At 46.7% G+C, this 56,200-nt stretch overlaps 2 protein-coding genes across 5 annotated transcripts; both read left to right on the top strand.

The window, feature by feature from the left end:
- The first annotated feature begins 618 nt into the window (after nt 1–618).
- Nucleotides 619–55,233, top strand: LOC130455922 (tripartite motif-containing protein 59-like). Of its 4 annotated transcripts, none has more exons than XM_056808251.1 (2): nt 619–912; nt 5,495–11,400. In XM_056808251.1, exon 2 carries the CDS (start codon nt 5,498–5,500, stop codon nt 6,668–6,670), a length of 1,173 nt encoding a protein of 390 aa, XP_056664229.1. In that variant the 5' UTR covers nt 619–912; nt 5,495–5,497; the 3' UTR covers nt 6,671–11,400. The 4 variants fall into 4 exon arrangements, with proteins under 4 accessions (XP_056664229.1, XP_056664231.1, XP_056664232.1 ...); XM_056808253.1 differs by lacking the exon at nt 5,495–11,400 and adding an exon at nt 53,414–55,233 and having other exon boundaries at nt 656–912; XM_056808254.1 differs by lacking the exons at nt 619–912; nt 5,495–11,400 and adding exons at nt 28,542–28,614; nt 53,414–55,233.
- On the top strand, nt 32,049–33,815 carry LOC103102885 (tripartite motif-containing protein 59-like). Its single transcript, XM_056807688.1, has one exon. The coding sequence runs from the start codon at nt 32,049–32,051 to the stop codon at nt 33,813–33,815; it is 1,767 nt and encodes a 588-aa protein (XP_056663666.1).
- Nucleotides 55,234–56,200: the final 967 nt, after the last annotated feature.

The raw sequence follows: 56,200 nt of genomic DNA, 5'->3' as shown, positions 1-56,200 counted from the left end.
CAATGGAATCGTGCATTGGCTATGGGAGAGGGAAAGGTGGTGGGAGAGGGGAGGGGAGGAAAGCAAAATGATCCTTAGAAATTTCTTGAGAGAAGCAAGTTCACAGATGTTATGTATGGCCAAACAGGGAACACCCATACACCCAGAGGAAATGGAGGGAAAGAGAGAATGGAGAGAGGGAGGAGATGGATCTTCCCCTCTTTTCCCTTTGGGGAAAGTAACCCAGTCTTGTCTCCCTGAGGGATATGTCTCTTGAGAGAATGATTCTGTGAGGTAGAGGACAAGAGGTGGAAGGGAAAGCCCCAGTAGGATGACCTCCTGTCCCCCCAATCAGGAACACCAAGTGCCAGTTCTCTTCAAAGCCCTGGGTTTGTCCCTCCTCCGAGGAGAGGTGCTGTTCCTTGGATTAGGCAGTTTGGATCACTGGGATCCACAGGTTAACCCTCTTTTGGGGAGAGCTATGATCCCCCCAACCTTTGATGGCTCCAGTAACTGACCCAGACCTAGCTAGCTCTAGCTGAACTGATAAATTATTAGGGATTAACAAGGGAGGAGTGGGAAGGGTATTGTGAAGATTCAATGGAACTCTGCCGGGATTGGGAAAATGAGTAAATTGTCAGCCCCGCCCATCTGTAGATCTAATCACCCAAAGTGTCCACATCCCACTCAATCCTTTGGTGGGAGATCCGTGAGCCACAGGCACTCTAGTGGTGACCAATCAGAGGGGAACTGGGGGAGGGCACAGGAGGGGACTCCAAAGAGAGTGTATTTAAAGGGCAATGACAGCTTCCTGACTTCAGTTCTATCCAGAGTTCCTGTTCTTGGAGTGGAGCTAGTGGAGAACGCGCTGACTGACCCGGAGACCCTGTTCCTGGCCAGGCTCTTCTGATATCTCTTTGGACTGCCGCTGCGGTGAGTGAAAGGTTGGCTCTTAGCTGTTGGGTTTCTGAAAAGACTAGCCTCAGGAGGGACTGGCCCAGGCCGGTGGCCTGCAGGCGAGGCCTGCGGGCTAAAGTCCCCGCCGCACTGAGCCGGACCGGGAGTAAATGACTTCCTGCCTAGCCGCCCTCCGAGTTTCTTCCTTCACTCTTTCTACACTGACTTCCCGGAGACCCTGTTCTTAAAGCATCCAGTGCGATCTTTGGGATAAATCGGCCCATTCCCCGCACGGTATCAATTAGGTAGGAGGTGACCCGGCGCTGAACACTTGGGCCCTCTGGCGCACCCGCCCACCAAGGTGTTGGCCCCGGGGCTGGGAGAGCCTCGACCCCCTGCCAGTCAGCTTGGAATTCCGGAGTCGAGAACAGGTCAGGGAGAGAGCCTGGAGCGAAGCCTCCAGAGCGATTTCTCGGCAGACAGCTTTCCTCAACGTGCCAGTCCGTGTGTCTTAGTCTGAGACATTCGGGGGTTCATCTCCGGAGACACCCAATCTGCTTCTGAGCCAGGAAATGGAGCCGGTCCTTCCTTTGCAGTCCTCCCCGCTGCCGCCATCACCTCGGAGCCTGCGCTTCGTGTGGCTGCGGCCCATTCCAGATGCAGACGGTCATTAACTTTGTAAAGAGGCGCCGCTCGGGAGGGGGCGGCGGGAGAGGGGGCGGGGACGACTATGCGGAGATGGAAAGTGCTTCAGGCTTGGCCTCCTGCTCTGGGGAGCCGCCAAAATTCAATCCTATACTGTGCTGCTCCCCGTCTCCAGGCTGGGGACCGATCAGTATTGAAGCTGGGGTGGAGGACAGATTCTGGAGTGCGGAGCGGGCTGGATCCCCGTGGCCAGCGTCTTGTCTGTCTTCCCTGAAAGGAAAGTGCCTTTGAGTCCCTTTTTGGGAGGGAGGGGCCCGGACCTCAAATTCTTATTTCTTCCTGACCTTGACCATCCTCCCCATGACTAGGTCATTCCTCCCATGTGCCCCCTACCTTAGTTTCCCCCATCTGGGCGTCCTTTCCCCAGACTTTTTGTCTGTTCCTTTACTTGTCTGTCCCCGCCCCCCTCTCCCCTCACCTTCCCAACACCATGACCTCCCCCACCCCGCCCACTTGTGCCTTACTCTGCCTCTGGGACTTTGCCCAGTGAGCTGAAGCCCCAATGGGGGAGGACAGCAGGACTAGATCTGGAGAGACATCACAGCCCCACACCACATGCCCACCAGCTTCAGACCAGGCCCGGACTTCGGGGACTCCTTAGGTTCCCTTAGCCTCCTTCCCTGCCATTCAGAAGGGGCCAGCTGAGGGGTGCCACCGAGGAGCACCAGACTGATGCCCCAGGTGGCCAGGCCTGGGAGACAACCAAGGGCTCAGGTCGCTCCTCCAGCCCGAAGTGTGCCTTGTTGGTTCTACATCCACATTTGTCCCAGCCTGGTGAAAGCTGACCACTGGGCCTGGGGCCACCTGTACTGTCCTCCTGGAGGCTATAAAAGTTAACTTTTGATGGATGAAGGCTGCAAAGCCCCAGAGTGATTCCATTTTACAAAGAAGCTCTCCTTGGAACAGGAGTCTTGGCCAAGCCTCGGTTGGCCTGTTCTGTTCTGCCCTTGGAAAAGGGATTCCAGCCAAATACCTGCATGCTGGTTTGGTGTTGCTCAGTGATTGGCTGATGACTTCACAGGGCTTTGACAGCTCTTAGAGGTGGGTTCTGCCAACATGGAATCTAGAACCCCAGAACCTGTGCTTAGTGGGATCTGGAACCCCCAATAGGCATCAGGTAGCCTGTCAGGTTTGGGGTTTCTAGATTCCATAGACAGAAAACACAGGCCATGCTCGGCAATCTCATTTACTACAAAGAACAGGTGATACATTAGAAACTCTTACAGGGATGCTTCCAATTTGAGGACAAGCTGTTTGCCAATTGGCTCTGAAAGTTAAGCCAATAATATCTTTCACCGAATTTGGAAGAAATCACTGCCATTAGCTTCCCTTTTTTATGGAATCTCTTCAGTTCTGTCTTAGAAGAGCAACAGGGCAAGGAACAGGGTTTTAAGTGACTGGCCCAGGGTCATACAGCTAGGCAGACTCTGGCTGCCCATCATTAGCCTCTACTTAGCCTCCTTGGATTCAATCTCCTGGGGAGTCCCTCACTTCCATCAAGGCCCTGTTGAAACCCCCTTTTCTGTGAGTGGCCTTTACAGGCTTCTGCTAATGCTTTTCCCTTTGTTCGGTATTGAAGCTGGGGTCGAGGACGGATTCTGGGGTGCGGAGCGGGCTGGATCCCCGTGGCCAGCGTCTTGTCTGTCTTCCCTGGAAAGAAAAGTTCCACCGATTCCCTTTGGGGGGGGGGGGAGAGGGGGTGGAAGGGCGCTGGGTCCTGCGGGAGGGAGGGGCCTGGACTTCCAAACCAAACCAAACCCTTGTTGCGCCCTCGCCTAGACGCCATCCTCGCGGTGACTTGGTAGCTCCTCCCAGGCGCCCCCTACCTCACTTTCCCCCACTCGGCGTCCTTTCCGTAGGCTCAGGTTTGACCTCTTTTGTGTTCCTTTACTCACCCCCTCCCCCTTCCCCTTGCGCTGGGGATCCCAATACCGTGACCCCCGCCCACTTGTGCCTCACTCTGGCTCGGTACTTTCCCCAGTGATCTGAGGCCCCTCTGGGGGAGGCCAGCAGGACTAGTTGTGGAGGGACATCCCGACCCCACACCGTGTGCCCACCAGCTTCAGACCGGGCTGGGACTCCCGGAGCTCTATTGTCTGTTTCCCAAAGCCTTAGCGTCCTTCCCTGCCATTCTGAAGGGTCCGGCTGAGAGGCTGGGGGGGGGGGGAAATACCCCGGGTGGCCAGACCTGGGAGATAGCCATGGGCTCAGGATGGCCGCTGAACCCTTGGCTTTGGCCATGAGAGGCGCCCGTGCTTTGGGGAGGAAATAATGTCGAACAGGAGCGTCTGGAAGGACTTTCCGGGAGCAGCTCTTCAGTTGGCAAGGCAGTTGGGATGCAGATTTGCTCCTCTAGCCCGAAGGGTGCCTTGTTGGTTCTACATCCACATGTGTCCCAGCCTGGTGGAAGCTGACCACTGGGCCTGGGGCCACCTGTACTGTCCTCCTGCAGGCTATAAAAGTTAAGGTTTGATGGATGAAGGCTGCACAAGGATTCCATTTTACAAAAAACCTCTCCTTGGAACAGGAGTCTTGGATCAAGCTTGGTTGGCCTGTTCTGATCTGCCCTTGGAAAAGATTCCAGCCAAATGCCTGCCTTTTGGTTTGGTGTTAAATGATTGGGCTGATTTCACAGGCCTTTTTTATTTTTGGAAGAACTCACTGCCATCAGCTTCTTCCCTTTTTTATGGAGTCACTTCAGTTCTGTCTTAAAGAGCAACAGGGCAAGGCACAGGGGGTTAAGTGACTGGCCCAGGGTCATACAGCTAGGCAGACACCCAGACTCTGGCTGCCCATCATTAGCCTCTACTTAGCCTCCTTGGATTCAATCTCCTGGGGAGTCCCTCACTTCCATTAAGGCCTTGTTGAAACCCTCTTTTCTGTGGGTGGCCTTTACAGGCTTCTGCTAATGCTATCCATCCATTCTAAAGATCTGGTTGTTGGCATGTTCCTTGAGTGAGATCAGGGTTCAGCCCCAGCTCTTATCAAGGAAAATAAGGTATTGTTTTTGATAAGATGGAATAATCAGCAGTTCTTGGACAATTCAACAGTCATATCATTGAGGCTGAGGGGTCTGGGAACAGAATTCAAATTCAGACTAGTGGTGTCTAGGGAGTTACCGATTTGTGTAATTGAGTCACTGAGGCATATTGAAGCTTCCGTGTACCTGTACTATACCTGTACCTATTGTATGGGCCTCTATGATTGATTTGTGTGCCGGCTTCATGAGAAAGTTTTGGGCTTGGCCTATAGCTATGGTTTTGCTGGGAATTATGTACCTGGAACTACGTTAACCCATGATAGTATTTTGGGATTGGGTTTGAGTGTCTGATCTTGGTGATGTTTTGGGAAATGAGGGTACATACATGTGTTTTGCTCTTGCATTATTTCTTGAGACTAGGGAATAATAATCATGTCAATTCACAGGTAAGGGGCATTGATGAAAGGAGTCATGCAAGGGGGATAGAGTGGGCAGTCATGTCTCCAAGGACCACTCTGGTCTCCCCAGCTACCACGAGTGAGTCTGTCAAGGCTTCCTGGACTGATGGCTCCTAGCACTTGAGGGCACAATGAATGGTCAGGCTTTGTGCTTCCTGTGTCTGGCACTTAGAAAATGCCCAGTAATTCCTACTGACTTCAACTTAAAATACACACAAACTCCAGGAGTCTTGGCTATGCAGGAGAATAAAAATGTTTTTAAATGTAATTGGGAGTCTTTTAAATGCACTTCAGTTCTGGCTCTGGCAGTATCACCTATTCTGGAGTCTCCAGTTTATTTTAGGTGGTCGTGATCTGTTTCTCATTAATTGCAGGCATTTGGTGCTTAGTGAATTCTGGGTCTCTTATTAGCAACTAGAAACTATTTAAAAATCAGTATTTGCAAATGACTCAAAGTATTTTTTTTTCTTCACAGGAAATGTATAAGTTTAAGGCAGAACTTACATGCTCCATTTGTTATAGCATATTTGAGGATCCTCGAGTCCTGCCATGCTCCCATACGTTTTGCAGAAAATGTCTGGAAAATGTTCTTCAGGCATCTGGGAACTTGACTTGTCCTGCTTGCAAGCGTATAATTGAAATCCCTGCCCCTGGCATTGAATCTTTGCCCATCAACCTTGTCCTGAGGGCTATTGTTAAAAAATACAAGCTGGAAGATCCCTCAGATGTCATCATGTGCCCTGAGCACTCCAGCCAGCCGCTCAACGTCTTTTGCCTGCGGGACTACCAGCAGGTGTGTGGCCACTGCCTTACCATCGGCCAGCACCAAGGACACCCCATTGGTGACCTTTACCGTGCCTTCAAGGGAAGGGAGGATCTCTCCGAATACTTTGAGCAGTTGTTTGACACTGTCAGTGACTGGGACGATACCTGGTTGCTCATTAATAAGTTAGAGAATGAGAAATCCCATTTGGAGCAAATGGTCCACCCTGATAATGAAATCCTCTTCCACTATTTGAAGGAGCTTAGACTTTTCTTGGGCCGAAAAAAAAAGGCTTTAATGTCTGCCTTGGCACAGAGACCTCTTGAGATTTGTTCCAGGGAGGAGGAGGAGGAGGAGGAGGAGGAGGAGGCGGCCGAGGAAGAGGAAGAGAAGGAGGAGGCATTTGCGGCCTTTGGGGTGGTGGAGAGGGACTTTGAATACGTGGAGATGTTAGAGAATGAGAAATCCCATTTGGAGCAAATGGTCCACCCTGATAATGAAATCCTCTTCCACTATTTGAAGGAGCTTAGACTTTTCTTGGGCCGAAAAAAAAAGGCTTTAATGTCTGCCTTGGCACAGAGACCTCTTGAGATTTGTTCCAGGGAGGAGGAGGAGGAGGAGGCGGCCGAGGAAGAGGAAGAGAAGGAGGAGGCATTTGCGGCCTTTGGGGTGGTGGAGAGGGACTTTGAATACGTGGAGATGGAATGGCAGGTGGAAATGGCCTTGGGGGAGGCGGGGGCTGCCTCGTGGTATGTTATGATGTACTTGGAGGAGGTTTTAAGGTCCTTGGGGGAGGTGGAGGAGGCCTTGAAGGAGGGCAAGGAGCAGGAGGAGGAAGAGGAGGAGGAATCAGAGGAGGAGGAGGAGGAATCAGAGGAGGAGGACTAGGAGGGGGAGGAGGACTTTACAAAGATTTTCAGTACTTTAATACTGATAGTTATTTCAGGGATGTGATCAAGGAAAATTATGTATTGTTTTTTAATAAAAATGGAATAATTGATCTGTTGTTAGACCATTCAATCATATCATCAAGGCTGAGGGGTCTGGGAGCACAAGTCAAGTTTAGACTGGTGGCTTCTAGGAAGTTCCTGAGTCACTGAGGCATACTGAAGCTTGATATATTTGTCCTTATCACTTGGGCCTCTCGGGTTTTCTGTTGACTTCATGAGAACAGGCTTCTGTGAGTGGGGAAGTTTTGGGGCTTGATCTGCCACTGCAGTATTGCTAGGAATTATGTACAAGAATAAAAGTTAACTCGTCTTTTTGGGACTGGGTTCGAGGGTCTGATCTTTTGGTGGTGTTTTAGAGACTAGGGTACAAGTGATTTGCTCTTGCATTATTTCTTTTGAGACTAGAGGGAATAATAATCATGTCAATTCATAGGTAAGGGGCATTGATGAAGGAAGTCGTGTAAAGGGGATAGAGTGGGCAGTCACAGTCCACTCTGGTCTCCCCAGCTACCACGCATGACTCTGTCCAGGCATCTTGGTCTGATGGCTCCCAGCAATTAATTAATGCCTAATTCAGTAAGGTCTAAAATCTGTTGAGAGAGCCTGGAAATTCTGGTTTCCCTGAGCAAGGACTGCAGTGCTGAGAGCTGCAGTTCCTCCTATCCCCAGCCCTACCAAGATTGGGATGAGAATTGGCACTCTGACCTGATATGGCCTGACTAGTCAGCATCCCTTCAAAGTGCTCCCTACCTCTTTCCCCTGAGTCTCTGTCTCAGGATGGCCTTCCTGTCTCCATCGCAGCAGTAGCCTTCCTGGTCAAAGACGATAACAAACTTACACATGGCCAGCCACTTCTCATTGCCACCTCACATGCCATTGAGAGTGTCCCCCTCCAGCCTCCGGTGGGCTGGCTGTCCCATGCCCAGCTGACCAATTGCTCCTCCTGAACAAGGCTCAATTGTCCTTCCAAGTAGTGTCCACCCTTAACCCCACCACACTTCTCCCCACCCGGGATGACGGCTACTGAAATGCATTCCTGCCAAGAGATCCTTGTGGAATCTGCACGACCTGACCTTAAGGATGTTCCTCTAGCCAATCTGGACCTTCTCTTCACTGATGGCAGCAGCTTCCTATCCCCACAAGGTAGGAGACCAGTAGTAGACCATACTGGCCATATCATCTGGGACGTCTCCCTCCCCGAAGGGACCTCAGCACAGAGGGCCAAGCTGATTGCTTTGGCAGCAGTCTCTCATGCAGCAAAGGGTAGGCGGGTCACCATTTAGACAGATAGCCGCTACACCTTCACAACCCTGCATGTGCCCATATAGGGGGTTTGTCACTTCAGCTGGGAAGTCCCTGGCCCACCTCGAAGACATCCAGGATCTCCTTGCAGCCATCTGGGAGCCCCGTGCAGTTGTCCACACCCCTGGACACCAAAGTGGCTCATCTCTCCCTGCCATGGGAAACCGGCAGAGCAGACTAGGGGGCTAAGGCAGCTGCAAGGCGGGACTGGGCCCATACTCTAGTGCTACCTATCCAGGCCATCTCAGAGCCACCGGGCCCCCCATCTCCCATCCTGAACCTCCCACCGGCCCTCCACAATATTTGGACAGTGACCACCAATGGATAAAAGGGAAGGAAGGACAGCCTGTTGGGTCTTTCTTCCAGGATCCTGCTGGTAACTTGTTTTTACCTAGAATCGCTGGCCAACTTTTGACCACCCACCTCCACCATCTCACACACCTGGGTGCTAACAAATTCCATGAACTGCTCCGGAAAGGACAGAAAGGCCTTCCTGACAGAGTTGGTCAGCAAATGTACTGCCTGCCAGCTGACCCGGCCAGCAAACTCAAACTCACCCTGGGACCCGCCTCCACGGCACCCGACCCTGTGAGCATTGGGAACTTGATTTCACTGAAGTGCAGCATGGAAAATTTGGATTCCAGTACCTCCTAGTTCTTGTAGGCACCTTCATGGGGTGGCCCAAGGCTTTTGCAATGAAAACTGAAATTGCCCATGCAGTTGCTGAAATCTTGCTAGAAGGAATAATTCCCTGGTTTGGGGTGCCCTCCTCCCTAGGATCAGACAATGGCCCTGCATTTGTGGCCAAGACTACAGGCACTGGCAGGGGGTCTCGGGGTCAAATGGAAGTTACACTGTGAGTATAACCCCCAGAGTTTGGGGCAGGTAGAATGAATGAATCAGACCCTAAAAGAGATTCTTACTAAACTCTCTTTGGAGACTGGCCAGGAGTGGGTGACGCTCCTTCCCCTAGACCTTTTTAAGGCCCACAATACCCCTGGGCCCCTCTCCCTTACCCCTTATGAGATCCTTTATGGTTCAATCCCCCTCCCCCCATTCTCTCCACTTTCCCAAATGCAACCCCCGGTAGCCCCTCATTGCAGGACTTTGTTCTCTCCCTCTCTCAGATTCAGTCTGACCTCTGGCCAAGGCTCCAGATGCGGTTCCAACCTCCTCCCCATAACCCTCATCCTTTTAAACCCGGGGATTGGGTTTGGGTGAAGTGACACTGCAAGGCAAACCTTCAGCCACCATGGAAGGGCCCCTATGTAACCCTTTTTGTTACCCCTTCAGCTTTTAATGTCGAAGGAATCAGCCCTTGATTTACCACTCCCATGTGAAAGCCACAGACCCACCAAAGGCTACAGAAGTCTAGACAGCCACTTCCTATCCGGACACTCCCCTGAAACTCAGACTTCAACAGAGAGCGACAAGACCTGCTCACTTCAATTACTTCAATTTTCCCCCCACCTCTTGTTTCCTCCCTCCCTTGTCTGGCTCCTCTCTGTTCTCCAGGGTGGAACCTCTCACCAGCCTTGGAAGTGAACCCTGACATCTCTGGAATCCCCACAATTGGCACAAACTGTGTTGAGCAACCAAGGACCCACTTTCTCAGTCCCCAGCTGCACAGTGATTTTGGCCGAGCATTGCGAGGGGAGTGGAAAGAGGACCCTCTACAGGGACGTTCTCATCAAAGGATCTAAAGGACCTGGCCTTAATGGGGCTCTACATATGTTCTAGTTCTAACCCCGGGAGGTCATATTGCAACCAGCCAGGTCACTACCTTTGTGCCTACTGGGACTGTGTGACTCTTGCGAGTGACGAGGCCTCTTACTGGACCATAAAAACTGACCGGTTCCTGGGGTTGAAATTGATCCCCAACACAGGATGCACATGGGATTGGTTTCTCTACTTCTAAGTGGACCCGCTGTACCCAGCTAAACCTGACCATCCTATGCCCAGATGACCAGGGGTGGCTCCTGGGGCACACCTGGGGAGTCCTCAATATGAGTCTGGATATGACCAAGGGGGATTTTTTACGATCTGCAAAGAACCCGCCACCACCCCAGTGGCCTTGGGGCCGAATTTCATACTCAACCAGAACCCCCCTTACCTAACAGCCCCCATCACCTGAATGCCCCTCCACCCCCCTTACCTAAGAGCCCCTGTCCCAAGACCACCCCCAGACCCCTCCACCCTGATCACCCTGTTGCAATCAACCCCTATCTTCCCTTGTTGCAAGCCTCCTTTTCAGCCCTTAATCACTCCTCCCCTAATCTCACAGTGCACTGTTGGCTCTGCCTAGTCACATCCCCGCCCTATGAGGCTTTCAGCCTAAATGCCTCACAACATCTCACAGGATGAAAACCCACCGAAGTGCCACTGGAGGGATTCAGGCCCTGAAAACCCGGGCCCTAGCTTAACCCTTTCAGCAACTGTGTAGTGGGAAAATCAGCCAGCCCGACCCCCGCCTTTGCTCAACTGCAGCTTATCCCTTAACCGGAAAATCCCTTATCCCACTTGCAGGGGCGCACTGGATATGTTCCCGCTCCGGCCTATAGCCCTGTGTCTCCCCTAACTCCCTCACTGACTACTGCACCCCCATCACAATAGTACCCCAAGTGATCTACCTCCGCAAGGCAGTCTGAGGATACAGCTAGGCTAGAATCCTTTATTAACTTCCTTGAAAGGTCCCACGCCTCCTTAGTCGAGGTCAGCCTTCAAAACCGAGGAGGCCTGGACCTCCTCTTCCTTAAGGAGGGGGCCTCTGTGCAGCCTTGGGTGAAGAATGCTGCTTCTATGTTCACCATTGGGGGTTATCAGGGACTCCCTGAGCAAGCTATGAGAAGGTCCAGAAGCCTGGCGGAAGGAGGAAGAAGCTGCTGGCCCCTGGTACGCCCACCTTTTTAACTCCTCTCCCTGGCTCACTACCCTAGTCACATCCCTCAGGGCCCCTTACCATCCTAACCCTACTCTTGACATTTGGCCCCTGCATTCTCAACCACCTTGTTCCGTTCCTGAAAGATCCGCCTGGATGCCGTCCAGGTGTTGGCTCTCCAACCCCCAGCCACCAGCCCTGGGCCGAGGGCTATGAGCTGCCTAAGCGGATGGGCCTTCCCTCTGTCCCCTAAGACAAAAAGAAGTGGGGAATGGAGGAAGCCCAAGCAGGAAACTGCTGGGTCACGGCAGCACATGTCATTGCAGAGCATCTGGCAAACAGACCCCCGGCAGAGAACACGAATGTGTCAATGCCCTGGCCGTAGATTCCAGGGGAAACCTATGGGCTATGTATGCTGGTGGGTGATAGAACTCTAATGCTGAGCTCCCCTGGGGCGCACCAGATCAATAAACCACCCTTTTGCTTGATTGCATTGTCTACGGGTCTTCCTTGATGGTGGGTGGTGGGACCCTAACAGTGGGTGTTTATCATGTCCCATCCATGGAGGAAGGATTTCCACTTCAGTATGAGGGTTTTAGGATTTGCTCACAGTACTTTTTGCATGTATTTTCTCATCTTTGCCACAGTTGCTGAACTCTATCCACAATGCAGTTTTCTCTATCCAACAATACAGTCTCCTGCCCACAGATGTACGAGCCCCCCTGTGTCTGGCCTCTCTGAACTGTTCTAGTCCCATAAAAGGGGATCCTTTGCATGAGGATCACATCTCATACCTGGAAAGTGCTCCCCCCAAATAGCGGCCACCTGTCAGAAAGCCAGAGCCTGTTTGGCCCTGAGCCCAGCCCATTGGTTCAGATATTCACAGCCTCCCCTTGAATGGGTCAAAGTTTTGCCAAAGTCAAAATGATGAAGCAGCCTTTTGCCTGAACAGAAATGGAGGCCGACTTGGCAAGAAGCCACACATGTGCCCCAACCCAGAGCTTTTCTATTTGTATCCTCTTCATTGTCTCCAGGCAAGACAAGCAAATAAAAAGCCACTTTGAGGTGTCAACATGGAATCCAGAAGACCCAGTTTATTTCCCAGGGTGGTAGAAACCCAGGTTTGGACCTTGTCACTGGAGAGTTTCTTCCTGATGGAAGGACCTACTTCACCAGAGAATAGACATCCCAGTAGTTTGGGTGGAAATGGCTAATCCCATCCAATATTAAGTATCTCTTTTGTCCCAATGGTTTCTCCCCCAGGTAAAGTCCTTTACCAAGATGGCCCAGCCCTGGCCTGAGTCTTTCCCTTTTGTGTCCATTGTGAAGCATCAGCCCCTCACTGTTATTCCTGTCTGGAACTCCTTATTTTCCTTTGTTACCATTGTAAAGTCAGTCATCCTAAGCCCCCAGGTTTCATCTAGTGGTAGTCTCTAAGTTACCGAGAATGACAATTGTCTTTGTGCATTATCATCTATTGATATACCCTCATGTGGCGTTGAAGTCCAAAGGCTGAGGCACAGAGTTTGTGGCACATGGGGTATGGGACCCTAGTTGTTACGGGAGGTGCGGTTGTAGCCTGGTGTTGGTGTTCATGCGCAGCGGCAAGACCTTGACATCGTTCATCTTCAAAGGTGGTGGCGGCATGATTAATATGGGCTCGCCAGCTGCTTCTGTCAGAGGCAGCGAGTTCTAGTTGCTTTGGTGTAATGCCAGCCCACTTCAAGTTTGACTTTAGCTGATCCTTGAATCTTTTCTTTGGCTGGCCTTGTTTCCTGAGTCCAGCTGACAGTTCACCATAGAATACCTGTCTTGGTATTCGCTGTGGGTCCATGCCCACTGTCAGGAGGCGAAGGTCGACTAGTGAGCCACCCAATCGGTATTTGATGTAGACGCCCAGGTCTAGATCCATCACAGCATGTTGTAATACTTTGGTGAAAAATAGGTTGAATAGTACCGGAGCAAGGACACAGCCTTGTTTCATGCCATTGGAAACGTTGAAGCGATCAGAAGTCTCTCCACCAGATAGGACTTCCCCTGTCATGAGCTGGATCAGTTTGATGAATTTTGCTGGGCAACCAAGCTTGCTGAGGATCACCCACAATGCATCCCTGTTCACTGTGTCGAATGCCATTGTCAGGTCTATGAAGACAATGTAGAGACTCAGGTTCTGCTCAAGGCATTTTTCCTGCATTTGCCTCACCGTGAAGGCCATGTCAATGGTGCTACGATCTGGTCTGAAGCCACATTGTGATTTAGGCAGGTTCTGCTCTGAAACAGATGACAGTAGTCTGTTGAGTATAACACAGGGGAGGATCTTTCCAGCAGTGGAGAGTAGTGAGATGCCTCTGTAGTTGTCACAGGCTGCTCGTGAGCCTTTGTTCTTGTATAGGGCTACGATGGAGGCATCTCTGAGTTCTGGGGGCATGTCTTCCTCTTCCCATATGCTGGTCAGCACTATGTGGAATGCCTGGAGCACCTTTCCATTTAAGGCCTTGTACACCTCGGTTGGGATCCCGTCTTTACCAAGTGACTTGCCTGCACTCATTTGTTTAATGACTTTTTGTATTTCCTCTATTGAAGGAAGGATGTCAAGTGGTTCAATGGTGCGGTTTTGGGGGCTCTGGTCAAGGGCGCTTTGGTCGACTGAAGAGGGTCGGTTGAGAAGCTGACTAAAGTGTTCTTTCCACCTGTTGCTGATGCCTTTTTTATATTTAATGAGAGTGACACCCTCAGGGGATAGCAAGGGAGTGGTGGTGGGTTTTAATAGTCCATAGACAGTCTTGAGGGCACTGAAAAATTGTTCGTAGTTTTTTTGTATCAGCAAAGCACTGGATTTCTTCTGCCTTTTTTTCCCACCATCAGTTTTGCATCTTCCTGATCTCATACTGTGCCTTGGCTTAGAGAGACTTGAATCTGTCCTTTTTAGGAGCAGAGTTTGGGTTATTTTGCCACTCCATAAAGGCTTTGTTCTTTTTGCTCAATAGGTCTTCAATAGCAGTGTTGTTCTCGTCAAATCAGTCCTGGTGATTGCGTTGTTTGGGGCCTAGGACTGCCTTTGATGTTTCCTTCACTGCGTCTCTGAACTGGTTCCACTTCTTGGTTGAGCTTCCAGTGAGTGGTCCCTTGGCAGACAGCTTGTTGTCCAGGCAGGACTGGAATGTTTGCAAATATGATGGATCTCTAAGACGACTCACGTTGTATTGTAAAATGCGCGAACTGTCTGGGCGCGTTTTGGATGGCGAGACACAATGAGCATTTGAAGAGTCACTCTAACCAATCGGTGGTCTGTCCAGCATTCAGCTCCTCTCATGGCTCTGGTGATCTTTACATTCTGGATGTCTCGCTGGCGTACAATGATGTAGTCAATGAGATGCCACTGTTTTGATCGTGGGTGCATCCACGTTGTTTTATTTGTTCGCCATTCTGAACACAGTGTTCATGATGGTGAGTTCGAACTCTGAGCATTTGCTGAGTAGCAGTAGGCCATTGTTGTTCCTTTTGCCCACACCGTGTTTTCTGAGCACTCCTTTCCATCTTTCATGGTCCTGGCCAACGCGGGCGTTGAAGTCTCCCAGTAGTATCAGCTTGTCATTTGTGGGTACTGAGTGCAGGACGGCACTCAGGTCAGAGTAGAACTGCTCAATGGCCTCCTCTGTGCTGGTCAGTGTAGGGGTTGTAACAAGGGAATCACTTTAAAAGACTGATATATATTAATTTAAGGTCGCCAAGGAATCAGCTATGTAATTCCTAATTGAAAAACTCAAGTCAGCCGTCAGCCTTTTTTGGAGTTTAATTACAATAGGAGTAAGAAAGGAATTAGAGATAGAGAGAGAGAAAAAGGGAGAGAAGGGAATAGGGCTTAAATACCCCTTCTGTTTAGGCTGGGCCAAAAGGCCCAAGCCCTTAGATAGCTGGGGCAAAGAAAAGAGATCAGTCCCTATTACTCACGTGTCCAAAAATGGAGAAACAGTCTCAGAGGCCCCCACCTTCAGCTTCCTTCAGAGCAAGCCTTCTCAGAGCCCACAGGAACCACACCGACCCCACTCTCCTCAACCCCCCTCGAGTCTTCAGACCCCCTATCTTTAAGGAAAACCCTCCAAGTTCCTCCCCTCAGTTCTCCCATCTACCAATCACTCTTCATCAATTTCCCTGTGCCAATGGAGGCTCTAGCTTAACCCAGGACCGCCCAGAGGTTTCTGGCTTTTGCACATGTCTGTTGAAGGTCATATTTTCAAATGATTAAATCTTTACTCCTTTGCTACAGCCCTTTCTAAATCCTGTTAACTTGAGTATGGTAGAGATTGGAATAATTAAATTTTGATCTAGGCTGCAGCCCTTACTCAATCCTATTAGGACTGAATAGGGTGGAGATTTATTCCAAGTATCTCCATTGTATCAATTCTAAAATCAATCAAGACTCAAAGAAATTCCTGTTCTATGCTCAAGCATAGGTCAAAGTCCTTTCCATTGTTCAGCAAAGGGTTTCTGTCCTAAAGTAATCTTAAGAAGGGAAGAGAAAGAACCTCCCATGCCAATGGGGTTCCCATTCCAATAGACTATCAGTAAGAAATTTTCCAAGTATGAAATATCCCAATGGTGAAATTTCCAACATTTATAAGTCTAAGGAAATTTGAGGTTTACAGGGTTAAGCTCCCTGACTTTAATGGCTCTTTGGAATTGTCATCCTCCTATGTTCCGCATTTTCAGGGGTCAGTGACCACAGCAGACAGACTTCAATCCTCAGATTGAACAAATTATATGTTCCATCGTATGTGGCCCACAACTGTGTGTTGAGGCCTACCAGCACTGAACCCCTTTTTTTGCCCTTCATTAAAGAGTGATCTTGTTTTGTGTTTTTTCCCAGTCAACAGAGGAGTCTTAGAGAGGGAGAGAAGGACAACCAACCAATGCTGGTCCACACGGTTTGCCGATACTGTTTACCTAGTGGAAATGACCCTAGCCAGGCCACTGACCACTGGGCCAAAGGGCCAGTTTCCACAGCCTCCGGGATGGGCTCCTACAGGACTCTCTCCAAAGGACCATCATACTCAAGAGAAAAACAAGTGAGTTCAGTTCCTCCCCAAAGGGATGTCCCAAAAGTGGCTAACTATCCATCAGGGTGGAGAGAAGTCGATCTTGGTCCACTTTCCGCTTTTCTTTTTGGAAGCAAACAAGGCAGAATGTGGCAAGTTCCAGAATGGAGGTTGAAAGAGTGCATCATAGCAAGGGAGGTAGAAGGGACCTGAGCCCCCCTCTAACTGACCTCTGTTGTCCTGCAGGTAAGAGACCTGGGGGAGGGATGTGTCCAAGGCCACACTCTGAGGTTCTGGGGGAAGTTTGGGGAGGCAGGAGCTGAAAGACTGAGGAAGTCTCTTTGCAGAAGGATGCCTGAGCCCTGAAGGAAGGGAGGGATGTCATCATGTACATAGAGGCTCTGAGCCTGGGCTAGGGAGAGCAAGAATCCATGTTAGCAATGGGGAGCAGTAGGAGCAAAGAAAGAGATGGGGAGAGAGAGGAGGACATGTACAAGCAGACCATAGCAAGGTGTGCAATAAGTAGCCCTGCATGACTAGAGGGCCTAACTATGGTCAGTGCCAAAGCAGGAGGTGGTACTTGATGCAGTGGGCAATAGTGAGCTTTGGAAAGTTTTTGAGGCGAAGAGTGGCAAGATTGGGGTGGTACATTAGTAAATGAAATCAAATTGTGAGATAGTTGTTTAGAGTCCAAATTGTTAGAGCCCTGATTTTGTTTTAGGAATCAAAGATTCCAAGGTGAAAAAATCACCACTCACCCCTTTGAAGTTTTTTATTTTTAAATACTTTATTTAATTTAATTAGTCAATTAAACCATCTTACTCTCCCACTTCAGTCCCTCTCTGCCAGTGAGAATACCAAAAAAAACAAAAAAACCCCAACCTATTACAAATAGGTGTAATTAATCAAAACAAGTTTCCATATTGGACTATGTCCAAGAATCTCTTTCTCTAGTGCTGCATTTGAAGCCCTTCGCTTCATCACAGGCCTCTCCTGATTGGTCCTTGCTCTGATAACAGTTGAGTTCAGTAATATTCTATCATGTTTATATCATCATTAGTGGTAATTATCACTAGAAAGGTAGATCAGTGGAACAGAGACGATATAGAACAAGCAGTAATAAAGATTATAGTAATCATACATTTGATAAAAGTATAGAGCTAAATTTGGGGCTAAGAACTCACTGTTTGGTCAAAATTAGCTCTAGATCTAGGCCAATAGCTTATACCGCTTGGTAAGATAAGATCAAAAATGTATACATGACCCAAGCACAAAGGAAGCAATCATGAGCCAATCAGAAGAGCAGGGAACATCTTATGTATCAGATTTAGAGGTAGGAGAGGAATTTATGAGTCAACAAGAGATGGAGAGAATTGTGAAATATAACACGGATCATTTTGATTACATTAAATTAAAAACTCCAAAATAAAAACTTTCAGCAACATGATAGCCACCATGTGAGATTTAAAATAGTGAAGCCCATAAACTATAGTGAGTTAAAATGGTGGAAGATATAAATTGTGATAGATATATAAGAGAGGGTGAGTAAATTTGACCGCAGAAAATATGTTTCACTACAGTGTCTTAGTTTTTAAATAAATTATAAGGTGGTCGCCAGGGAAATATTCCCAATTATTCAATTACCCAAGTCAATTGTGTTTTATAGAGATTTTAATTAATACAAATGTGGAATTAAAGAAAAGAGAGAAAGAGAGAAAAAGGAAATAAGTATGAAGGGCCTTAAGTCAACACGGCCTAGACCTGAGTCTTAAGAGAGAGAGATCAGTCAGTCAGCCTTTTAACACTCACCACAAAGTCTGCTTAAGCAAGGATTCTAGTGACACCAGGCCACCATCATCTCAGCTGCTTTCATCAGCTCCCTCCTCCATCTGAATGTTTCAGAATCAGTCCTTCGTCAATCTGAATGTTTCAGAATCAGTCCTCCTCAATCTGAATGTTTCAGAATGACCTTCAGCTCTTCTCTGAGCTCTTATTTTTAAGGGCAAAATCTCCTATGTCACCTCCCCTAAGTTCTTCCATCTACCAATCACTGTAGATGTTTTCCAAAAGACAGCCCATTTTGAATTCACAGCTGAGTAGATTAATCTCTTTAGTAAATCAGAAAAAAAAATGCTGCTGTGTTGACTAATTTCATTAAGAGAAAACCTCTGAGTAAGTTTTCACCTTTTAGGTCTAAGTAGTTTACAAGTTGCTCCACCTTTATAGGCACTTAGCATCCCATTGTATCAATTCCAAAAATAGGCATGGCTCAAAGAACTCCTTTCTTTATAAGTATGGTTTTCAAGTACTTTCATTGTTTAGCAAGGAGTTTTCTGCTCTAAAGCATTCTTAAGTAGGGGTGGAATAGAGGTCCTCCCATAGCAAGGAGTTTTCTCCCCTAAAGCAGTCCCAAGTAGGGATGGGGTAGAGATCCTCCCATAGCAAGGAGTTTTCACATTCAAGTAGAGTTCTCACTATCTGGTAGGGAATTATTTCAAGTAGAAAATTGGAGGATTCCTCAATGTGGAGTAAAATTTTTAACATTCATAAGCCTGTGAAATTTTAAGGTTTACAACCATCCAGTGCTTCCAGTCAAGGCAAAAATACTACAAGCACCCATGCAATTCAGCATCTACTACTATCAAGCAGTGAGATGTTGCAGTAGGATAGAGTGCCAGATCTGCAGCCAAGAAGATACATTGTCCTGAGTTCAAATCTAGCATCAGCCACTTACTAGCTGTGTGACCCTGACTAGCTGTAAGCAAGTCACTTACCTCTGCCTCAGTTTCCACATCTGTAAAATAAGCTGGAGAAGAAATGGCAAACCACTCTGGAATCTTTGACAAGAAAACCCCAAGTAGGGTCAAGAAGAGATGGACAGGACAAAAAAATGACTGTTCAATAACTATAAAGCAACAGAAAACTTGAAATATGGAATTCAATGTGCAAAGGATGTAGGTTTTCTGTCAAGAACAACTTACCCAGAAAAACTGAGGGTGATACTATATGGGGAAAATTTTTTTTTAAAATATGAAATAAAGAACTTCCAAATATTCCTAAGGAAAAGACCAGAGCTGCAGAGAAAATGTGAAGTTTAAACCCAGGAGTGAATAGAAACCTAGAAAGGTCAACATGAATGGAAAGAAGATACACATATTTCCTCTGAATCCTCAACTAGAGGAGGTCTGGGAGTGGTTATCACTTGGCAATCTTAAGAAGGGAAAGAGAGAGGAAGAGGAACTTCCCAGGGGGAAGGGAAAGGGAAAAGGCTAGGGAAAATATCAATTTTTTTTTTTGCATTAAAGCAATCAATAGCTTTATTAAGGGAGATGGGGAACAGGTTGACACTTGAACCCCGCCCTCCTCTGAACTGGTCCAAATAAAGAGGGAAACAGACACAAAAAGGGTTGGAAACAAATATTCATTTTACTCAATAGGAAATAGTAGGAGAAGTTAAGAAGGAGGTAAGGAGAATTAGAGGAAAAGGATGTTGGAGGAGGGATTAGTCCTTAGCCAAACAAACTCTGAGGATATACAAAATACTTTTTGGAGGAGGCCAAAAATGGGAATCTGAGGGAATACTCATAAGTTGGGGAACAAATGGCCATGTTAAGGTATATAAACATGCTGGAATAGTACTGTTGACTTCGAAAAACACAGAACTATTAAATAGTCAGAAAATCACTCTTCGATTAAGGAAAGGGGTTCAGAGTGACAGTAGACCTCTTCACAGAGCTGTGCACCACAGGCCCACTCTGGTCCTTAGGGACACTGACCTCTGGGAACGCCAACCAGGATAGACTGGACAGTTCCAAGGAGACATTCAAGTGGGCAAGCTTGAATACCTTTCTAGGTGAAACATGGGGGCTGAGGATGAGAGGGATGGTTGATTGACTTTACAATGGTAACAAAGGAAAATGAGGAGTCCCAGACAGGAATAATAGTGAGGGGCTGAGGCTTTACAATGGCCCCAAGAGGGAAGGGCCAGCCAAGGCTGGGTCATCTTGGTAAATGCTTTGGCCTCAGGGGAGAAACCATTGGACTCTGTCACTAATGGTGGGAAAGCCTGGGGGTACAGGGATGGGCAGTTGGCATGGGGGCACTCCCCAAAGTCGGACCATTGCCCCCTGTGCCAGAGAAAGGTAGGCAGTCTACCCGTGGCACATTTTGACAACACAACAATTTACACACACACACACACACACACACACACACACACACACACACACACACACACACACTCCCCCCCCAAGTCTTTAAGTCTTTCAAATGTGGCGGGTTCTGCTGTGCCTCCTTCAGCCTCCTCTCTCCAGTCTTTGGTCCTGCACAGCCTCCTTTGCTGCAGCTTCAGTGCTGCAAGAGAAAAACAAGAGACACACATTCTTTAACAGGACTTGTTCAGCTCCCCATAGACTGGTCACTAGAAAGATTATCCGGGGCTGACCTTAAACCTGCCGTCCCATGTTATTAGTTCTATTCATGTCTTTTCCACAGCAGTTATAACATCATGCAAGCTACGGGCTCCACGGAACGATCGCGTCCACATCGCAGGCTATCCAGGACTTGTAAACCCCCAAATGACCCCCCTGTGTGTGGCCAAGATGGAAATGCTGTCTGGCACCAAGTAAAGTCTGACTAGACCATCTACCACCCCCAAACCCCATTAAAATGGCTCATGGCAACGTCAGCCCTCAAACAAGTAAAAAAGTCCAATTTAAGTTTCAAAATGGAAAAATGAGCTCCCCAAATTCTCAAGATTGAAAATGCTTCTGGGGTCAGCTGGGTAGCTCAGTGGATGGAGAACCAGGCCCAGAGATCGGAGGTCCTGGGTTCAAATCTTACCTCAGACACTTCCTAGCTATGTGACCCTGGGCAAGTCACTTAACCCCCATTGCCTAGCCCTTACCACACTCTTCTGCCTTGGAGCCAATACACAGTATTGACTCCAAGACAGAAGGTAAGGGTTTAAAAAAAAAGATTGAAAATGCTTCTAACTTTCCTTAATTTTATTTTATTTATTTATTTTTTAGGCCTGACTCTCAATCCACTGAGCCACCCAGCTGCCCCCTTCTTTACTTCTTTGAAAGTACAACCCATATAATTTTCTTTCCAAACATACAATTGGGGTTACTAAGGAAAAGCTTAGAAAGGACCTTTAACTCCTATTACCTCTCCAATTCCCTTCTCTTTCACTTTTTACTCTCATTTACTTTGGGTTCCCAAAAGGCATTTCTCCCAGCTTTGCCTGAAACCCCATTTGGCCTAAGGCTAAAGAGGAAATTCCTGCCTCAGTTGAAAACCTCAGGGTTTCCTTTCCATTTAAAGCAATGCCTTTTCCCAACAATGTCTTGTCATTTTACAACACAATAACCAAAAAGGAACTTTCTTTACTCCAGAACTCACACTCACACACACACTCACACACACTCGGGCACCAACCACCAACACCCCTTCTCCCCCCCCAAACCTAGCCAAGCTCCGAGCTGGTAGCCATCTTGAGCTAGACTCCACTTTGGCCATACCTTGGGACCATCTTCTCTGAACCTTCTACTGCAACAGCCCCAAACCTTGAAAATGTGACTTGCGGAGATCTTTAGGGGGTTCCTTGGGTAACCGGTTGCCCTGCCTCTTCCTCCTTGGACCCCAGACATGCTGTTCCCATTCCAGCAGCCCCCAGGTAGGCTCTGGACTCTGAGGCTCTCTGAGGGCCCCCTTCATGAAAGAGTGGGTCCCTCCCACAGAACTCTTAAATAGCTGAGTCCTTTCTCTAAGAGCCACTTCCCTGACCTTCTGCTAACTGGACTCCTGACTTACCCCAATCGGCCTTCGTGGGAGGCTCAGACAGCTGGGACTTCGGATCTTGGTGGGGAACCTCCATTTGTTGGCTTAGAAAAACACAGAAGCCAACCACACCAGAGTGACAACTCTGAGGAGCCATTAAAGGTGGGGAGCTTGAATACCTTTCTAGGGGAACATGGGGCTGAGGATGAGGCAGCTAGTTGAAGGACCTTACAAAGGTGACCAAGGAAAAGGAGGAGTCCCAGACTGGAATAGCAGTGAGGGGCTGAGGCTTTACCAGGGACACAAAAGGGAAAGGTCCAGGCCAGGGCTTCACCATCTTGGTAAAGGACTTTGGCCTCAGGGGAGAAACCATGGGACAAAAGAGACACTTAACATCTGAAGGGATTAGCTATTCCCACCCAAACTACCTGAAGGTCTATTGTTAGTCTGAGACCCCTGAAGTAGGACTTTTCCTCAGGGAGGAACTCTAAGTGAGAAGGTCAAACTGAGGCTTTCACCTTTAAGCTAAGTAAACTGAGGATGTTTAACTCTTTCTAGGCCACAGTTTGGGGGCTTCTAGATTCCACGTTGACAGTTTTATGCTGGACTCTTCTCAGGGAAAGGACCAACCAAGATGTTTAGACTGTGATGAAACATGTGGCTCAATTCCTGATCAAGAGGCGAGGAAGTCAGAAAGCAGAATGAGACACATTTTTTTTATTTAGACACAGATAACCCGGACCTTTGTTTTCCCTGACGCTACATACTGGATGGGGTTTGTTTTTCTTGTGTCCTTAAGAGGCCAGGATGGTGGAGGGAGAATTTGGAGTAAGAAAGTGAGAAGGGCTTTCTGCTGAGTAAAAGAAAATAGTTTAAAAAAAAAAACCAAAATTGTTTGTCTTTATAATGTATATTTACCCAAATTGTCTTTGCTCTTTGGATTACTTTATTATTCATCACTTTGCAAAAGTCTTCCCAGGTTTCACTGAAACCATTTCCATCCTTTCTTATGGCACAATAGTGTTCCATTCCATTCACTACCACAGTTGGTTTCCTCATCCCCTCACTGAGAGGCATCCCAGGATTTGTCAGCCTTTGGCTTAGTTTCCTTTTGACTACAAAAAGAGCTGCTTAAAATCTGCCTCTCAATTTGGAACTATGCCCAAAGGGCGACAAAAGAATATCTACCCTTTGATCCAGCCATAGCACTGCTGGGTCTGTACCCCAGAAAGATAATGGACAAAAAGACTTGTACAAAAATATTCATAGCTGCGCTCTTTGTGGTGGCCAAAAACTGGAAAATGAGGGGATGCCCATCAATTGGGGAATGGCTGAGCAAATTGTGGTATATGCTGGTGATGGAATACTACTGTGCTAAAAGGAATAATAAAGTGGAGGAATTCCATGGAGACTGGAACAACCTCCAGGAAGTGATGCAGAGTGAAAGGAGCAGAACCAGGAAAACATTGTACACAGAGACTGATACATTGTGGTACAATCGAATGTAATGGACTTCTCCATTAATGGCTTTACAATGTCCCTGAACAATTTGCAGGGATCTAGGAGAAAAAAACACTATTCATAAGCAAAGGATAAACTATGGGAGTGGAAACACCGAGGAAAAGCAACTGCCTGAATATAGCCGTTGAGGGGACATGACAGAGGAGAGACTCTAAATGAACACTCTAATGCAAATACTATCAACAAAGCAATGGGTTCAAATCAAGAAAACATCTAATGCCCAGTGGACTTACGCATTGGCTATAGGGGGTGGGGGGGGGGGGAAGAAAATGATCTGTCTTTAATGAATAATGCTTGGAAATGATCAAATAAAAAGAGTAAAAAGAGTAAAAGAAAATAGTTTTAAAAAAACCCAAAATTATTTGTCTTTATAATGTATATTTACCCAAATTGTCTTTGCTCTTTGGATTACTTTATTATTCATCACTTTGCAAAAGTCTTCCCACCTTTCACTGAAACCATTTCCATCCTTTCTTATGGCACTATAGTGTTCCATTCCATTCACTACCACAGTTGGCTTCCTCATCCCCTCACTGAGAGGCAACCCCGGATTTGTCAGCCTCTGGCTTAGTTTCCTTTTGACTACAAAAAGAGCTGCTTAAAATCTGCCCCTACATATCTAGTCTTCAAGGCTTTCTTTGGTTTCCTTGAGCCATCGATTGCCCTGTGGGTGGTGTCACACTGGCTCAGTTCAGCAACTTCTAGGGACAGAGTTCCAAAAAGCTGTCCAGAAGGGTTGGACCAATTCCTGGCTCCATCCAAAGCATATTAACGCGCCCATTTGCTGACCTCTCATCCAACATGTATGTGTCAGGCTCTACTTCTGGTCAATTTTGCTACTCTGATGGTTGTGAAGTGGAAGCTCAGAGTTGCTTTAGTTGCATTTTCCCATTGATGAGTGCTTTGGGTCCTTTTCCCCATGGATAGGAAGAGTCTGTTTCTATCTATCTGTCTCCTTTGGCCATTTATCGGCTGGGATTCCATTCGCTTCTCAACTCCTTGCAGTCTAGCTTCTGACTCCGGGGTGAAATAGCCGCCTGTAATCAGGGGTGCTGAGCGGAGCCTCATCATTTACTGCATAATCGCGTTTACACATGGTTGTCAGTGATCTCGAGGCTCTCGAGTTGAGGGAATCCTGGGATTGGCAGTTGGAAAAAGATGGCTGTGCTAAGCAGCTGAAGAAACAATGCTGCCCAGACTAGCTATGTAGCCACCCATCTATTATCACTTCTAAAGTGTTGGAAAGGGAAAGAGAAAGGAAGCAGGAAGATAATTCTAGTAAACCAATCCCTAACACTAATGACAATCTAATCCATATTTTCCCCAAATCTACCTTGCAAAAGGCTGCAAAGGCAATCCTCCTTCACCTACACTGTCTGACTACATTCTCCAATCAGCGACCTTTCCGTCCTACATCTAAATTATAAGGTTATAAAGATGAAAACTGGATTTCTCCCTTCAGCTCAGATGGGACTCGGGCTGTCAGTTTTCACAGATGCCACCACTCAGCTGCTGCTCTCCTGCCACCTACTGGTGAAGCAGAGGAACTGCAACATCACTTTGGTCTGCTAGGATGTTTTCAAGAAATAAATTCACCAGCTTTTCTCCAACTCACAGTGGAAGCTCCTTGAACAACCTTATTGTGAAAATGGAAGGGGAGGAGATACTTTCCATTGTAGAAGTGGGGAAGGGTTGACGATTTTGTCTCACTGGAAGATGTAAACTCCAATGAAACAGTATGGGGGAAATGAGGTTATGGGAATATGGATGCTGAGGAGTGAGCTGAAAGGGGGAAAGGAAAGATGGCAAGAGCTTGCCCTCCTTGGGGGTAGCTGACACCAGAGCTTGAGGCAACCTGGAGAGACAGAAAGTCACTTTCTATGGCTCTTCTCAATTGATAATGTTAGTAACTTACACCCCTGGAGCCCCAATGTAAGCCCAAACACAGGGAACATGTTCATCACATCCCTGATCAGTTGTCCGGGGCAGAGAGGGTTGGAATCAAGCCCTCTTCTGTGGATGATCCTGGCAGATCAGGTTTGCTGCCACAAATGAGACAGGATTCACCCTTGAATCCTGTTCCTAAGCACCCAACCTTTCTTTGAAAGAAAGCAAACCAACCCCCAAATCTGACTGAAACTAAGACTTTATTTGGAAAGGGGGATGGAAGGTAGAGAAGGGAAAAGGAAAGGATACCCTGAAGCTAAACCCCAAACAGCCAGATCTGGAAGGTTGAGTGGAGTCCCAAAGCACTCTGCCTTCTTTCCAGCTTCTTGTCCTTTATTTTGTTAACTTGGAAATAACACAGAACTATTAAATAGTCAGAAAAACCAACTCTTTCATCAGGATAGGGAAAAGTCCAGTATTTAATTCTTTCCAGGGTATAAGAGTGCCACTTGTAACATTTAAAATAGTGTTTGGCATATACTGTTACAGATAAAAGAGTGGTTGCCTTAAATTGTGACAGCAGAAATATGGTTTCAAAACATCATCTTGAGTTAAATCAAATATAAAGTGGTCGCCAGGGAAAAATTCCCAAATATGAAATATACCCAAGTCAGCTGGGTTTTATAGAGATTTTAATTAATAAAAATTAAGGAATTAGTGAAAGGGAGAGAGAGAGAATAAGAGGAAATAATAAGAAAAGGGCCAGCCCAGGCTTAAGCCCTAAGAGAGAGATCAGTCAGTTTTTAATCCACTCACCACAAGATTTGTCCCAAGCAAGATTCTAGTGTTCAGAGAGACCCACCAGTTCAGCTCCTCAGCTCAACTACGTTCAGCCATGGAGCCCTTCCATCAGCTTTGGCAAGCTGCCTCTCTCAGAGAGTTCATCCTCAGAGAGAGTTTAGAGAGAGCGTCCTCTGTTCTCAGCTTCTGACCTCCTATGTCACCTCCCCTAAGTTCTCACATCTATCTACCAATCACAGTAGACTTTTTCACAGGACTGACCATTCTTAATTCACACGTGAGAAGACTAAACTTTTGAGTAATTCACACCTAAGTAAACTAAAACTTCACACCTCTTTTGTTAAGTTTGCAAGTTATCTGACCTTCATAGGTACTTAGCACCTTCCTAAAAATAGACTTAGCTTAAGGCTTTTGCTTCACTATAAGTATGAGGTAAGTACTTTTCATTGTTCAGTAAAGAGTTTACAACTTTATCTTCCCCTAAAGTATGCTTAAGTATGGGTGGAGTGGAGTTCTCACATTTCTGACTAAGTCCCTTCATTGTTTAAAATGGGGAATGGTCTTAACCAAGTGTTCTGAAGTAGGGTCTGAGAATTTTTAAGATTCACAATCTGAGAAATTTTAAGCTTCACACACTACACTAGAGGAGGATCCAAGGAACAAAAGCATTTGGGGAACCTCTATACCATTTGGGGAATCCAAGGGCAGGGAAAGATGATTGGCATCACTATAGTTACAAAGAAAATGGGAGAGTTCAAACTACAGGGACAGGATACAATCAAGCTTGGGAAAGGAATCATAGCTAGAGGCTGGGTGTAAGAGAAGGGGCTGCTTACCATGGATACTAAAGATCCTTAGCATATGCTTAGACTCACCCAACTAGGATTGTCATCCCCCACTCAGTCTGAAACTGCCAGCCTGGGATTCCCTTCAGGGTAGATTCCCATGGGAAGAGGGAACAAGGACAAACTTTGGGGTCTCCAACCTATAAGCTAGTCCTGAAACTTGGGGTCCATCAGATCCCACTGGGCCACAAGTTTGGGATTCCTAGATTCCATGTTGACAATTTCTGAGTTAATCTCTCAATTTAAATCTCAAACAAATCCAAAGGAGTCAAGGGGGAGACCCAGAAGAAATAGGCAGCCTGGCTCAGATGAGGGAGTCTAATGCAATCTCCTTCTGAGTCTAGGGTTGTGTTTGCAGGTGAAAGAAAGGTAGTAAAGAGATTTCTTTTTTTAAATTTTACTTTATTTCATTAGATGATTTAGAATAATTTTCCATGGTTACAAGATTCATGTTCCTTCCCTCCCCTCTCCCCATCCCCTCCCATATAGGATGCACAATTCTAGTGGGTTTAACATGTGCCATCCATCAAGACCCACTTCCTTATTATTAGTATTTGCACTAGGGTGATCTTTTAGAGTCCACTTTCCCAGTCTTAGCCCCACCTATCCATGTGATCAAGTGGTTGTTTATCTTCTGGGTTTCTTTTCCCACAGTTCTTCCTATGGCTGTAGAGAGCCTTCTTTCTCTGATCCTGCTACAATGCATCAGTCTCTGTGTACAATGTTCTCCTGGTTCTGCTCCTCTCACTCTGCATCACTTCCTGGAGGTCTTTCCAGTTCACATGGAATCCCTCCACTTTATTGTTCCTTTGAGCACAAGAGTATTCCATCAGCAACATATAGCACAATGTGTTCAGCCATTCCCCAATCGAAGGGCAGCCCCTCATTTTCCAGTTTTCTGCCACCACAAACTGCACAGCTATGAATATTCTTGTACAAATCTTTTTCCTTAGAGATTCCTTGAGAGAAGCAGGTTCACAGATGTAATGTATGGCCAAACAGGGAACACCCATACACCCAGAGGAAATGGAGGGAAAGAGAGAATGGAGAGAGGGAGGAGATGGATCTTCCCCTCTTTTCCCTTTGGGGAAAGTAACCCAGTCTTGTCTCCCTGAGGGATATGTCTCTTGAGAGAATGATTCTGTGAGGTAGAGGACAAGAGGTGGAAGGGAAAGCCCCAGTAGGATGACCTCCTGTCCCCCCAATTTCTTCTTCAGAGGCTAGATGAAATCTCCTGCCTCTGGTCTCCTCAGGAACACCAAGTGCCAGTTCTCTTCAAAGCCCTGGGTTTGTACCTCCTCCGAGGAGAGATGCTGTTCCTTGGATTAGGCAGTTTGGATCACTGGGATCCACAGGTTAACCCTCTTTTGGGGAGAGCTATGATCCCCCCAACCTTTGATCGCTCCAGTAACTGACCCAGACCTAGCTAGCTCTAGCTGAACTGATAAATTATTAGGGATTAACAAGGGAGGAGTGGGAAGGGTATTGTGAAGATTCAATGGAACTCTGCCCGGATTGGGAAAATGAGTAAATTGTCAGCCCCGCCCATCTGTAGATCTAATCATCCAAAGTGTCCACATCCCACTCAATCCTTTGGTGGGAGATCCGTGAGCCACCGGCACTCTAGTGGTGACCAATCAGAGGGGAACTGGGGGAGGGCACAGGAGGGGACTCCAAAGAGAGTGTATTTAAAGGGCAATGACAGCTTCCTGACTTCAGTTCTATCCAGAGTTCCTGTTCTTGGAGTGGAGCTAGTGGAGAACGTGCTGACTGACCCGGAGACCCTGTTACTGGGGAGGCTCTTCTGGTATCTCTTTGAACTGCCGCTGCGGTGAGTGAAAGGTTGGCTCTTAGCTGTTGGGTTTCTGAAAAGACTAGCCTCAGGAGGGACTGGCCCAGGCCGGTGGCCTGCAGGCGAGGCCTGAGGACTAAAGTCCCCGCCGGACTGAGCTGGACCGGGAGTAAATGACTTCCTGCCTAGCCGCCCTCCGAGTTTCTTCCTTCACTCTTTCTACACTGACTTCCTGGAGACCCTGTTCTTACAGCATCCAGTGCGATCTTTGGGATAAATCGGCCCATTCCCCGCACGGTATCAAGTAGGTAGGAGGTGACCTGGCGCATCCGCCCACCAAGGTGTTGGCCCCGAGGCTGGGAGAGCCTCGACCCCCTGCCAGTCAGCTTGGAATTCCGGAGTCGAGAACAGGTCAGGGAGAGCCTGGAGCGAAGCCTCCAGAGCGATTTCTCGGCAGACAGCTTTCCTCAAAGTGCCAGTCCGCGTGTCTTAGTCTGAGACACTCGGGGGTTCATCTCCGGAGACACCCAATTCGCTTCTGAGCCAGGAAATGGAGCCGGTCCTTCCCGCGCAGTCCTCGCCGCTGCCGCCATCACCTCGGAGCCTGCGCTTGGTGCTGCTGCGGCCCATTCCAGATGCAGACGGTCATTAACTTTCTAAAGAGGCGCCGCTTGGGAGGGGGCGGCGGGAGAGGGGGCGGGGACGACTATGCAGAGGTGGAAAGTGTTTCGGGCTTCGCCTCCTGCTCTGGGGAGCCGCCAAAATTCAGTCCTTTACTGCGCTGCTCCCCGTCTCCAGGCTGGGGACCGATCGGTATTGAAGCTGGGGTCGAGGACGGATTCTGGGGTGCGGAGCGGGCTGGATCCCCGTGGCCAGCGTCTTGTCTGTCTTCCCTGGAAAGAAAAGTTCCACCGATTCCCTTTGGGGGGGGGGGGGGAGAGGGGGTGGAAGGGCGCTGGGTCCTGCGGGAGGGAGGGGCCTGGACTTCCAAACCAAACCAAACCCTTGTTGCGCCCTCGCCTTGACGCCATCCTCGCGGTGACTTGGTAGCTCCTCCCAGGCGCCCCCTACCTCACTTTCCCCCACTCGGCGTCCTTTCCGTAGGCTGAGGTTTGACCTCTTTTGTGTTCCTTTACTCACCCCCTCCCCCTTCCCCTTGCGCTGGGGATCCCAATACCGTGACCCCCGCCCACTTGTGCCTCACTCTGGCTCGGTACTTTCCCCAGTGATCTGAGGCCCCTCTGGGGGAGGCCAGCAGGACTAGTTGTGGAGGGACATCCCGACCCCACACCGTGTGCCCACCAGCTTCAGACCGGGCTGGGACTCCCGGGGCTCTATTGTCTGTTTCCCAAAGCCTTAGCGTCCTTCCCTGCCATTCTGAAGGGTCCGGCTGAGAGGCTCTGGGGGGGGGGGGGGAATACCCCGGGTGGCCAGACCTGGGAGACCATGGGCTCAGGATGGCCGCTGAACCCTTGGCTTTGGCCATGAGAGGCGCCCGTGCTTTGGGGAGGAAATAATGTCGAACAGGAGCGTCTGGAAGGACTTTCCGGTAGCAGCTCTTCAGTTGGCAAGGCAGTTGGGATGCAGATTTGCTCCTCTAGCCCGAAGGGTGCCTTGTTGGTTCTACATCCACATGTGTCCCAGCCTGGTGGAAGCTGACCACTGGGCCTGGGGCCACCTGTACTGTCCTCCTGGAGGCTATAAAAGTTAACTTTTGATGGATGAAGGCTGCAAAGCCCCAGAGTGATTCCATTTTACAAAGAAGCTCTCCTTGGAACAGGAGTCTTGGCCAAGACTCAGAACAGGCTAGTCTGTTCTGATCTGCCCTTGGAAAAGGGATTCCAGCCAAATACCTGCATGCTGGTTTGGTGTTGCTCAGTGATTGGCTGATGACTTCACAGGGCTTTGACAGCTCTTAGAGGTGGGTTCTGCCAACATGGAATCTAGAACCCCAGAACCTGTGCCTAGTGGGATCTGGAACCCCCAATAGGCATCAGGTAGCCTGTCAGGTTTGGGGTTTCTAGATTCCATAGACAGAAAACACAGGCCACGCTCCGCAATCTCATTTACTACAAAGAACAGGTGATACATTAGAAACTCTTACAGGGATGCTTCCAATTTGAGGACAAGCTGTTTGCCAATTGGCTCTGAAAGTTAAGCCAATAATATCTTTCACCGAATTTGGAAGAAATCACTGCCATTAGCTTCCCTTTTTTATGGAATCTCTTCAGTTCTGTCTTAGAAGAGCAACAGGGCAAGGAACAGGGTTTTAAGTGACTGGCCCAGGGTCATACAGCTAGGCAGACTCTGGCTGCCCATCATTAGCCTCTACTTAGCCTCCTTGGATTCAATCTCCTGGGGAGTCCCTCACTTCCATCAAGGCCCTGTTGAAACCCCCTTTTCTGTGAGTGGCCTTTACAGGCTTCTGCTAATGCTTTTCCCTTTGTTGATGGATCAGGCTCCATCCATTCTATAGATCTGGTTGTTGGCATGTTCCATTATTAGTTCCTTGAGTGCCCTGGTCAGGGTTCAGCCCCAGCTCTTATCAAGAAAAATTAGGTATTGCTTTTAATAAAATGGAATAATCAGCAGTTCTTAGACAATTCAACAGTCATATCATTGAGGTTGAGGGGTCTGGGAACAGAATTCAAATTCAGACTAGTGGTGTCTAGGGAGTTACCGATTTGTGTAATTGAGTCACTGAGGCATATTGAAGCTTCCGTGTACCTGTACTATACCTGTACCTATTGTATGGGCCTCTATGATTAATTTGTGTGCCGGCTTCATGAGAAAGTTTTGGGCTTGGCCTATAGCTGTGGTTTTGCTGGGAATTATGTACCTGGAACTACGTTAACCCATGATAGTATTTTGGGATTGGGTTTGAGTGTCTGATCTTGGTGATGTTTTGGGAAATGAGGGTACATGTGTTTTGCTCTTGCATTATTTCTTGAGACTAGGGAATAATCATGTCAATTCACAGGTAAGGGGCATTGATGAAAGGAGTCATGCAAGGGGGATAGAGTGGGCAGTCATGTCTCCAAGGACCACTCTGGTCTCCCCAGCTACCACGAGTGAGTCTGTCAAGGCTTCCTGGACTGATGGCTCCTAGCACTTGAGGGCACAATGAATGGTCAGGCTTTGTGCTTCCTGTGTCTGGCACTTAGAAAATGCCCAGTAATTCCTACTGACTTCAACTTAAAATACACACAAACTCCAGGAGTCTTGGCTATGCAGGAGAATAAAAATGTTTTTAAATGTAATTGGGAGTCTTTTAAATGCACTTCAGTTCTGACTCTGGCAGTATCACCTATTCTGGAGTCTCCAGTTTATTTTAGGTGGTCGTGATCTGTTTCTCATTAATTACAGGCATTTGGTGCTTAGTAAATTCTGGGTCTCTTATTAGCAACTAGAAACTGTTTAAAAATCAGTATTTGCAAATGACTCAATAAAGCACTTTTTTTCCTTTACAGGAAATGCTTAAGTTTGAGGAAGAACTTATGTGCCCCATTTGTTATAGCATATTTGAGGATCCTCGAGTCCTGCCATGCTCCCATACGTTTTGCAGAAAATGTCTGGAAAATGTTCTTCAGGTATCCGAGAATGTCTTCAGGCAGAGTATCATGACTTGTCCTACTTGCAGGTATTTAGTTGAATTCCCTCCCCGTGGCATTGACTCTTTGCCCATCAACTTTGCCCTGAGGGCTATTATTGAAAAATGCAAGAAGGAAGATCACCCAGATGGCATCACATGCCCTGAGCACTTCAGCCAGCCACTCAACATGTACTGCCTGCAGGACCGCCAGCCGGTGTGTGGCCACTGCCTTACCATCGGCCAGCACCAAGGACATCCCATCGAAGACCTTCAGAGTGCCTACAAGAAAGAAAAGGAGGAGCCCCTGAAACTCTTCAAACAGTTGACTGAAGGTCCCTTGGGAGATGTCTCTCTGCTCATTGAAAAGTTAGAGGAGCAGAAATCCCATGTGGAGCAAATTATCCAAAGTGATAAAGAAACCGTCCTCCAGTATTTTAAGGAGCTTAATGGTATCTTGGACCTGAAAAAAAATGCTTTACTCTCTTCCTTGGATGACACTAGGAGGGAGATTGATAAAGAATACACTCCACAAATTGATAGAATGAAAGAAATAAGAGAAGAGTATATCAAATTACAGTCATGCACTGCCTTTTTGGGAGACGAGGAGTCACCACTTAAGTTCCTGGAAAAATTCCATAGTGTTCGTCAGTGGGCACAGGCACTGAAACAAAAAAAGGTGCCCAGTGTTCAGCCTCTTGAGATTTGTCCCCATGAGATTTGTCCCCGCATCGGCTCCATCCTGAATGAAGAATGGGCCAGAACTGAAATCAGTGAAATAAAAAAACTTGAGGTTCCAAAAATAAAGCTCTCTGTCCAAAGGATACAATGCATCCCTGAGGAAGAGGAGGCCTTGGTGGAGGAGGACTTGGAGGAGGCAGAGGAGGCCTTGGAGGAGGATGTGGAGGAGGCAGAGGAAGCCCTGGAGGAGGAGGAGGAAGAGGAAGCCCTGGAGGAGGAGGAGGAAGAGGAAGCCCTGGAGGAGGAGGAGGAAGAGGAAGCCCTGGAGGAGGAGGAGGAAGAGGAAGCCCTGGAGGAGGAGGAGGAAGAGGAAGCCCTGGAGGAGGAGGAGGAAGAGGAAGCCCTGGAGGAGGAGGAGGAAGAGGAAGCCCTGGAGGAGGAGGACGAGGAAGCCCTGGAGGAGGAGGACGAGGAAGCCCTGGAGGAGGAGGACGAGGAAGCCCTGGAGGAGGAGGACGAGGAAGCCCTGGAGGGGGAGGACGAGGAAGCCCTGGAGGGGGAGGACGAGGACTCGGGGGAGGACTCGGACAAGGGGGAGGACTCGGACAAGGGGGAGGACTCGGACAAGGGGGAGGACTCGGACAAGGGGGAGGACTCGGACAAGGGGGAGGACTCGGACAAGGGGGAGGACTCGGACAAGGGGGAGGACTCGGGGGAGGACTTGGACGAGGACTCGGACTCGGACTCGGAGGACTCGGGGGAGGACGAGGGTGAGGACTCGGACGAGGACTCGGGGGAGGACGAGGACCTGGACTCGGACTCGGACGAGGACTCGGAAGAGGACCCGGGGGAGGAAGAGGACGAGAACCTGGACGAGGACTCAAAGATTTTCAGCACTTTAATGCTGACAGTTATTTCAGGGATATGGATGTTTTTGTTAACCTTGTGGACTTTCTCAGTGCCTACATGAAAGAAAAGGAGGAGCTCCCAAAATGAGATTTAAACAATTGGAAAAACATTGGTTGTTCATGAGTGGGACAAGCTACCTAATAAAAATGACAATCCTACCCAAATACTACTTATTTAGTGCCATATCCATTGAACTACCAAACTTTTTTTACTGAATTAGACAAAAACAAACAGTTCATTTGGAAGAACAAAAGATCAAGGATATCCAGGGAAATCCAGAGGAGGACTTTGAAGAGGAAGAGGAAGAGGATGAGGACGGGGCCGGGGCCGGGGAAGGAGGAGGACTTTACAAAGATTTTCAGCACTTTAATACTGACAGTTATTTCAGGGATGTGGATGTTGAACATTTTTGTTAACCTTGTAGACCTTCTCAGTGCCTACATGACACACAAAAGGAGGAGCCCCTGAAACTAGATCTAAACAATTGGAAACCAAAGGTCCCTTGGGAGATGTCTCTCTGCTCATTAAAAGTTAGAGGAGCAGAAATTCCATGTAGAGCAAATTGTCCAAAGTGATAAAGAAACCGTCCTCCAGTATTTTAAGGAGCTTAATGGTATCTTGGACCTGAAGAAAAATGCTTTACTCTCTGCCTTGGATGAGGCAATTGATGAAGAATTCACTTCACGATGATAGAATGACAGAAATAAGAGAAGAGCATATCAAATTACAGTCATGCACTGCCTTTTTGGGAGACGAGGAGGAAGAAGTTTTGAGCTTACAAACAATCAAGGAAAATTACGTATTGCTTTTAATAAAATGGAAAGTGGCTTCTAGGAAGTTCTTGAGGCACTGAGGCATACTGAAGCTTGATGTATTTGCCCTTATCACTTGGGCCTCTCGGGTTTTCTGTTGACTTCATGAGAGTAGGCTTCTGTGAGTGGGGAAGTTTTGGGGCTTGGTCTGTAGCTGTGGTTTTGCTGGGAATTATATACCTAAGTAAAAGTTAACCCATGATAGTCTTTTTGGGATTGGGTTTTGTAAAAAATAGACTCGAATACAGGACTACAATCCCCACGAGCCTTTGCTCCACTTCCCCAGAATGCCTTGTAATCTCACCTGGGCCGAGATAGAGAAGGGATTTAAGCTGATTCAAAGGCTTTTGGAGAGGGCGCTCTTGGCTCTTTTTGGACTCTTTTTGCTCCGTTTTGGAGCAGGCTCTTCTCTTGTGTGATGTGAGGTTATTTTGTCTAGGCCTCTGGCCTAGGCACATGTTTCTTACTATACTTCTTTAATCTTTAGCCTTTAATAAACCTCTAAAAAATATAATACTCCTTGCAGAGAGAAACTAATTTCTACCTGCCTCAGATGCCTCAGTCTCCCCATATTCCCTAAAATTTAATCTTTACAGTTTAAGGGTCTGATCTTTTGGTGATGTTTTAGAGAATTATGGTACAGGTGTTTTGCTCTTGCATTATTTCTTTTTGAGACTAGGGGGAATAATAATCATGCCAATTCATAGGTAAGGGTCATTGATGAAGGAGGTCAGGTAAAGGGGATAGAGTGGTCAATCACATCTTACCAAGGACCTCTCTGTGGTCTCCCCAGCTACCACGCGTGACTCTGTCAAGGGGTCCTGGACTAATGGCCCTCAGCACATATCCCTTCAAACCATGTAATCATACAGTTGTTTTTCTTTGGTGTTTTTACTCCCAGTGTTTCCTCTGAATGTGGATAGTGGCTTTTCTCCTAGATTCCTCCAAGTTGTTCAGGATCACTGCATTGCCACTAATGGAGAAGTCCATTCCATTCCATTCAATTGTACCACAGTGTATCAGTCTCTGTACAGTGGTTTTGCTCTTCAAACTTTGCATCAATTCCTGGAGCTTGTTCCAGTCCCCATGGAACTCCTCCACTTTATTATTCCTTTGAGCACAATAGTATTCCACCAACAACATATACCACAATTTGTTCAGCCATTCCCCAGTTGGAGGGCATCCCTTCATTTTCCAATTTTTTTGCCACCACAAAGAGCGCAGCTATAAATATTCTTGTACAAGTCTTTTTCCTTATTATCTCTTTGGGGTACAAACCCAGCAGTGCTATGGCTGGATCAAAGGGCAGACAGTCTATTAGCGCCCTTTGGGCATAGTTCCAAATTGCCCTCCAGAATGGTTGGATCAATTCACAACTCCACCAGCAAAGCATTAGTGTCCCTACTTTGCCACATCCCCTCCAGCATTCATTACTTTCTGCTGCTGTCATGTTAGCCAATCTGCTAGATGTGAGGTGATACCTCAGAGTTGTTTTGATTTGCACCTCTCTGATTATAAGAGACTTAGAACACTTTTTCATGTACTGGTTAATAGTTTTGATTTTTTTAACTGAATTGTTTATTCATGTCCCTTGCCCATTCTTCAACTAGAGAATGGCCTTGATTTTTTTGTACAATTGGTTTAGCTTTTTATAAATTAGAGTAATTAGACCTTTGTCAGAGGTTTTTGTTGTGAAGATTGTGTTGTTTCCCAGTTGGTTGCTTCCCTTCTAATTTTGGATGCATTAGTTTTGTTTATACAAAAACTTTAATTTTATGTAATCAAAATTATTGATTTTATATTTTGTGTTTTTATATATAGTTCTTGTATTTGTCTCAGCACATAGATTCCTAAGTATTTTATATTGTTTAGGGTGGTTTTAAATGGAATTTCTCTTTCAAATTCTTGCTGCTGAAATGGGTTGGAGATGTATAGAAATGCTGATGATTTATGCGGGTTTATTTTGTATCCTGCAACTTTGCTAAAGTTGTTTATTTCGACTAGGTTTTTGGTTGATTCTCTAGGATTCTTTAAGTAGACCATCAAGAGTGATAGCTTGGCCTTCTCATTGCCTATTTTAATACCTTCAATTTCTTTAATTTCTACTGCTAGTGTTTCTAGTACAATGTTAAATAAATAATAGGGGTGATAATGGGCATCCTTGTTTCACTCCTGATCTTATTGAGAAGGCTTCTAGTTTGTCCCCATTGCAGATGGTGTTTGCTGATGGTTTTAGATATATACTGTTTATTATATTTAAGAAAGACCCTTCTCATTCCTATACTTCCTAGTGTTTCCAATAGGAATGCATGTTGTATTTTCTCAAAGGCTTTTTCTGCATCTATTGAGATAATCATGTGTTTTTTGTTGGTTTGCTTATTTTAATTTTTTTAATTTAAAATCCTTACCTTCTGTTTTGGAGTCAATACTGTGTATTGGCTCCAAGGCAGAAAAGTGGTAAGGGCTAGGCAATGGGGGTTAAGTGACTTGCCCAGGGTCACACAACTTGGAAGTGTCTGAGGCCAGATTTGAACCTAGGACCACTCAAGTCTAGGGCTAGCTCTCGATCCACTGAGCTACCCAACTGACCCCTGGTTTGCTTTTTAATATGGTCAATTATGTGGATGGTTTTCCTAATATTGAATCATCCTTGCTTTCCTGGTATGAATTCTACCTGGTCATAGTGAATAATCCTTGTAATCACTTACTGGAGTCTTTTTGGTAGTATCCTGATTTTTGCATCTATATTCATTAAGGAGATTGGTTTGTAGTTTTCTTTCTGTTTTTCACCTGCCTGGCTTTGGGATCAATACCATATTTGTGTTGTCAAATGAATTTGATAGAACTCCTTGGCTTATTCTGTCAAATACTTTGTATAATATTAAGATTAGTTGTTCTTTGAATGTTTGATAGAATTCATTTGTAAATTCATCTGGACCTGGGGATTTTTTCTTAGGGAGTTCTTTGATGGCTTGTTCAATTTCTTTTTCTGATATGGGGATGTTTAGATAATTTCTTTACAACATCTCTCTGCCTCTTTGGACCCTCACGAAAAAAGGTTGAAGCTATTTGGTGAGTGTTTCCTCTTTTCTCCTCATCTTCACCATTCTTTGATTCTGGAAGAGTAGCCACTAGAGTCACTCAGACCTCTTCCCACTCTCACTTTCACTCTTGTCTCAGATGAAGAAGTCACATTACTCTTTTCATGGGCAGAAAACTCTACAAGTGCCCTGCATCCCATCCCCTCCCTTCTCCAGCAGATTGCCCCCACTATCATTCCAGCTCTCTAATTTTCTGTCTATCTTCTGGGACTTTTCCAGCTATCGACAAATATCCATCTCTCTCATCCCTGAAAAAAATCCCCACTTAATCCTATCACCCTGATCTCTACTAACCTATATGTCCTCCTCTTCTCTGCTAAACTCCCTTTGAGAAAGCTGTTATGCTAGTGCCTTTCCTCTCACTCTCTTCTCCTCTAAACCTTCTGTGATCTGGCTTCTGACCTCATCGTTTAACTGCAGTTTCCCTTTCCAAAGTAAACTGTATAAGAATATGCTCTCCTTACAGGTAATATACCAGGGTGAAAGGAGTGAGGCACCTCAAGATTTAGGGTACTTGAAGTTACAGAGAACCTTTTCCCCTAAAAAAGCTTAGTCCTTTTACAGTCTCCTCACCCTTATAAAGATTACCTGAATGCTGTAAAAATTAAATTATATTTCTAATAATAAAAATGTTTTATGTTTTATGAGGTTCATTAAGGATCATTAGAAATCAAGGAATAAAGAGGATACAAAATAAAAACATGTGCCCATGGCTGATTAGCCTATTTAAAATCCCCACACTTAGCTTACCACTATACTTGCTGCCTCATTGCAAAGGAAGAGAGTGTGGGAGGTATTACTACCATTTAAATACCAATTGTAATCTTGCCAACATGGAGACTCAGGAGAGACTATAGGGAATTCTGGGAAATACCAAGGACTTCTGGGGAATGAAGTCTAGGGTTCAAAATCTCCTTTTATACACTGCATATATTTAACTAAAGATGAATTTACTAACAAGTTCATAGATTTGCCAATTGATTCATATACCTCATAAATCAGTCATGCATCCCTAAATGATTCCTGTGGTTTTCAATTGCCCTCTTCAGGGGGGAATGTATAATTATTTTAAATTACAAAGTTTAAATTCCTTGAGAGAGAAATTTTAGGTTAAGAAACATGCGACCTCTCTGAATCCAGAAACTGAACTGTTTGGAGAAGACACCATGAAGATGCCTCCACAGACCACAAGCTGCACCAGAAGATCCAGAGTGTACTTTGGGATGTGGGGTTTGAATTCATTTGTTTTGTATGTATACTCATGCTGAAGGGGACTGCCCCCTAACTGGCTTTTTGTCAATGTGCCTAGAAATCATTGGTTTTGTTCTCTTTTCCTCTTATCCTCAAATTACTGTAATTTCATAGCTGGTATGTTTACAAGACCCATCAGAGAGACTTTGCTTGGGGGCTTCTAAATTCCACATTGACCTCCCCCCCTTTTTTGGTGAAGACTGGATGTCACTGACCAAATAAAAGCAATTGGCTTCTGGGGGCACTCCCCAATGTCCAACGGATTGACACTTGTGCCAGAGAAAAGTAGACAGTCTACCCTTGACAAATTTTGACAACATAACAATTACACACACACACACACACACACACCCCAAAGTCTTTAAGCCTCCTCTCTCTGGCAGACTTTGGTCCTCCTGCAGACTCATCATTTTGTGCAGCTTCAATGCTGCAAGAGAAAAACAAGAGAAATTTGTAAACACATTCTTTAACAGGCCTTGTTCAACTCCCCATATACTAGGACCTCCCATCTCTAAGCCTGACACTCTATTCACTAAGCCACCCAGTGTAAACCTTAAAATTTCTTAGACTTATAAATGTTGGAAATTTCACCATTGGGAAATTTCATACTTGAAAAATTTCCTATTGATAGTGGGTCTTGGCTATTGGAATGTGAACCCCATTGGCATGGGAGGTTCCTCCTCTTCCCTTCTTAAGATTACTTTAGGACAGAAACCTTTTGCTGAACAATGGAAAGGACTTTGACCTATGCTTAAGCATAGAACAGGAATTTCTTTGAGTCATGATTGATTTTAGAATTGATATAATGGAGATACTTGGAATGACAGAACCAGGTCTTGGAAAATACAATTTCCACCCCACTCAGTCCTAACAGGATTTAGGAAGGGCTGTAGCATAGATCAAAATTTAATTATTCCAATCTCTACCCTACTCAGGGTAACAGGATTTAGGAAAAAGATCAAGATTTAATTATTTGAGAATATGACCTCCAACAGACATGTGCAAAGCCACAGACCTCTGGGCAGTCCTGGGTTAAGCTAGAGACACCATTGGCACAGGGAAAATGATGGACAGTGATTGGTAGATGTGAGAACTGAGGGGAGGGAACTTGGATGGTTTCCTTAAAGATAGAGGGGTCGGAGGACTGAGGGGGGTTTGGAGAGTTTTGGCTCTGGGTGGTTGGAGAGGTGCTCTGAGAAGCTTGCTCTGAAGGAAGCTGGAGGTGGGGGCCTCTGAGACCCCATTCTCCATTTTGGTCACGTGAGTAATAGGGACTGATCTCCTTTCTTTGCCCCAGCTATCTAAGGGCTTGAGCCTTTTGGCCCAGCCTAAACAGAAGGGGTATTTAAGCCCTATTCCCTTCTCTCCCCTTTCTCTCTCTCTCTCTCTCTCTCTAATTCCTTTCTTCCTCCTGTTTGTAATTAAACTCCATAAAAGGTTGACTGCTGACTTGAGTTTTCATTTAGGAATTACATAGCTGAATTCCTTGGTGACCTTAAATTAATATATATCAGTCTTTTAAAGTTATTTCCTTGTCACACCAGTGACCCCCCAGAACTTCAGTTTTGAAGTGTCTCTGAGGATCTTTTTCACAAAGTTTCATAACCATTTAAACCTTAAGCTGCCATTTCAATTCATGAAGTAACTTTCCCCATTTTGATCCCCTTAAAGCCTTTACCCAGAACTTCCTCTGAACCCTCAGGCTCTCACTCCAGCTAGGCTTCCCTTTCAGCCAACCCTTCACTCCTCTGAATTGCTCTCTTGGCCGTCTTGCATAGACACAGCTGTACTTGCACATAGGCACAAACCCACCCCCCATCCAAAAAAAGCTTCCTTGAGGAGGTCTCATGGTGAATGATAAGATTGACTTCCTTTTCCCTTGGGCTCAGGGAGGCCACTTTAGCCAAGGCCTTTAACTCCTGCCTGGCTCAGCCTGAGCTGGAGCAGTTTAAATTAACTCTTTTTCCTCTCCTCTCTTCGCCTTAAATTCCTTCCCTCTATATTAATTAAATTACCATAAATTTCCAGACTGACATGGGAATTTTATTTGGTAACCACTTAAATCTAGATTTAAAGTCACAACTTAAAACTTTAAAGATGAATTTAATCTTAATAGTCTAGGTTCAGGTCATGATGTGAAAAGTCTAGTGGTCTTGCTTGAACTGAAGCTCCAGATTCATGGAGTTGATGCAGTTTGTGCTGTAATTCCTGTATATAGGAAACAATAGTATCTCCCCCTAATAGTGATGTATATGCCAGGGAGAAAGAATTAGCCTGTATAGTGGATGTCCAAAAAGCATCTCAAATGGTGAGATGTGTAGGTCTCCCCTGGGCCTGTTTCTAAGAATTTAAGGCCATTTTAAATGTTTGTCAATGCACAATTTGCCAATCATACTTTTAAGTTCTCTGTTCATCCTTTCCACTTGGCCTAAACTCTGGGGATGATATGGAACATGGAATTTTGGAGTTATCTCCAAGCAAGAATATATGTGATTTAAAACAGAATCAGTAAAATGACTTCCTCTATCTGAATCAATACATGCTGGCAGGCCAAAGCAAGGAATAATCTCTTTTAAAAGCACCTTAGCAACAAAAGCCTCTGTAGCTCAGGCTGTAGGAAATGCTTCTGGTCTGTTGGTCTACTAGACAAAATTTATATTGACCAGTCTTTGGCTTTGTTATAAAATCTATCTGCAGGTGCTCAAATGGGGTGTAAGTCAGGATGCCCACCAAAGGCTTTGACACGAAAGGTGTGTTGGTTATATGCCTGGAAGTTAGAGCAGGGGTGACCCCAAAAATGTAGGTTCAAGACTTTGAATTGCCAAAACTGTAAAGATGATTTTTAGTGTATTGATTTTATAAGAAAAACAAGTGGTCGCCATGGGAAAAATTTCTCAAATATGAAAAGAGACCCTCCAGTTCAGCTCCTCAGCTCAACTAAGTTCAGACACCAAGAGAGACCCAGCTCTCAGCTCCTAACCTCCTTTTAAAGAGAATTTTCTCTTGTGTCACCTCCCCTAAAGTTTTCACGTCTACCAATCACAGTAGATGCGCCCATTCTTAGTTTTTAGTTCTCACCTTCTCTGGGTAGATTATATGTTCTGAGTACTTCACACCTCTTTGTAAGTTGCCTGACCTATAGAGAGACTATTAAAACTGTCCCATGTTCTGGCTGAATACTTCTTCAGCAGTCCATACCATTCACCTCAAGGAAATTACAGGGTTTCAAGGAGAGTTTGCACCTTTTCTTCTAGTTCATCATCCACAACCTGCTCCACATCTTCTACTTCTGGAAGATAGAATTGAATGTTTTCCAGAATGTTAAGATGTTTGAGACAAAAAGAATTATGGTATTCAAACCAATAACACTCAGCCACATTGTCTCCTTCAAGATAGTGGCTAAGTCCTGGGTTCGAGTCCCACCTTAAACATTTCTATCATCCTTTGGAAAAAGGCATTCAGTGTCTCTGAGACTCAATTTCATCATCTGTAAAATGAGGATAACAAAAGCATTTACCTTTCTGGTTGTGGTGAGGATCAGACAAAATAATGTAAAGCTTCTCAAACCCTAGAGCATTGTATCATACATCAGATCATCTATTGATAATCAGACATTATGTAGAAGCTATTATAATTCTACATTAGATTAATTATATAAATGTGAACTGTAGCTATCATCACCATCATCATCATGATCTCCAAAGTGACCAGAGGAAGCGTTTTTCATCAAATATTCTCCCTTGTACTGATGAGATTTCCTCTCTGACCAGTTTTCTGGGGAGGTCGTCTTTAATCATCAGAACTTTGCAATTGTTTCATCCAAGAGTTTAAGATACATTTTGTATACCTTTTTTTTGGCATGGCTGGAGAGGTAGTTTTCTTTAATGTATAAGCATGAGCTACATTGTGTTATTTGTATCTTTCTCTTTACAATTTTTGGTCATATTCTGTAGGTTGAGTTTCATTATTGTTATTGCAACTTTTGTATTTGTTTTCCTTTATGTAATTGCTTATTCTATTTTCCTTTTCCCCTAAATTCTTTAGTGTAAGGTAGGTGATAGAGAGGAACAGGTAGTTAAGTTTTAGATAAGAACTGTGGGTAGTGGGTAAGGTAGAATGGGTTAAGAAAAGGGGGGGATTTGTGTAGTGATGAGCTTATGACAAATCCATAGATTGGGTCAGCTGCTCAGAGGAGGGAATGAGGTAAGGGATAGAGAAAACTGTATGGATTCACTTTAAAAGGAAAGGAGGAGAATTTGGATACAAGCCCTGGGCAAGATTCTGGAAGGAAAAAGGATCTTGGGGTTTGGCTGCTTTTTAACTGTGTCTCTCTGGATCTGAGCTGGAAGGAGGAGGGTCTTTGCTCTGACATTTTCCCTATTGGAGTGTCAACATGGAAATCTAGAAGTCCCCAGTTTACTTAGTTTGAGGGTAGAAACCCCAGGTTTTGACCTTGTCCCAGGAGAGGTTTCCCCTGGAGGGAAGGTCCCACTTCACCAGACAATGGCTGGTAGTTTGGGTGGGAGCAGCTAATCCCATCCAATGTTAAGTATCTCTTTTGTCCCATTGATCCCCCCTCCCCCCAGGCTAAGGTCCATTACCAAGGCAGCCCAGCCCTGGGCTGAGGCTTTCCCTTTTGTGTCCATTCTAGGGCATCAGTCCCTTTACTGTTATTCCTTTTGGGAATTCCTCATTTTCCTTTCTTACCATTGTAAAGTCAATCAACTGTCCCTCTCACTCTAAGCCCCCAGGTCATCTAGAGTGGTGTATAGCTTCCCCAAATTCTTTTGTTCCTTGGAGTCCTCATCTAGCATTGTGGCACTCCCTAGGGATAACATCCCCAGTGTCCAGGGTTTGCATCCTGAAAAAGTTGTGGACCCTAACTCTGAATAAAGGGCCAAATAGGACTTATCCCTATCCTGATTGAAGACTTGGTTTTTTCTGACTATTTAATAGTTCTGTTATTTCCAAGTTAAGGGGAGAATTTGCCTTGGAGTAGACCTGCTTTTCCCTGAAGTACAGAGACCACCCTCCTGAGATCCACCTGTCAGAGGTCCCCTGGGTGAAGGTAAACCCAAGGGTTTGGTCATCTGTGACTCTGGGTATCCCTAGGAAACAACCCCAGGCTTTAGGTAAGGGCTCAGTGCATCTGTGAATCCTTCCTCTTTCTCCTTTTTTGATAACCCACACTAGTTAGTTAAGCAGATAGTCAGATCTCTGGTTTTGTGGGTCTTGTCAGAGATCAGGACTTCTAGACAAGTAAACCTCTTTGAGGTGTCAACATGGAAATATAGAAGTCCCAAGTTTATTTAGTTTGAGGGTAGAGACGCCAGGTTTGGACCAGGTTTTCCCCAGAGGGAAGGTCCCTCTTCACCAGATAATAGACATCCACTTCCGGTGGGAGACAGGTCCCATCTGAAGTCAAGTAGCTCTTTTGTCTCCAGAAGCCTTTCCCAGTATATCACACCCTCCTTTACTGAGGATCGAAATCTGGACTTAATGGGCCACAGCTGAAGTGGATGTCTATTGTCTGGTGAAGAGGGACCTTCCCTCAGGGGAAACCTCTCCTGGGACAAGGTCAAATCCTGGGGTTTCTACCTTCAAACTAAATAAACTAGGGACTTCGAGATTTCCATATTGACAACATGGAATCCAGAAGACCCCCTTTATTTCCTGAGGGGGGCGGTAGAAACCCATGTTTGGACCTTGTCACAGGAGAGTTTCTCCCTGGGGGAAGGACCTACTTCACCAGAGAATAGTCATCCCTGTAGTTTGGGAGGGAAATGACTAATCCCATCCAATATTAAGTATCTCTTTTGTCCCAATGGTTTCTCCCCCTAGGCTAAAGTCCTTTACCAAGGTGGCCCAGCCCTGGGCTGAGCCTTTCCCTTTTGTGTCCATTGTGAAGCACCAGCCCCTCCCTGTTATTCCTGTCTGGAACTCTCCTCTGCTAGGATGTTTTCAAGAAATAAATTCACCAGCTTTTCTCCAACTCACAGTGGAAGCTCCTTGAACAACCTTATTGTGAAAATGGAAGGGGAGGAGATACTTTCCATTGTAGAAGTGGGGAAGGGTTGAGGATTTTGTCTCATTGGAAGATGTAAACTCCAATGAAACACTATGGGGGAAATGAGGTTATGGGAATATGGATGCTGAGGAGTGAGCTGAAAGGGGGAAAGGAAAGATGGCAAGAGGTTGCCCTCCTTGGGGGTAGCTGACACCAGAGCTTGAGGCAACCTGGAGAGACAGAAAGTCACTTTCTATGGCTCTTCTCAATTGATAATGTTAGTAACTTACACCCCTGGAGCCCCAATGTAAGCCCAAACACAGGGAACATGTTCATCACATCCCTGATCAGTTGTCCGGGGCAGAGAGGGTTGGAATCAAGCCCTCTTCTGTGGATGATCCTGGCAGATCAGGTTTGCTGCCACAAATGAGACCGGATTCACCCTTGAATCCTGTTCCTAATCACCCAACCTTTCTTTGAAAGAAAGCAAACCAACACCCAAATCTGACTGAAACTAAGACTTTATTTGGAAAGGGGGAAGGGAGGTAGAGAAGGGAAAAGGAAAGGATACCCTGAAGCTAAACCCCAAACAGCCAGATCTGGAAGGTTGAGTGGAGTCCCAAAGCACTCTGCCTTCTTTCCAGCTGCTTGTCCTTTATTTTGCTAACTTGGAAATAACATAGAACTATTAAGTACTCAGAAAAACCAACTCTTTCATCAGGATAGGGAAAAGTCCAGTATTTAATTCTTTACTGAGAGTTAGGGGCCACAACTTTTCCAGGGTGCAAACCCTGGAATCTGGGGATGTTATCCCTGGGACTGCCACAACGCTAGATGAGGACTGCAAGGAACAAAAGCATTTGGGGAACCTCTATACCATTTGGGAGTCCAGGGGCAGGGAAAGATGATTGGCATCACTATAGTTACAAAGAAAATGGAAGTGTTCAAACTACAGGGACAGGATACAATCAAGCTTGGGAAAGGAATCATAGCTAGAGGCTGGGTGTAAGAGAAGGGGCTGCTTACCATGGATACTAAAGATCCTTAGCATATGCTTAGTCTTACCCAACTAGCAGGGTGTATGGGGTGCTCAGGGAGGGGTAATATCTCTGGCATGGAGGGCTTGTCCTGCCCTTCTAGGGCTGCTCTCCAGCCACTGACACTCACCTGACACCCAGCTCTCACTTGTGATGGAGCACAAAAGAAAACATGGCCATCCAATGCAGCTGAGGAAGTGTCCAGGTGTAATGACTTTTCGTGCCAATGGACCCAGGCTTCCAACTCAGAGAGTGGGACTATCTCTGTGCATTGACTTTTCCACTTAAATCTTCATGCACAGGTGTCTTTGTGCACAAAAACGCACAAAGACAATCCTCAAAGACAACCAACACCCAACTAGCATTGTCATTCCCCAGAGAGTCCCCCACTCACTCTGAAACTGCCAGCCTGGGATTCCCTTCAGGGTAGATTCCATGGGAAGAGGGAACAAGGACAAACTTTGGGGTCTCCAACTTATAAGCTAGTCCTGAAACTTGGGGTCCATCAGATCCCACTGGGCCACAAGTTTGGGATTCCTAGATTCCATGTTGACAATTTCTGAGTTAATCTCTCAATTTAAATCTCAAACAAATCCAAAGGAGTCAAGGGGGAGACCCAGAAGAAATAGGCAGCCTGGCTCAGATGAGGGAGTCTAATGCAATCTCCTTCTGAGTCTAGGGTTGTGTTTTCAGGTGGAAGAAAGGTATTAAAGAGATTTCTTTTTTTTTTTACTTCATTAGATGATTTAGAATAATTTTCCATGGTTACAAGATTCATGTTCCTTCCCTCCCCTCTTCCCATCCCCTCCCATATAGGATGCACAATTCCAGTGGGTTTAACATGTGCCATCCATCAAGACCCATTTCCTTATTATTAGTATTTGCACTAGGGTGATCTTTTAGAGTCCACTTTCCCAGTCTTAGCCCCACCTATCCATGTGATCAAGTGGTTGTTTTTCTTCTGTGTTTCTTTTCCCACAGTTCTTCCTCTGGATGTGGAGAGCCTTCTTTCTCCTCAGTCCCTCATGATGGTCCTGAGTCAGTGCATTGCTTCTAGTAGAGAAGTCCATTACATTCGATTGTACCACAGTGTATCAGTCTCTGTGTACAATGTTCTCCTGGTTCTGCTCCTCTCACTCTGCATCACTTCCTGGAGGTTGTTCCAGTTCACATGGAGTCCCTCCACTTTATTGTTCCTTTGAGCACAATAGTATTCTGTCAGCAACATATAGCACAATGTGTTCAGCCATTCCCCAATCGAAGGGCAGCCCCTCATTTTCCAGTTTTCTGCCACCACAAACTGCACAGCTATGAATATTCTTGTTCAAATCTTTTTCCTTAGAGATTTCTTGAGAAAAGCAGGTTCACAGATGTTATGTATGGCCAAACAGGGAACACCCATACACCCAGAGGAAATGGAGGGAAAGAGAGAATGGAGAGAGGGAGGAGATGGATCTTCCCCTCTTTTCCCTTTGGGGAAAGTAACCCAGTCTTGTCTCCCTGAGGGATATGTCTCTTGAGAGAATGATTCTGTGAGGTAGAGGAGAAGAGGTGGAAGGGAAAGCCCCAGTAGGATGACCTCCTGTCCCCCCAATTTCTTCTTCAGAGGCTAGATGAAATCTCTTGCCTCTGGTCTCCTCAGGAACACCAAGTGCCAGTTCTCTTCAAAGCCCTGGGTTTGTACCTCCTCCGAGGAGAGGTGCTGTTCCTTGGATTAGGCAGTTTGGATCACTGGGATCCACAGGTTAACCCTCTTTTGGGGAGAGCTATGATTCCCCCAACCTTTGATGGCTCCAGTAACTGACCCAGACCTAGCTAGCTCTAGCTGAACTGATAAATTATTAGGGATTAACAAGGGAGGAGTGGGAAGGGTATTGTGAAGATTCAATGGAACTCTGCCGGGATTGGGAAAATGAGTAAATTGTCAGCCCCGCCCATCTGTAGATCTAATCACCCAAAGTGTCCACATCCCACTCAATCCTTTGGTGGGAGATCCGTGAGCCACAGGCACTCTAGTGGTGACCAATCAGAGGGGAACTGGGGGAGGGCACAGGAGGGGACTCCAAAGAGAGTGTATTTAAAGGGGAACGACAGCTTCCTGACTTCAGTTCTATCCAGAGTTCCTGTTCTTGGAGTGGAGCTAGTGGAGAACGCGCTGACTGACCCGGAGGCCCTGTTCCTGGCCAGGCTCTTCTGATATCTCTTTGGACTGCCGCTGCGGTGAGTGAAAGGTTGGCTCTTAGCTGTTGGGTTTCTGAAAAGACTAGCCTCAGGAGGGAATGGCCCAGGCCAGTGGCCTGTAGGCGAGGCCTGAGGACTAAAGTCCCCGCCGGACTGAGCCGGACCGGAGTAAATGACTTCCTGCCTAGCCGCCCTCCGAGTTTCTTCCTTCACTCTTTCTACACTGACTTCCTGGAGACCCTGTTCTTAAAGCATCCAGTGCGATCTTTGGGATAAATCGGCCCATTCCCCGCACTGTATCAATTAGGTAGGAGGTGACCCGGCGCTGAACACTTGAGCCCTCTGGCGCATCCCCCCACCAAGGTGTTGGCCCCGGGGCTGGGAGAGCCTCGACCCCCTGCCAGTCAGCTTGGAATTCCGGAGTCGAGAACAGGTCAGGGAGAGAGCCTGGAGCGAAGCCTCCAGAGCGATTTCTCGGTAGACAGCTTTCCTCAACGTCCCAGTCCACGATGGGGAAGGGACGACTATGTTGAGGTGGAAAGTACCGGGCTTAGCTTCCTGCGCGGGTGAGCCGCCAAAATTCAATCCAGTCCTGCCCTGTTCCCCGGCTCCAGGCTAGGGACAGATCGATATCGGTTCGAGGACGGATTGTGGGGTGTGGAGCAGGGTGGATCCCTGTGGCCAGCGTCTTGGCTCTCTTCCCTGGAAAGGGAAGGACCTCTGAGTCCTTTGAGGGAAGGAGGGGCCCCGACCTCCAAACTCTTGTTGCTTCCTGGTCTTGAGGCCATCCTCCCCATGACTTGGTCGTTCCTCCCCGGCGCCCCCTACCTCAGTTTTCCCCACCAGGCGTCGTTTCCCCAGCCTCCTGTTTGACCTCCTTTGTGTTCCTTGACTCCTCCCCTTCCTCCTGCGCTGGGGATCCCAACACCGTGACCCCCGCCCATTTGTGCCTCATTCTGGCTCGGGACTTTCCCCAGAGAGCTGAGGTCCCTCTGGGGGAGGCCAGCAGGACTAGATCTGGAGGGACATCCCGGCCCTACACCCCGTGCCCACCAGCTTCAGACCGGGCCGGGACTCCCGGGGCTCTGTTCCCCAAAGCCTTCGCCTCCTTCCCTGCCATTTAGAAGGGGCCGGCTGAGAGGTGCCCCCGGGGAGCCTCGGGGTGACAGATGCGGGGGCTCAGGGTGGCTTCTGAACGCCTGGCTTTGGCCATGAGAGGCGCTCGTGCTTTGGGGAGGAAATAATGAGGAACAGGAGCATCTGGAAGGACTTTCCAGGAGCAGCTTTTCAGTGGGTTAGGCTGGGCAGCGCCTTGGCAAGCAGGACGCAGGTTTGCTCCTCCAGCCAGAAGGGTGCCTTGTTTTGCACCCACATTTGTCCCAGCCTGGGGCCGCCTGTACCGTCCTCCTCTGCAGGCTATAAAAGTTAAGGTTTGATGGATGAAGCCTGCAAAGCCGCAGAGTGATTCCATTTTACAAAGAAGCTCTCCTTGGAACAGGAGTCTTGGCCAAGCCTCCGTTGGCCTGTGTTACAAGGGAATCACTTTAAAGGACTGATATATATTAATTTAAGGTCGCCAAGGAATCAGCTATGTAATTCCTAAATGAAAAACTCAAGTCAGCCGTCAGCCTTTTTTAGTTTAATTACAATAGGAGCAAGAAAGGAATTAGAGATATATAGAGAGAGAGAAAGGGGAGAGAAGGGAATAGGGCTTAAATACCCCCTCTGTTTAGGCTGGGCCAAAAGGCCCAAGCCCTTAGATAGCTGGGGCAAAGAAAAGAGATCAGTCCCTTTCACTCACGTGTCCAAAATGGAGAAACAGTCTCAGAGGCCCCCACTTTCAGCTTCCTTCAGAGCAAGCTTTCTCCGAGCCCAGGAACCACACCACTCCAAACTCAACCTCCCCCACCACGAGTCTCCAGACCCTCCTATCTTTAAGGAAACCATCCAAGTTGCCTCCCCTCAGTCCTCACATCTACCAATCACTCTTCATCAATTTGCCTGTCAATGGAGGCTCTCGCTTAACCCAGGACCGCCCAGAGGTTTCTGGCTTTTGCACATGTCTGTTGAAGGTCATATTTTCAAATGATTAAATCTATACTCCTTTGTTACAGCCCTTTCTAAATCCTGTTAACTTGAGTATGGTAGAGATTGGAATAATTAAATTTTGATCTAGGCTGCAGCCCTTACTCAATCCTATTAGGACTGAATAGGGTGGAGTATCTCCATTGTATCAATTCTAAAATCAATCAAGACTCAAGGAAATTCCTGTTCTATGCTTAAGCATAGGTCAAAGTCCTTTCCATTGTTCAGCAAAAGGTTTCTGTCCTAAAGTAATCTTAAGAAGGGAAGAGAAGGAACCTCCCATGCCAATGGGGTTCCCATTCCAATAGACTATCAGTAAGAAATTTTCCAAGTATGAAATATCCCAATGGTGAAATTTCCAACATTTATAAGTCTAAGGAAATTTGAGGTTTACACCTGTTCTGTTCTGCCCTTGGAAAAGAGATTCCAGCCAAATGCCTGCCTGTTGGCTTGCTGTTGCTCAGTGATTGGCTGATGACTTCACAGGGCTTTGACAGCTCTTAGAGGTGGGTTCTGCCAACATGGAATCTAGAACCCCCAAACCTGTGCCTAGTGGGATCTGGAACCCCCAATAGGCAGCTGGTAACCCTTCAGTCTCCCAAGCTGACGTTGGATCCTCCAAAGAAGGGTGTGATAGTGGGAGAGGCTTGTGGAGGCCAGAAGAGCCACTAACCATCTCCAAGTCTATCCTTAGTCTAAGAGGCCATGAAGTAGGACTTTCCCTGGGGAGGAACTCCTGTGGCAAGGTCAAACCTGGGGTTTCCAGATCCAACTAGAACACAGGTTTGGGGCTTCTAGACTCCATAGACAGAAAACACAGGCCACACTCAGCAATCTCATTTACTATAGACAAACAACTAGTGATACATTAGAAACTCTTACAGGGATGCTTCCAATTTGAGGACAAGCTGTTGGCCAATTGGCCTGAAGAGTTCTCTGAAAATTGAGCCAATAATATCTTTGTGTAACCCCCGAAGGAAATTCACCGAATTTGGAAAAACTCACTTTTTTCAAGTGACAGAATCAGAGCTCACAGGCCTGGAAGAGACAGCATGAGAGTCTTCTAAATTGAAGCTCAAAAAAAGTCTCAGGAAAAAAAAAAGATTTCCAGGGTGTTTGTTAGCATCAGAATTTGTTAACATCAGAATTCTAGCAGCCCTCCTGTGCACCTTTAAGCATGGGAACCCTCTGATTCCCAGAGCTCACCCTGGAAGAGGAAGGGGGGAATCAGGAACAGATTGTGCCTCAATCCAGATAGCAATTCTGCTATCAGTTCCAAGGCAGGAGAGCAGTAAAGGGCTATAGGGAGGGGGTGATGTGACTCCTCCAGGTTCATACAGCTGGGAAGTGTTTGAGGCCAGATTGGAACTCAGGACTTCCTTCTACAAGCCTGGTCACCCTGCCCCCCACCTTGGCACTTCTTCCCTAGACTTGTTCCCTTAAAACCATCACCTCAGAAGCAGTGACTGGCCCCCTTTTCCTGTTTCTATTCCAGTTCTTAGCAAAGAGCCAGGCACCAAGGAAGAGATTTTCAATGCCTTTTCATTCAGAATGTGTTGAATTGTAGGCTTAGGTTTTTATAAAACTGCCTTCTTTTGTCATTTCCTTTAGAATCTCCTTTCCCTAGCATTGCTGGGTTGGTCTGACAGCCAGCGCTCCCATGGAGCCTTGGTGGAGTGTCACCAGCTGGAGCTTTGTGTGGCAGGAAGAGCCCCAGAAACCCCTCTCCCTATTCCCTGGATTTACTCTTCTTTTTCACCTTCTTGATCATTTCTGTTCCATGTGCCAGATTCCCTTCCCATCCCTCCCCTCTCTCCAGGAAGGGAAGAAATGGGAACTGGGTCTTGTGTGCGAAATCAGCCAAAACCTGTTTTCTCATTAGCCCTGCTACAGAAAAGTCAGAGAAAGAGAGGGAGAAAAATGGGGCTTTTCCCGACCTGGCTACAGCACAGTGTAAAGATTAAAATTTAGGGAATTTGGGGAGACTGAGGCAGGTAGAAATTAGTTTCTCTCTGCAAGGAGTATTATATTTTTTAGAGGTTTATTAAAGGTTAAAGATTAACAAATATACAAGTAAGAAACATGTGCCTAGGCCAGAGGCCTAGACAAAATAACCTCATATCACGCAAGAGACCGCCAGCTCCAAAACAGAAGTCCAAAAAGTGCCCAGAGCCCCTCAAAAGCCTTTGAATCAGCTTAAATACCTTCTCGATCTCGGCCCAGGTGAGATTACAAGGCATTCTTGGGAAGTGGAGCAAAGGCTCATGGGGATTGTAGTCCTGTATTCGAGTCTATTTTTCACAACAGGCACATCCATTTCTGTGGGCCAAGCTGGCCCAGAGAGCTGAAAAGGCCTCCTGAGGGAAATGGAGGCTGTGCATGGCTGCCAGATGTTTACAAACCTTGGCTTTATTCTCTTGGGCATATTAGGACCCAAGGGGAAAAGCTGGGAGGGGGTGAGAGAGATGGGAGGAGATCTGGGCCTGAGCACAGCCTCCTGCTGCTGCCATCAGCTTCTTCCCTTTTTTATGGAAACCCTTCAGTTCTGTCTTAGAAGAGCAACAGGGCAAGGCACTGGGTGTTAAGTGACTGGCCCAAGGTCACTTGGCATGCAGACTCCCAGCCTGAGCTCTGGCTTCCCATCATAAACCTATTTAGCCTCATTGGATTCAATCTCCCGGGGAGTCCCTCACTTCCATTGAGGCCCTGTTGAAACACTCTTTTCTGTGGGTGGCCTTTATAGGCTTCTGCTAGTGCTTTCCCCCTTGGGGGTGGATCACACTCCATCCATTCTATAGATCTGGTCCTTGTCATGTTCCATTATTAGTTCCTTGAGGGCACAATGAATGGTCAGGCTTTGTGCTTCCTGTGTCTGGCACTTAGAATATGCCCAGTAATTCCTACTGACCTCAACTTAAAATACACACAAACTCCAGGAGTCTTGGCTATGCAGGAGACTAAAAATGTTTTTAAATGTAATTGGAGTCTTTTTAATGCACTTCAGTTCTGGCTCTGACAGTATCACCTATTCAGGAGTCTCCAGTTTATTTTAGGTGGTCGTGATCTGTTTCTCATTAATTGCAGGCATTTGGTGCTTAGTGAATTCTGGGTCTCTTATTAGCAACTAGAAACTGTTTAAAAATCAGTATTTGCAAGTGACTCAAAGCAATTTTTTTTCTTCACAGGAAATGCATTTTTTTGAGGAGGAACTTACATGCCCCTTTTGTATTGACATATTTGAGGATCCTCGAATCCTGCCATGCTCCCATACGTTTTGCAGAAATTGTCTGGAAGATGAAGAAAATGTTCTTGAGGCATCTGAGAATGTCTGCGAGCAGATTAACATCACTTGTTTTAGTTGCAGGCGAATAATTGAAATCCCTCCCCCTGGCATTGACTCTTTGCCCATCAACCTTGCCGTGAAGGCTCTTATTGAAAAATGCAAGAAGGAAGAATTCTTCATTTGTCCTGAACACAGCCAGCCACTCAACATCTATTGCCTGCAGGACCGCGAGCCAGTGTGTGGCCACTGCCTTACCAAAGGCGAGCACCGAGGACACCCCATCGAAGACCTTCTCAGGGTCTACATTAAAGGAAAGGGGAAGCCCCTCAAGTTCCAGATGTTGCTTGACACTGAGTATCACTGGGAAGATATCTGGCTGAACATTCAAAAGTTAGAGAAGGAGAAATCCTATGTGGAGCAATTTGTCCGAAGTGATAAAGAAACCCTCCTCCAGTATTATAAGGAGCTTACTTGGATCTTGGAACGAAAAAAAGATGCTTTACTATATTCCATGGAACAGAGACAAAAGTCCAGACTTCAGACTCATGAGATTTGTTCCGAGGAGGAGGAGGAGGAGGAGGAGGAGGAGGAGGAGGAGGAGGCCTTGGAGAAGGCCTTGGAAGAGGCGGCCGAGGAAGAGGAAGAGGCGGCCGAGGAAGAGGAAGAGGCGGCCGAGGAAGAGGAAGAGGCGGCCGAGGAAGAGGAAGAGGCGGCCGAGGAAGAGGAAGAGGCGGCCGAGGAAGAGGAAGAGGCGGCCGAGGAAGAGGAAGAGGCGGCCGAGGAAGAGGAAGAGGCGGCCGAGGAAGAGGAAGAGGCGGCCGAGGAAGAGGAAGAGGCGGCCGAGGAAGAGGAAGAGGCGGCCGAGGAAGAGGAAGAGGCGGCCGAGGAAGAGGAAGAGGCTAAAGATTCGGAGGACTAGGACTCCAGGGGGGAGGGAGGACTAGGACTCCGAGGGGGAGGGAGGACTAGGACTCCGAGGGGGAGGGAGGACTAGGACTCCGAGGGGGAGGGAGGACTTTACATAGATTTTCAGCAGTTTTAATACTGACAATTATTTCCGGGATGTGGATCTTGTTTTTTGTTAACCTTGTAGACATTCTCAGTGCCTACAAGAAAGAAAAGGAGGAGCCCCCCCAAACTCTTCAAGCAGTTGACCGAAGGTCCCTTGGGAGATGTCTCTCTGCTCCTTGAAAAGTTATTGGACCAGAAATCCCATGTGGAGCAAGTTGTCCAAAGTGATAAAGAAACCGTCCTCCAGTACTTTAAGGAGCTTAACCGTATCTTGGACCTGAAAAAAGATGCTTTGCTCTCTGCCTTGGATGAAGTTGGGAGGGCAATTGAAGAATACACTCCATAAATTGATAGAATGAAAGAAAGAGCAGATGGAATTATAGTCATTCACTGCCTTTTTGTGAGCAAGAAGTTTTGAGCTTTTAATAAAAATGGAATAATTAATCAGCAGTTCTTAGACCATTCAATCATATCATCAAGGCTGAGGGGTCTGGGAGCACAAGTCAAGTTTAGACTGGTGGCTTCTAGGAAGTTCCTGAGTCACTGAGGCATACTGAAGCTTGATGTATTTGTCCTTATCACTTGGGCCTCTCGGGTTTTCTGTTGACTTCATGAGAACAGGCTTCTGTGAGTGGGGAAGTTTTGGGGCTTGATCTGCCACTGCAGTATTGCTAGGAATTATGTACAAGAATAAAAGTTAACTCGTCTTTTTGGGACTGGGTTCGAGGGTCTGATCTTTTGGTGGTGTTTTTAGAGACTAGGGTACAAGTGATTTGCTCTTGCATTATTTCTTTTGAGACTAGAGGGAATAATAATCATGTCAATTCATAGGTAAGGGGCATTGACGAAGGAGGCCGTGTAAAGGGGATAGAGTGGGCAGTCACAGTCCACTCTGGTCTCCCCAGCTACCACGCATGACTCTGTCCAGGCATCTTGGTCTGATGGCTCCCAGCAATTAATGCCTAATTCAGTAAGGTCTAAAATCTGTTGAGAGCCTGGAAATTCTGGTTTCCCTGAGCAAGGGCGGCAGTGCTGAGAGCTGCAGTTCCTCCTATCCCCAGCCCTACCAAGATTGGGATGAGAATTGGCACTCTGACCTGATATGGCCTGACTAGTCCGCATCCCTTCAAAGTGCTCCCTACCTCCTTCCCCTGAGTAATAGTAAACCTGGGGAATAATATGAACCAGGATGCAAAGTACAGGGTCACCTGCAGCATCCTTTGTTCTTAAGGTATGAGGTGTGAGACCTGTGGTACAGGCAAACCATGTACCAGGAGGGGCTTTCCAGTACCATACATTTCTCCTACATTAGGGTCAGTGACGATGCTGATGCAGTGGGGAGCAAGACATGAACATCTGAGATCTGCCCCAGACTGCATATAAAACAAGTGCCATTGCCTTGTAAGTCCCCTAAGGTAAGAAATGGCTCATGTCCCCACTTTGGAATTGGCCTCATACAATTTGATGACATACAAAACATTTGGGGAGACCGAAGGAGATGGACAGGAACCCCTGGCCCCCAATACCAACATACAGAGGTTGAGGGTACAAACGGAGCCAACAGTCTGATGTTGTCTGGGGGTGCTGGCATTCAAGAAGGAAAAGACTGTTGTGAGCAGAGAGAGGAGCGATTGGTCTCTGTGAGGATACTTTATGGCAGTCTTGATACCCAGGTGTG

The sequence above is a fragment of the Monodelphis domestica genome, chromosome 8 (genome assembly GCF_027887165.1).
Source record: "Monodelphis domestica isolate mMonDom1 chromosome 8, mMonDom1.pri, whole genome shotgun sequence".
In the NCBI taxonomy this organism is placed as follows: domain Eukaryota; kingdom Metazoa; phylum Chordata; class Mammalia; order Didelphimorphia; family Didelphidae; genus Monodelphis; species Monodelphis domestica.
The sequence above is the reverse complement of the archived record's forward strand: the minus strand, read 5'-3'. Positions and strand labels throughout refer to the sequence as shown.

Excerpts from the sequence above, each read along its gene's own strand:
- LOC103102885 (XM_056807688.1), top strand. The coding sequence starts at position 32,049 with ATGCTTAAGTTTGAGGAAGAACTTATGTGCCCCATTTGTTATAGCATA.
- LOC130455922 (XM_056808251.1), top strand. The coding sequence starts at position 5,498 with ATGTATAAGTTTAAGGCAGAACTTACATGCTCCATTTGTTATAGCATA.